The 60948-nt window shown below is 36.7% G+C and overlaps 2 protein-coding genes and 1 long non-coding RNA gene across 4 annotated transcripts in view; all 3 read left to right on the forward strand.

The window, feature by feature from the left end:
* The window catches only part of LOC127864196 (uncharacterized), a 3712-nt gene extending 1369 nt beyond the window's left edge, over window positions 1-2343 (forward strand). Inside the window, exons 2-3 of the mRNA XM_052403904.1 lie at window positions 584-799; window positions 1818-2343. Of these exons, the coding sequence (XP_052259864.1) occupies window positions 584-799; window positions 1818-1941 (340 nt within the window). The 3' untranslated portion in view covers window positions 1942-2343. The remainder of the gene's footprint in view (window positions 1-583; window positions 800-1817) is intronic.
* Window positions 2344-3076: 733 nt separating this feature from the next.
* Window positions 3077-7526, forward strand: LOC127864217 (uncharacterized). Its single transcript, XR_008041584.1, has 3 exons — window positions 3077-3498; window positions 4858-5323; window positions 6938-7526. It is a non-coding gene; the product is annotated as an uncharacterized LOC127864217 (long non-coding RNA).
* Window positions 7527-17821: 10295 nt separating this feature from the next.
* Window positions 17822-60176, forward strand: LOC127864186 (uncharacterized). Of its 2 annotated transcripts, XM_052403890.1 has the most exons (13): window positions 17822-17887; window positions 33567-34315; window positions 35811-35953; window positions 37030-37132; window positions 38480-38692; window positions 42503-42668; window positions 42895-42926; window positions 43588-43687; window positions 44310-44459; window positions 45149-45269; window positions 46055-46220; window positions 51277-51494; window positions 60043-60176. In XM_052403890.1, coding segments are annotated over exons 5-13 (1044 nt in total). In that variant the 5' UTR covers window positions 17822-17887; window positions 33567-34315; window positions 35811-35953; window positions 37030-37132; window positions 38480-38602; the 3' UTR covers window positions 60044-60176. The 2 variants fall into 2 exon arrangements, with proteins under 2 accessions (XP_052259850.1, XP_052259851.1); XM_052403891.1 differs by lacking the exons at window positions 51277-51494; window positions 60043-60176 and adding an exon at window positions 46407-47037.
* Window positions 60177-60948: the final 772 nt, after the last annotated feature.

Raw genomic sequence — 60948 nt, forward strand, 5'->3', positions numbered from 1 at the left:
TACTACTACTACTACTACTACTACTACTTCTACTACTACTACTATACTAGCTACTACTACTTACTACTACTACTTCTACTACTACTACTACTACTACTACTACTACTACTACTACTACTACTACTACTCTACTACTATTACTACTACTACTACTACTACTACTACTACTACTACTACTACTACTACTACTACTACTACTACTACAACTACTACTACGACTACTACTACTACTACTTCTACTACTACTACTACTACTACTTCTACTACTACTACTACTACTACTACTACTACTACTTTTACTACTACTACTACTATAACTTCTGCTACCACAACAATAACAACAGAAACATCAACTACTTCTTTTACTATTACTACTGCTACTGCTGCTTTTGCTGCTGCTGTTTTATTTGCATGCTGCTGTTGCTATGTTTATAAATCGGGTCCCCTATGCGCGTTACGTACTAATAACAACTACTTACAACTTAAATACTATATCCAGTGTTATATTGTATCAGTTTAATGTCAGTATAATAACACTCAATCTGCGCTTGTATTTTAATATGTTAATGTTTTTCGTTCCAAGATCAGGTCCCCAGTACGCGTTCCGTACCCCGGTCCACTGCAGCATCGTGACCGTCTACAACTTTGGGCAGGGGCCGGTGGGCGGGGGAGAGACATGCCGGACCCCGACGCTATGCACGCCCTTGGGCGCGAGTCTGCGCAGCTCTTCAAGCATCAACCGCTACCGAGGGGTTACACCAGCATCCTCGCATTCGACCCAGACTCGAAATCTTATCAGGTAACCGAACAACGAAGTGTGCCCGACTCGCAATTTGATAATGACGTCATCATGTTGACGTCATATAGTTGTTATTTCAACGAAATTCCAAAGTTAACTTTTGTTCAAATGTAAAACAAATCGACGAATATGCATAAAATTAAAAAGAAAAGCAATGATGTTCAGCTATACTGAAAACAGATGTTAACATGGTATTATTTTTATATACACATCTAATTTTGGGAGGAAAGGGGAGGGCACAACAAGATTATGACGAGCCTAATTCTCGGAGTCGGAAAGCTGATATTTATGTTTATGCATTAAAATCGATCCGAGCTAAGCTTGTGCAGTCCGCAGCTAATCAGTGACTAAACTTTCCGCTTTTTTGGATTTTATCGTTAAAACGAATTCTCTTCTGTACGAAAATTAAATTTATGCGGAGAGTGACGTCCCTATTAGCCTTTGCGGACTGCACAGGCTAATCTGAAATGGCACTTTACGCACATGCATTAATCCTAGAATGAGGCCTTAACACGTTTCGGTAAATTGACAAATTTAAAAAAAATGCTTCAGATTCGCAAATGTTCGTTGTTGTTATGATATTTGTGCGGAAACATTAATACTGAACATTTACCATGCTTTAAAATATCCATTATATGCATTGTTTGACGTTTTAAAAACCTGAAAATTATAAAGCGTTGCAACGTGAAACAATTGAATAGTTTGTTGGGGTCGTTATATTTTGTGATACAACGAGGATTGCTGAAGTATAAAATTCACTACCCAATGTATGAGCGCGAATGGCCGAATTGTCTATGCGATAGCATTTTACGCCAGGGATCAGTGTTGCGAGCCCAGTTGGGGGTTACTTTTTTCTTTCTTTTATTTTATTATTTTCTTTTACTGGAGCTTTTTAGATCCAATGTATACATTTAGCAATATAAAGCATTTAATGACAAACGCCATAACATGCCAAAAATCTGTGAAAAGGTCCCTTTAACACTCTTACCTTACTAAAGCACAATTTCTATTCTCAAAGTGGTGTGCGCAGGGCGGGTCTGGTTCCTCCATGGAAGTTGATAAAGTGGACAGCCGGCCCACTTCCGGTCGATGTCGGCCCTTTACCGCCGGGCCTGACAGATCGTCCATCTCTGCAAAGGTAAATGGTCGGTAATTGAATACAGCCCGTCTTATAGAACATCATACGATACATATTTTAGCCCTGGGAAAACCGGCCTTAATGCATGTGCGTAAAGTGTCGTCCCATATTAGCCTGTGCAGTTCGCTGGATGTTCGCTAATTATTTTACTGCCTTTAAACAAAACATGCCATACAATCAGAAAGTGTCGTCCCATATAAGCCTGTGAAGTTTGCTGGATGTTCGCTAATTATTTTACTGCCTTTAAACAAAACATGCCATTCAATCAGAAAGTGTCGTCCCATATTAGCCTGCTCGAACTGTACATGCTTATCATGGACGACACTTGAGTTTACGCGCACAAAAAGCCTCTTTTTCCGAGCGGGTTTTATCTTTAGTTACGGTGCAATTTTTGATGAAGTACAATAATACGTCTTAACCTCTTTGATAACTTTTCTTTCAATAACTCTATTAAATTCCTATCAATAGTTTACATTCCCTTTAGTTAAGAATAATATTTATGATTGATGTCTATTAACGGTGAGTATACAATTAAGCCGTCACTGTAATTGTCCGTACAATATTTGATAAGACATGACCAAGGTACCTGTTGAACACCTAAGGAAATTTCGTAATTTTAATAATAAATATGCTTTTATTTATTTTGCTGGTTCGTTTTGATGGGGCACATTTTACAATTGTGTTATGAAGAATCTTTGGATTGCGCAAAGCTTTTGAATTAAAACATTGAATTAAGTCGTATGCCTGCTTCGCCGTTCCCCTTCAGAAATCGGTGCATACCTTGTAATTTAGACAAACTCGACATGTTCACATTCAGATATGTCACTGGTTCCGAGCATGTTTCAGTTCAAAACAATGCCTTTCTTATAAAAAAAACAACAACATGCGATGACGTCATTTTTATCGATTATTATTTTCTGACAAATATTTTTTGTTTCAATAAGTACAGCATGTACGACTCTAGACAACTTTAATGACATACGTTATAGACTGTTGATTGCAAATAATATACATGCATTCTAACCGCTCACAATTAAAAAAAAACACGACAAGCACGAAGCAGCATTCGATCAGCAAACAGAAAATAACCGCTGCGATTACTTTAATCAGTCAGTCTGTAGGATTTGTCGATTGAGCGATATATAAAACTTAACATAATAACTTACAGATAAATTATACTGTTTAGTGCAGACAATTACAAGTAAATACATAAAATACTGCCATGTTCATACATTTCATTGTTTTGTATATTTTGACATGTTCCCAATTATTATGCAAACTCGACGGTATAACAAACGCCACATATACCTTACTTTGTTATCACGATTTTGTTATTAAAAAAAACTATGTTTGGGGAAGTAAGCTGACATTTCAGCAGCCAATCAGTCCTTTCCAGTACCAAAAGTTACTCGCTCTTGGTTTTCGACCCAGTACCCTTTTGCTGGACCCGGACTGCGTGTATGACGCCACCAGCCACCATGCGCCGCGATCCGGAGAGAGAGCCCACAGAAACCGGACGCACATAGCGGGACCGCGGCACGGTGCGCTGTTAATCAGAGATGTAAGTATCACGTGCCATAAGTCAATGTTTGTTGTTCGCTATAAATCTTTCACACAGTTTTCAATGAGGTGTTTGTGTATCGTTTGTTCGCTATCAGGTGATCGCCAGATCTATGTTGAGATCACTTTTCTATCCACCGAATGCTAGGCAGGAAATATAACTGCAAAAACAAACTTCCCTTTTTCCCATCCCCGATGAAAATGAAGATGCCTCGTTCTTGGAATTCTAGGCCCCATGTAAATCCGCCTAACCTGGATTTACGTTAAGATGACGCTTCATTTTTAACACAAATTTCCTTCTAGCGGATTGGATTTGCTTAACATAAAAAACAACAACAACCGAATAATTCTAAACCGTTATATAGTCCGTTATATAGTCCAATTAAACTACATTCTGAAAAGAATATATTTATTGAAATTTTTAAAAATAAAATTTACAATTTTATTAATAATCGTCAAAAGAAAATAGTTGTAATGCTTAAATAAAATCAGTTCCAAGTGAGTGTCAAATGTATCAAATATTAATTACCTTAAACCATCGTTATTATACGAAAATTACCTCTGTCAACGATGACGCCTTGTAGTTTCAATGATAATTAATGATCAACTCATGCTTGATGTCGTTATTTTTAACAAAATGAGTTCCACGTGCACGAAAATGTTTGGCAGCTGAGCACAAGAGCCAATCGTAACATTATTTTAAATTAACTTTGGTCATTGTCGGCTCGGTTACTACTCAAATGTACCCCGGGTACTCTTAAGTATACTTAAATGTACCCCGGGTACGGAAAACATACTGAAACGTAACGGAGAATTCTAACGCTAAATGTGTTGTTCTCGGCTATTTTAGTCAAATTAACAATATTCATATTTATGTCAATATTCTGTGAAATGGCATAAATATTATCGAAACTCAAACTCAAAAAAGCATGTTGAGGCAGGTTTTATTCAAACAGATTTTTTTTTCGTATTTTGTAGCGCGTTTTATGACATCGAATTTTGGGCGGGAATAAATTTTCTCAATTGGTCTAAATTTTCCGGATACGTGTTAGTATATTTTCCGTAGCCGGGGTACATTTGGTATACTTATGAGTACCCGGGGTACATTTAAGTAGTATCCGAGCCGAATGTGACCAATCGAGCCTTAAAAGAGGAAATGCATTTTTTTCTCTTTTAACGCAAGTATTTGAAATAATCTCAGGTTTTTTCCCACGCGTTACCATTTAATATGTTTGCATCATGTTGATAAATGCCCGCCCCTTTAAATCGTATGACCGTTTTTTCTTTAACAATTTAGTTGCATATGTATTTTATTTCCTGTTTTATGTCCCTTAAGCCGGTCCCGCTCTCTCGGTTTCAGTGACGCGGCAACGCCAGATGATCAAGCTTGCCCGGACGCGAATGTAATGCGCAGTGACATCATCGACCGGATCGCCCCCAGTCTGCACATGCGCAGTGACAACATCGACCGGATCGCTCCAAGTCTGCACATGCGCAGTGACAACATCGACCGGATCGCAACAAGTCTACGCACGCGCAGTGACAACATCGACCGGATTGCCCCAAGTCTGCACATGCGCAGTGACAACATCGACCGGATCGCCCCAAGTCTGCAATGCGCAGTGACAACATCGACCGGATCGCTTCAAGTCTGCACACGCGCAGTGATAACATCGACCGGATCGCCCAAAGTCTGCACATGCGCAGTGACAACATTGACCGGATCGCCCCTAGTCTGCACATGCGCAGTGATACAAACACCACCCAGTCGGCCGAACGCCGCAGTTTTCAGTTTCCGGAACAACGAAAACGTGTCCCACTCGGAGGTAAAATTGTAACACTTCACTTACACGACGCATTGTGTGACATTCTATGTCGACGTTTTTTTTATTATTTTCGCAAACAACGTAACTTATTTAGAAACTGTAGAGCTACCTTATAAGTTGTGTGATGTTCGTGAATACAACGAACTTAAGTTGTATCTACCAGCTACTGATACTATAACTGACGTTCGATTGGTCATTGTCGGCTCGGATACTACTTACATGTACCCCGGGTACTCTTAAGTATACTTACATCTACCCCGGCTACGGTAAATAAACTAAAACGTATCCGGGAAATTTAACGCATAATCGGCTGTTGTCAGCTATTTTTTATTAAGTATATACATATTTATGTCAATTGTCTGTAAAATGACCTCTATATTATCGTAACTCATACTCAAAAAGCATGTTGATGCAGTTTTTTTTTTAAGATAAGTTTGTTTATAGGGTCCGTCAAACATATTTTGGCATGTCAAAAATGTATTGAAGCTTGTCATTGAATGCGTTATATTGATACATTTAAATATTGGAACTAAAAATCTCTAGTAAAAAAACAAGAATACAATTTAAAAAAAAAGGAAAAAAGTAATCCTCAACAGGGCTCGAACCACTGACCCCTGGAGTGCGGGAGTAAAAAGTCTCCCGCCTTGACCACTCGACCATCAACGCTCATGATGAAAGCGGACGTATGTTTTACCTATATAAGCAATCCTCGTAGTTTCCCAAAATATCGTTTCGCGTCGCACGACGTAAAAATCTGTTGGACGGCCATTTTAAAATAATCGGAAGTGCGTTTTACGACATCGGATTTTTGGCGGGAATCATACACGGGTACAGTCTAATATCGACCGGGTACGATTAAGTATTTACAGTCCCCGGGGTACATGTAAGTATACTTAAGATACCCGGGGTACATGTAAATAGTACCAAAGCCGACAATGACCAATCAAGCATACTTGACACTCGATTGGCCAATTTAGACTGTACCAGAGTATTATTTCCGCCCAAAATTCGATGTTGTAAAACGCGCTACGGATTCGAAACAAAATTCTCTAAAAAAACACCTTAATATGCTTTTTAGGAAGAAGTTTCGATACTATAGAGGCTATTTTACAGAATATTGACATAAATATGAATATAATTAATTAAAAATATAGCCGACAACGACCAATTAAGCGTTAGATTTCCCGGGCACGTGTTAGTATATTTACCGTACCCGGGGTACATTTAAGTAGTACCCGAGCCGACTATTACTAATCGAGCATAAGTGACACAAATATTAAAATGTATTATGATTGCAAAGACGGACCTTGATTAAATATTTCCGTCGTACTACGTAAATAAAAAAAGTCTATAAATAAACTACATATGTACTAGGTAACTACAATCACGGACTCTAGATGAGACAATATACGCTCTGTGCTACAATTACTACTGTTGCTTCTGCTAGTACTGCTTGTATTACTCATATTAATAATTATTAGGCAAATTAAATAAAGAATGCTTCTACAACAACAATCAGTACAACTATAATACTACTATTACTGCGTTTAACGCTTTTGCTGCTATTACTACTTTTACTATATCTACAACTACTACTTATCAAAACACAAACAGGTGCAGTACCTAATACAGACTTAACTCGACGTTCCCGTACGAAGTATCCAGTCGATCCCCTCGATATCCGGTCGGCGCGACCCGGGGTCAACTCCCGCTGGGTCGTCGAAAATTTGTACTACAGCGGATATGGCAAAAGCTATACAGTCGGGGCTTCAAGTGGGCACGGACCGGCTGGAGTTCTACCCGCATGATGACGTCACTAGACGCGAAACCGCGGCCTATAGAAACTACATGGAGGTTGTTAACGCTCATGCAGTGATAGCGGCGTCTAATGATAACGCAGTGCGCGGGAAAACGGAGTTTCCAGCGGTCGACGTCACTCACGACCTTGAAGATACTATGAAGATATGAGCTAATTGGACTTTTTGAAACTATGTCATCATGCTAATTTGTGTCGTTTGGTATATGTTCCATAGCATGTACCAATAATGACTCGATTTTTCAGGTTAAGATTCAAGAGGGATAATTTCATTACCGCCATTTTAATTCAACCATCCACATACATTAAGGCACATATACGCTTCCTTTTTTTAGCTGTGATTATTTGATAAAGTAAAACTCTTTGGTTGCTCACTTGTAAAGATTCCCAAATAAAAATCAATAGATACAAAACACTTGTTGGAAATGGTGAGTTATGCAATTCATTATGAATATAAGTTACCCCATATATTTTACCGCAATGAAGAAAGTGGGCATTATAGACATATTGATACAGGAAAGTTTATTTATTTACCTAAGTAAAGAAGAGGTAAATTGCTGAATATCTGATTTTTTAATTTTATTAAAATAGCACACCAAGCAATAATCTAAAGAAAAATATATGGATGAAAATAATACTTATACTTGTATCAAACAGGGCTAGAATAATTTGTATTTTGTAAAAACTACTGAATTGCGGCAAGGTTTAGCATTTGATAATATCTACTATTATCATTCCAAAAAATATTGCCAAAAGGACGAACAATATACGTGGGTTTCAATTCCTCAAAATGCTCTATACAATATTTATTTTGGGCAATATTTTGGGTTAAATGACATAATGAGAAATAACAACCATAGCCAACCAACTATTTTCTTTACATATCTTACTAGCTTCATTAGTAAATAGCAGAACCATTAACATGTCATCAACTGTTTAGGTATAAATATATTAATATTGCTTTGGAATAAAAGGCGTACTAATGTGTGTGTAAAGCGTCGTACCATATGAGCCTACGCAGTCCGCACAGGCTATTTAGGGACGACATTTTCCCAAAGACAGGATTTTGCTAAGAGGCTGTTTTACAAAAGAACTTCACATATGTTACGGAATAGCTGACACAGCCTTCAGTTCATGTAAGATTCATGTTAATATGTACAAGCAAAAGCAATAAATGGAATGTTCATGAACAATATTGGCAAGTTTCTAGCCGCTCGCACAGGTGTTGGGCGCGTGGCCTATTCACTAAAACACTATTAATCACTTTGACAACATCAAAAAACAAATATATGATATAATATATACGATCATATATAATATATCACAAGTTATTTTTGTCATGGTGATAAACAATGTTATTTTATGACTTATTGAGAGTGTTTTAGTGACTCGGTTACGCGCCAAACACTTGTGGTGGCTTGGAGTGTAGGACATTAGCCCTCTGGGACATTAGCCCCTAGGACAAAAGCCCCTAGGACATTAGCCCCTTTGGACATTAGCCCCCTAGGACAGTTGCGCCTTAGGACATAAGCCCCTACCTATTTTTACATTCATTTTTTAGGTATTAAATTTCATCTTTTTTAATTAATGGAAATAATGGGTTATTAAAAAAAACAGCAACAGCAACACAATCTGTTTCTTATGTATCTAATTGTAAGGTAATTTTAGACTTTTGGATGGTGTCAGATAGCAAAATGTTTGCAAAATAAGAAAAAAATAGTAAAGAAATGGTAAAAAAACCCACTAAAATTTACGTGTGTGGTACAAGCTATATATTGTTTGTATTTACATATGAAATTAAAAAAATAGAATAAAAATGCTTACTTTAAAAAAAGTTTTGGACGTTTTAAAACACCTGGGGTCCGTTTCATCAACGATCGTACGACAAAATTGGAATACGACACATATTTCAAAGACGCATTTTAACTAAACATCAAATAATAATACTAATATTTTTCCGTATATCTATTCATTTCATTGTTTTCTCACATATGGTTTATATTTTGAATGCATATTGATGAACAGCTTTTGTATTTTCAGTCTCCAAAATTAGGTCGTAAATTAAGATTGTCGTACGATCTTTGATGAAACGGCCCCCTGGGGGCTAATGTCTTAGCGTGCACTTTTTGAAGGGGCTTTTGTCCTAAGGGCTTTTGTCCTAGGGGCTTAAGTCCTAGGGGCTTATGTCCTAGAGGGCTAATGTCCGTACCCCGGTGGCTTGGCATGATGCAAAACAAAACAATGCCTAGTCAACAAATAATATCCTTACTAAGGACAAGAAATCACCACCCAGCTTTAGACTTAAGCAGGGCTCTGGGATAATTTGGCTAGATGCAAGTGCATTAAGTGTCGTCCCAAATTAGCATGTGCATTTTGCACAGTCTTAACAGGGATGACATTTTCCGCTTTCATGATTTTTTTTTGTTTAAACAAAAAATCTTATCCGTGCAGAAAGCATCTTTCCTGGATAACCTGAGCAGTCCTGTGACGACACTAAACACACAATGCATTAAGCCTGTGCAGTCCTGTGACGACACTAAACACACAATGCATTAAGCCTGAGCAGTCCTGGGACGACACTAAACACACAATGCATTAAGCCTGTGCAGTCCTGGGACAGCACTAAACACACAATGCATTAATCCTGAGCAGTCCTGGGACGACACTAAACACACAATGCATTAATCCTGTGCAGTCCTGGGACAGCACTAAACACACAATGCATTAAGCCTGTGCAGTCCAGGAACGACACTTATCACACAATGCATTAAGCCAGTGCAATACAGGGACGACACTTATCACACAATAAATTAAGCTTGTGCAATCCAGGGACGACCGTTATCACACAATGCATTAAGCCTGTGCAATCCAGGTACGACACTTATCACACAATGCATTAAGCCTGTGCAATCCAGGGACGACACTTATCATACAATGCATAAAGCCTGTGCAATCCAGGGACGACACTTATCACACAATGCATTAAGCCTGAGCAGTCCAGGGACGACACTTATCACACCATGCATTAAGCCTGGTGGTCCCAGAGCCATGCTCAATCTAATCGATTTTTTGACACAGTAGCCTCCCTTGCAACTACCCTCAACTAAGTAGCCTCCCTTTCAACTATCCTCAACTAAGTAGCCTCCCTTGATACTACCCTCAACTAAGTAGCCTCCCTTGCAACTACCCTCATCTAAGTAGCCTCCCTTGCAACTACCATTAACTAAGTAGCCTCCCTTGCAACTACCCTCAACTAAGTAGCCTCCCTTGCAACTACCCTCATCTAAGTAGCCTTCCTTGCAACTACCCTCAACTAAGTAGCCTCCCTTGCAACTACCCTCAACTAAGTAGCCTCCCTTGCAACTACCCTCAACAAAGTAGCCTTCCTTGCAACTACCCTCAACTAAATAGCCTCCCTTGCAACAACCCTCATCTAAGTAGCCTCCCTTGTAACTACCGTCAACTAAATAGCCTTCCTTGCATCTACCCTCATCTAAGTAGCCTTCCTTGCAACTACCCTCAACTAAGTAGCCTTCATTGCAACTAACCTCAACTAAGTAACGGCTCATCTGTATACGTGTATGTTATTCACATAATTATTTTATTCATATACCGGCATCTAATATTATTTTATTTAACATTTATATGTTGTTGATTAAAATTTTGGTCAAGTTTCTTTTTTTTCTGGAACACTCATTTTTTAATGTGTATCTTTTAATATTCAAGATTATGGTATTGCTTGGGACGATCATTGAACTTATTGCTTAAGATGGTCAGCACACTGCTCATGATTCTGAACTAATAGGATTTACACAATAATAATATGTCCTTTAAAAATTGCTCAGAAGACGTATATTGAAGTGACGTCACAATACCCTTATCGTCTGTGTTCTTCGGAAAGAGCGTTAGCCATATTGGGAATTCTTTTCGAAGACGGAAATATTAAAGAGCATTACACACTGCCAAATACGGTTATGCTATATACAAACTGACCACAACAAAAAGTGCTATACTTTCGGAAAAAACCTGTACAAGAAACATTGGTGTAAAAATATTAGAGTGCAAACATTATTTAACTTTTCAGGATCTAAAAAGCGTCTCACGATGTCAAGTTCTTCCGTTTTACGGAGGATCTCTCATCAGGATCGGAATCATTTGTTTTGCTTAATGTGTACATAAATCTGCAGCTGCCGTCATCAAATTCCGAAATCCAGCTGCGTTTAAAATACAACCGAGCATTTTGTTTCTTATTAAATCAACGTTATACGACAAAATACAGTGTTGAAATGTTGATTATTACTATTAGGAACATGTATTTGTTATGGTTAAACTTTATTTTACGAAGTATTCTTTGATTTTAGCATGTTTGTATCTTTCATTACATAATGATTATTTACGAATAATACGTCCTGCACATTCTATACATAGATGGTGACGTCACTACGTTATTGTCAGTTAGACCGGTGTGACACAATGACGTCCTGCATTCGAAGCTGCCCAAAGCCATTCTTGCATCTCGGATATTGTCGCGGGAAATTTAAATTGGTATATCGGCCCACAAAACATAAAAACGAGCATTTTGTTTCTCGATAAATCAATTTTACCAGACCAAATCTAGCATTGAAATTGTGCTAGTGTTACAAGGAACACGGATTGTGTTATGTTTACCTTTAAATTCGTTGATTTCCAGCATTTACGGATCTTTATGGAAAATTAAAGACGATTTACCGTGGATCATTATTAACGCGGGTTATTAATTGAGCATTGCCCATGTGCATGTTATAATCTGCAATTAATACTTAGGTGACATGGTCCGTGTAAAATACAAAATGGAGCCTCGTTCTGGAAAAAAAGGCGTTATGCATGTTCGTTAATTGCCGTTCCAAATTAGACTGTGCAGTTCGCAGTTTATATATATATATATATATAGTAGCTATCGTAATATATATATATATATATTACGATAGCTACTTCTTTTCTCTAATATAAAACAGTTGTGGACTTTTCATGTGTTATAGCTCTACACTATGTTGATTACCTGACATTCACCAAAACATAATTTATCGCCTCAGTCACAAAGTCCATAAATGTATAATATTATTTGTGTCTGATTTATTTACCAACTTGAAAATGTGAAAATGGGCTAAAATTTTGGTTATTCATTCCCATACCCATAATAAACAAAATTTGATTAATATTTGAAAAAATATTCAGGATTACGCTAACACGGTATCAAATACACGTTAAGTAAAACGTGTATTCTTTTTATACTGTTGTTGTTCTTCTTCAGAGTTTATTTTTCAGGTCCCACGCCCCTTCACGGAGTCATTTTAGCTGGACCTGCCCCTGTGACCTTTAAGGGGAGAAAGATTAATTTAGAGCCAAAGTAGGTCAAATTTACCCCGGTTTCCCGGGTATTCGCCAAAGATATAATTTGGATCCAAATAGACCAGTGCGCGGAGGCCAATGATGCATTAATGTGCCCTGGTTGACAATCTCAATATAAATTCTTGTTTGGACGCAGCTCCGCCAAGGGTCTGCAGCTCACCGCTCTGCCTTTATGGCCACTCTCGCTGTCACCGGCCGTCGTCTTCATCCCCGCGACGGTTTCCCCATTGCGTTGAGCGTACTGAGTACCGCCGCCCCGGGGTCCCTCTATAAGGACATCCCCTCGATGTTCTAGTGAATACCGGTACTCCCAATGCAAAATTAGCCACAGGTCCGCCCCGTATTTCCTCCACATTGGTGATCTCGCTGTCCTACTATCCACGTCCCTCTACAAACGGGACCTCTGGTATTCTTTTAATACCATCGAATGGTTGATTTAAATATCCACCGTGTGTTACATGAAATATGGAAATGATATTAAAGGGATTATTTTCGCTAAAGCGTATGCTTTCAAACGAAACCACATCATTTGGATGGAATAAAAGCAATATTATCAAGACTCTCTGACGTATTACCGCTAAACCCTATATAAGTAAACGGATATTTTTAGTTGTTAAGTTAGGCCTTTACTATACCTATTCTAACTGTTGTTACAATTGTGGTTTATAATATTGAATCCTTTGCATAACGATTGGTCATGTTCAAATGTGTTTGTAAAAGTGTTATTCGTTTCATAATGCTGTTATGTTTTTTGTTGTTTAGATTTGTTGTACATTTATTATATAGATCTCTTGCGGTTACATTGAACAAATAAGTTGATAATTATATCTGTAATGAGTCTTCTGTTATAAATTATAAAATATATAATTCATTATAAAAAATAATTATGTTAATTCTATCAGTAATTATAACATTTTGTACATCAATATTATATGACGCCCCGTTAATTAAGCTGACACGTGGTAAGTGTGAACGCAGCAGGCTAGTATCCTCTTGACACTCCGTTGATTAAATCGCAGCATGCATTAATTACATGCTAATCTCTCACAAGAACACTATACCGTCATACAGTTTTGTGTATTGGTTGTGACACGTGCATATATTTCCAATTACCCTTCGTTTTGATTAAAAGATATAAAATAGCACACCCGTCATCTTGCATAATCATGCTTCTATTTCGGATATTCTAAACAAATGATAGGTACTGACATGTGCGTACTTTCAAGGTATATCCGTGACATGTTTATTGAATCACGCAGTATATCTCTGAAAATGACGTTTTGTTATTGCACGGATGTTTACTGTTAATTAGGTAATTAAAACATCCGTGATTGTTGATTCCCGTGTATTCTAAAATGTTATATGTAATGACACTTGTATTGTCGGAACACCATGTGTCATTAAAGACGTCTTATAAATACTTATTTTCCAGTTACATTTCATTCAGGCCCGTACCAAGGCCATGGGCCCAGGGGCCTTGGCCCCCCCAGCTGGCTGTCGAACTATGATTTTTTTTAGTAATCGGCCCACTGCCTTTTTTTCTCTCGTGCAAGGGCCCACAGTACACTTTCCCTCAAAACAAAAGAGCAGCTATGGTCTATGGTCCCTGATAAACAAGGGGATTACCGCTCGTCAATCGAGATAAGCCTCCAGGCAATGTTTTCTTATCGCCTTGTACACACATCCCCGATCAGTCCCCGATTGTGATCATGAATGCTTCATCTATCGATGGTTGATGTAACATGTATTTTGATACGTGCAGCGAATGGAAGCAACTGCTACAGGAGTTCGTAGACTATGGTCTGATAATTGCCGACGCAATTTTTTTCCTTCTTTGAGAAAGCCCTAGACGTATTTTTCCCTTCTAAAAGCTTAATTGTGTTTTTTTTAAACCTTTTGTTGGGAATTTTTAGGTCCCAATATATACTTTTTGCATTGAGAATAAGGACCTGAATTTGAACCGGAACAGAAAAAAAATGACAAAGATATTAAAACTGAGTATTTATAATTTTTGAAAGGAAATCACTGAAAAAGACTACGATGAGATAGTTAACATGTTTGTTTAAAAGAAAAACAGATTCATAAATTTGCCGAGCAACAGATAAGAATTTGGCAGAATACAGTGTTTAAAATAAATGAGTACCGAGAATTGAGTAAAATCAACCTATTAATGGCTCATTGGTAAAAAAATGAAAATTGAAACGACAATCGATCTCATTATATAAGTTAACCTGATCCAGTGTAGAAAAATATTGTATAATTAAATTATCTCTTCCCTTGAATGTGTTTGAAAACAGTAAAATATGTTAAATTGATTATTTAAGACTTTCATTATTTCCCCAAAAAATTAGGCGTTTCGCGCAATTTTTTTCCTCAAAAATGGCAAGGTCTTTCCCAAAAAATCAGATTAAAAAAAACATGTGACGTTATTGATTTGTGAAAAGATATGGTGGAAGGAATACGAGAGTTGATGTGGATAATCGTCAGTTTAAACCTGTAAGTTTCGGAAATCTAAAGCTTTTAATATTGTTGTGAATTCACACCAAAGTTTAAAGCTTAAGACTTCCGAAATCTGCTGATTTACTTGTTATATTCCATTAATTCATATCTCAAAATACGTTTTTTACAAGCATTAAAATTTACCTCACAACGTGCCAAATTAAAAAAAGTACATATATAGGCAGGGGGGACCCCTCCCAAACCCTCCCCGGTTGGGGCCCCCCAGTAAAAAAATCCTGGGTACGGCCCTGTCATTCAATTATTTAACATTGATATATCAGGAATAAACTTTTGCTAACAAAACGATAACATAATGGCATACGATGTGCCGCTTTGTCTAGAATGCAAAGATGACGTGAAAGAAAATGATCGCGCGATTTCTTGTGATTCTTGTGACGGATGGACACATATATTGTGGAACAGGTAAGTTTTAAAAACTTACATAATACTTTTATACATGAACAGTGACTGTAAGCCGATCATTGTTGTATGCTGTATTTCTGTAATGCTGTCGTATATCATTTGATACTTAGATGATTACGCACTTTGTTCTAGATAATATTTTGTATAAATATTATGTTCTGTACTTTGTAAGTCTACGAGACATAATAATTTTAGAGTACGACAAAACGCTGCAACAAAATTAGCAATGCTAGCGTATCATTAAAAATCTTAATAACTACTGTTCCCTCAATCTGAAACTATGGATCATATATATGTATATGATATGCATTATGGAAAAATAAAGTTTAAACTAAGCATCATATTAAAGCGCATATTTGCGAATAATATTGAAATTTGAATGTAAACGTTGGCCGTGCATATAAATAAGGTAAAAACGCGCGTGCAAAAATTCGAAAAGTTAAAATAAATGCAAACTCATATCAATACGAAAACTGTAAAGAACTCTTCATTATATTAAAATATGATTTCTTTTCAGAAATCGCTTAATGCGTTTTACCTAATTTGCATAATTAAATATTTTTAAATGTATATAACTTTTGAACGTGTAATGTTTTTTTTTTCATAAAAGGTACGTTTTGAAACCTCAAGGCATCTACTTTAATATTCATTCTAGATAAATATGAAAAATATTCATCGTAACAGCTTCGATTTTTTGCGCGTGCGTTTTCTCCTAATCAGTAATATACACGGCCAACATTAGCAATCAAATTCGATGGTATTCGCAAATATGCCCTTTAATATATGTTTAAGGTGATGCTAAGTTTTTGATTGTGTGATCAGTAGTTTTAAAGATATGTTAGATTTGGACCAAAAGGTCGCGTTTCACACGACGGCCATCATTAATGTAATGGAAAAATAACTGCGAATATGTATAATTGTATTATATCTGTATTTTAATGACATATACAATTTAATGTTCTTTTTTGTAGGAGTAACACGTGCTCAATATCTCAGAGCTGTAAAGACCGGAGAAAAGTTAAACTTCATATGCCCACGGCACCGTGTCGTTTGAAGATCCCAGTACTTGAGGTAAGTATCGTAGGACATATAACAGGAGTGTTTTTTCTTATTTTGATTTTTTTCAACAAGTTTGTTGCGGTAAGTCATTTAGGCTCTTTGTAATATGGGATTCGGATATAGTATGTTACTAATAAATAAAATACGCTACGGCTATATTGCAATCGAACATAGTATTGGACTCCGTCCGTCTGTACGTCACACTTCGTGTCCGGTCCATAGCTCCTTCATTCAACAAGAGATTATGAAAATGTTATTCTGTGTGAGTTGAAGCTTGATCTTTTCATTTAAGGCAACTCCACTGGCCTGAATGAGCATTCTGGCCTTTAAGAAGAAGACACATCGACGGTACAACGCTTCAGAAACGCCAGTGTTCACGTCGGTACAGACAACGGCGTTTACACAGAGGACGTAACGTCTAGTGGCATTGAACAGGTATATTTTAAACAGAAACGTTAATTTATTTCTTTACATAAGTCTTTTTCATGTATTTGATTGTTAAGTGACTGAACGTACCGACTACTCTTTATATATAATGTGCCAGTAGATGGATGCGCATTTTGTCTTTGTGTCTATATCGATTGCTTTAAAAATGTCAACACATACTGTTGAATAGCATGTGCGTAAATTCGTTATCGATTTTTCAAAATTATTCCTGATAAATGTATGGAAACTATTGATTGAAATCCTTATTGTACATACCATTCCTAAAAAAATCATAGAAATCCGTTGACCCAAACCTGAGAAATATTATTTTATATCGTAACACAGTTTAATTTTTTATATTTCTTTAAATATTTAAGGAGAACGTAAGTGATGCGTTGCGGGTCCTTGAGAATCCGGATTTAGACTTCAACGATGTAACTGAAGAAGACACGACAGGTGTAACATCTAGTAGCCAGGTACGTGTTTCAAATGTTTGAATATCACCGTTTTATTATATTCCCAATCATGAAATACGTAGAGGAATTATTTGATATTTTCCCAATGTAAAATATTTTCCCAATGATATATATCTGCCAACGTTCCATGCTGGCTGACTGGATAGTTCTTTTTGAATGCTTTGATCTTTTACGAGTACATATTTAATTTAAGGTCTGTATGGCGTCAAACGAAACAACATTGGCTATTTATAACTATTGACCGACAAATGCACCATAAATAAGCATGATGATACTGAAAGATAAAAGACTGAAACATCAATTATTATAAAGAAATCTCCGAGACGGTATTTTCCAACTTCGTCTTATTCTGACAATGGCTGACCGTTTTGACGTGTGACTATATTAACTTTGACCAATTCCACTTTCTTTAGTTAACGTGCTTACTCGGTCGACAGATCATCGATAAGCGGTTTGGGATTTTTGAAGCAAAATCAAGTAACAAACCTTTTTCACTCGACTTACTATTAATAAATACGCTCTTCTGCCATAACATACAGACTATGAGCCTATGTAATTAATCATAACATCGGGACTTATATGTCAAGATGCATTCACAATCGTGATACATCGGCTATCTCGGATTCCTCCGTAAGAAAGGCCTCGTGGCTAACGGTCGCCATATTGCCTTGTATTACTACTTTACTACCCAAAAGGTTGTCAGTCTATTGTTATGAGGCTGTATACGATGCGCGTTGAACTAGCGCCAAACTTTTTACCGAGACTTTGATTTTAAGAGCACTATTAACGTTCATTTGTGTTGCATTTTGACCTATTATCCAAATGATTTACTTTTCCATTATTATTTAATCACCCTATCATCCAATTTTTAAGATGAAATTACGGTGTTTACAAAACCAACCAAACCGAAAGTGAAACTGGATGCATTACGTTTCGCGATGTAAACATTAAATATTTGTTCAGTTTGAGGAAGCGAAACGATAATAGACGGTGGAATATGTATGCAATACAGACTTTCATTGCCGATTGTAGTACTGGCTAAAAAATACCTTTTATGACAGGTCATGTATAGAACGTTAATAAAAATAGTGACCATAAATCACTACAAAAGTCTGCGTTGTTCATTAATATAATTAATGCACGTTTCTGATCTAATTGCCTGTATCTAGTTGTAATTACCATGATATTGATAAAAATAAACGTTTTTGTCATAAATTAACATTACATGTTTTATTTTTATCATTTAGGGAATAATAATTGTATCATTGTCATCATTAAATATTCTGAAAATAATCTAAATTATCATGATTACTTTAAAGTAGAATTTTTAAATTTTACTCATTATTTTTAATGAATTTCCACATTTGCTTGATTCAAAATAAAATGTATTAATAAGGGTTTCAGTTGTTAGTTTTAACCCATTTTTAGTTCGATTAAATTTAAATTACTAACTGCGTACATGTATGTGAAATGCTCTTGAGTTCGTTTCCTGGGCCTAGAACCAGTACTTGGGTGTCTCTTGGAGATTTCTTAAGAATGCTCCCACACTGGGGATCAAACCAGTGACCTCCAGATCATTAGGTGGACACCACATCCATTACACATCAGCGACCTTTAATTAGTAATTTACTTTAGTATTGCAGCATTATATAATATAATGTTGCTACATATTTTTGGAAAATGATTAATGTTCAGTACTGAATAAATCTAAATGCATACAATTTAATTGTGTATATTTTGTGATTATTAGTTACAAATTCCCTTTTTACAGGTACACTGGATTATAAAAGACTGATAAACATAAAATTGACAACTCATCTCCCCAACGATACTAAGTGTGGCTCAGTCTCAGTACAAAAAGCACTTTTCCTTGGCATTTGTATTTATAGTAATTGCATATTTTATAATTCTGACAGCATTTATAAACTGTGTTCATGCAAGCATAAACACGGTTTCATTTTGTGAGTATTTAAACAAGAGGGCCATGATGGCCCTGTATCGCTCCACTGCTGAAAAAAAAAGGCTGAAACTAATTTCTCTGCATGTGCAAATACTTAAATATAGGCCCTATTTAAGCACATGTACACTTTTGTGACCTTCTGGGCTGGGTCAAATTTAACCCCAGGGGCATAATTTGAGCAAACTTTGTAGAGGACTACTATATCTCACTACATACAAAATGTGGTAGCCCTAGGTCCTAGAGTTAAGGACAAGAATATTTTTAAAGTTTTCACAAAATAAGCAAGATATAAGCGTATATAATGTTCAATTTTGTGACATGCGGGTCAGGATCAAATTTGACCCAAAGGGCATAATTTGAACAAACTTGGTAGAGGACTATAAGATGTTACTGCATACCAAATTTGGTAGCCATAGTCCAAATGGTTTTCGACAAGAAGATTTTTAAATATTTCACAAAATAGGCGCTTTAAAAGCGTTTATTCAATTTTGTGACCCCCTGGGGCAGGGTCAAAGTTGACCCCAGAGGCATTATTTGAACAAATTTGGTAGAGGTTTATTAGATGTCACTACATACCAAATTTGGTAGCCCTAGGCCCAATGGTTATGGACAACAAGATTTTTAAAGTTTTCACAAAATAGGCCCCATATAAGCTTATGTTCAGTTTTGTGACCCCGGGCAGGGTCAAATTTGACCCAAGGGGCATAATTTTAACAAACTAAGTAGAGGACTATACAATGTCACTACATACCAAATTGTGTAGCCCTAGACCTAATGGTTATGGACAAGATTTTTTTTAAGTTATCACAAAATAGGCATTATATAAGCATATGTTCAATTTTGTGACCCCCGGGGCAGGGTCAAATTTGACCCTAGGGATTAAATTTGAACAAATTTGGTAGAGGACTATTTGATGTCACTATATACCAAATTTGATAGCCCTAGGCCGGATTGTTATGGACAAGAAATTTTTTGAAGTTTTCACAAAATAGGCCTTATATAAGCATATGTTCAATTTTGTGACCCTCGGGGCAGGGTAAAACTTGACCCCAGGGGCATAATTTGAACAAACTTGGTAGAGGACTATAAGATGCCTCTACATACCAAATTTGGTAGCCCTAGGCCCAATGGTTATGGACGAGAAGATTTGTAAAGTTTTCACAAAATATACCCTATATAAGCATATGTTCAATTTTGTGACCCCCGGGGCAGGGTCAATTTGACCCCAGGGGTATAATTTGAACAAATTTGGTAGAGGACTATTAGATGTCTCTACATACCAAATTTGATAGCCCTAGGCCCAATGGTTATGGACGGGAGATTTTGAAAGTTTTCACAAAATAGGCCTTATTTAAGCAAATTTTCAATTTTGTGTCCCCCAGGGCAGAGTCAAATTTGACCCCAGGGGCATAATTTGAACAAATTTGAAAGAGGTTCACCCCAGGAACATTCCTAAGAAATTTCATCAGAATTGAACCAGTAGTTTAGGAGATGTTTAAAGGAAAAGTTTATGCATGGATGCATGATGGACACAGGACCTTTGGCCAGTGGAGCTAAAAATCAAATTAAACATTAAGTTTTGATGTAAAATCAGTTTTAATATGCAAGTGTCTATTTCACTTATAAATTAAAACAGCATATTATTCATTATTGAAAAGATTATTCCAAGCTTGATGTCATATTTCAACTTTGCATAGTGTAGTTAATTGAACATTGTATTGAACTGTATGGGCAGCTATATTTTTTAATTTATGTATGTTGTATTATACAAAATGCATTATTTCTACCACAAGTAGACCATATAAGGCCTACTGCTACTAAATAGGCACTGGTATGAATTTGACACTGTTTTTGATGCTCATACAAAACTTTAATTATTACTACACTTTAGTATATTAAATATTTTCAAGTTTTTGTTCAACATTTTTTGCAAAAGAAAAGAGTGTCTTAATGCATTTGAAAATATACTTAAAACAAACTAAAAATGCATTTTAACATACCTTTTTCCTGGTAAAGTGTATTTGGGATGATAAAAAATACACTTGAAGAGTATTAATGCTGGAAAAATGCGGAAAAAAAATACATATGTTCTGTTAGAAGTGTGTCTTGTCTGCATTTTTAATTGTATTAAATGCACATCAAATGCAGATAAATACAATGCCAATACTGTTACATGTATTGTAATGGACATAAAATGCACTTGTTCTTGTAATTAAATGTTGTAGTGAATTGAAATAACCTTTTATAACGTTTTAACAATTAATAATACCTTTTTATATAAATTTTCTTTTGAAATGTGACACTTAAATGATTTTTGCACCACTAGTAAGAGATATAATTTGTGCTCATAAAACTTTATCATTACACTATATAATATCATTTGTTGTATGAAAATTACCCGTAAAATTCATGTGAAAGCTCAAGAGATCGATAGCAGCGTGCTATACCCTGCTCCTTTTTCATGACTTGATGGTATTTAGTCCCCAATTCTACATGGCTAAGGGAAAATTAATGTGCAGATTTGACAAATAAGTCTTAACTGGGATCCAATAGGCAGACTTTCATATTACTTGTATTTAATTTAAATCATGATCTGAATTGCTCTTTGGCAAATCTTTATTGGTCACAGTATTCAACTGAATTTTGTTCACTTTGTAGTGATTATATTTTTTATATTTATCTGACAACATCTTTCTTCAAAAGTTTAACATGATTGCTTGGTTAGTTTAGAAACAAGATCAATGCATCATATGATAAAATGAAAAAATGTGTAATAGTAAAAATGGCAGCAAAAAAGCACTAGATTATCTGCCTTAAATCTGAGTAGATATGTTGATGTATTGGAATTTCTCATAAATAATGTGTTCCATAGTTGTATAATTGTATAGTCGCATGCATGAGTGGTGTCAATGTCGCATGCATGAGTGGTGTCAATGTCACAATACCAATTAAAGCCTATAATTTACTAAAACAATTTGAAGTTTGATGTGTGTTTTTTTCAAGATCTGTTATATATAATTATATATACATGTATATATATATTGTTGAAAAGTTAACATGCAATAAGTTTACTGTAATTAAGTGACAAATAGTTTTACTGATTTGGTTGGATGCATATATGCAGATATATCATGGTTTGTGCAGAGGACAGTAGCAAAAACAAGAGCTGTCTCTGTAGGATGACATACGCCCCCGATAAACGCTTTGATAGAAGTTATGAGCATTTTTCAAAACCTAAACGCCGACCCTAAGTTCAAGGTCAAAGGGGTCAAAATTGGTGTGTGTATGGGAAGGCCTTGTCCATATACACATGCATACCAAATATGAATGTTACATCTGAAGCAACATAGAAGTTATTAGCATTTTTTCGAAACCTAAATGCAAAGTGTGACTGATAGACAGACGGACAGTGCGATCACTATATGCCCTCCTTTCGGAGCATAAAAATGTGTTTCACATTGTTTTGGTAAATTAGGAATGTAGTTAAAAGAACAGAATCATCAATTATAAAGTTATTGATTATAAAGTGTTGCTGGCATATTTGATGCATTCATCTAGCTATAAGAAGGTCCCTGTCTTATCCCCACTGGCACTGAGCGAGGGTTCTCAAAATCTTTAAACAATATGAATAAGTACATATAGGGTCGAGAAAGCCTTGTTGATATGGGGGCTTAACACCTGAAATCAAAGCGACCCAGGTTAAAGGCCGAGGCCAAATAAATAAACCAGAGGCCGCATGAGCCTGCTATACTCTGAACAAGTATTTTTTCTTCTCAGAAAACTGGCTTAAGTGTCTTACTAAGCTTTAGACTTTGAGTTTCAGTGCAATCTATCTAAAATAAATTGGTTAAATTAAATAATAATTTGTAAAAAATAAACATTCTGCACAAATTCAATTATTTACTTTACCTGTGTGCATGAATCATTTCAGTCTTGATGGTTAGTGAACTATGTCAAAAGCACCATAGCTATGAAACACTTGTATTTTGAATATTGCAATGTTCCACAGAAATGATGCTGATGATAATTCTACACGATCATGACATGAAAAATGATGAATTATTAGATATATTTCTAAATTCCATTTCCACCAACAATTCGGTTATTCCACTACCAGTTCACATGCTTCGTACACAGTTGAAAATAACACTATTCCACTCAACAACCGTGACACATGTACTCAATTTTTCAACTTTTCGCAATTAAAATTGTCTTCTACTGTTATTGTTGTTGTTGTACTTTTGAAAGTAGTTCGAAAGATGGCGACTATTAACCCAGAGATTGATTTATGAAATAAATCGTCTGCTGATCCAGAGTGGATGCATTCAATGTTTCGTACCCTATTTATGTTCGTACCTTTGTAATATGGGATTACATGACTAGTTTGTTGTTTTGTTTAATATATAGCTACAGGATTTCCTTATAATATACTAAGCTCATTAAATGTGTAACGAATGGTTTCGAGACGAATCGGCCTTTATAGAAACGTTTAGTAACTTCCCTTCAATTGTCTTAGGCTTCGGTCCATACAATAACCGAAAAGCACCGAAAAGCACCGAAAAGCACTCAATTTCTCTCTCTATATATGCAATATATCGTTTTTAGTGTATGTTAACGAGTTTAATTAGTAATAAATGGTTATATGATTGTATGTTTATACTACATTGTGCCCAAAATGGTAAATATCGGCAATTACCGACCGAAAAGCACTTCATGTGGAAACCGAAAAGCACTCAATTTCTCGCTATATATATGAATATTTGCGTTTGTATTATGTGTAAACGGTTTAAATTAGTTATAAATGGTATATTGCATGCATATTTATACTACATTGTGTTTATAACGAGGTATTAATGCCCGAAATTGGATAAATATCGGCAATATACCGACCGAAAAGCACTTCATGTGAAGACCGAAAAGCACTCAATTTCTCGCTATATATGTGAATATTTGCGTTTCTATTGGGTGTAAACGGATTGAATTAGTTATAAATGGTTATATTTCATGCATATTTATACTACCTTGTGTTTATAACGAGGTATCAATGCCCGAAATTGGATAAATATCGGCAATATACCGACCGAAAAGCACTTCATGTGAAGACCGAAAAGCACTCAATTTCTCGCTATATATATATAATATTTGCGTTCCTATTATGTGTAAACGGTTTAAATTAGTTATAAATGGTATATTGCATGCATATTTATACTACCTTGTGTTTATTATGAGGTATTAATGCCCAAAATTGGTTAAATATCGGCAATATACCGACCGAAAAGCACTCCCGCGACAGCAGATAATCACCGAAAAGCACTCAAGTTCTCTATATATACATGCAAGTTAACTATAAGGGCCGATTTTAATGGATTGAAAAGATGTACATATTTATTTAGTCAAAGCCTGTTCATATTGAAACTTAATTTTAATGTCTGAAGTCATCATTAACAACTTGTGAACGAACGGCCGGTACGCTTCTTTAATCAGCACAAAGCAGTTTGGAAATAGATTTTCGCACCTTCAATTAATTATATTCCAGATAATCATGAGAAGTTGTGTTATGATCGGCGCCTTTCATTCATGTCCGAACAGTGCGGCTCGTGTGAATTAATGTACAGTTTTGTTGATTTACATGTGCTCAATTATTTATTCGATGTACGATGTGAATCTAATCTTAGTTTTAGTACAGATTCGTTCATACGACACAAAGACACTATTTTATGTTACGGATCTTTTCGGTTTAGAGGACTGAGACATTCATGTTAAAAATCGAATATAATATATATTTTTTATAAAAAACAGGTAGCAAGTTATAAATATATCGGCAATGTACCAACCGAAAAGCATTTCATGGTGTTTATCATCTTATACGTAAATTGATGTATATGTTTTAAGTATTTCTAATTGACGTGAAACTCTTGAATAGAAATTGCAGCATGACTTTTAGTTAATGTGCGTTGTATTAATAATAGCGATTTTAATCGTTCCATTAAAACCATTCATTGCGCGAGTATCGAGTGTACGCTGGTAACTTAACATACATTTTATTATGACTATTAATTTACAGCTCAAACACAAATTTAAAAAGGCGCGTATGTGTTAAATCAATTACAATGGATTATTGAAGATACAAAAAATCAACATGTACACTTGAAATTCAATAGCTCCCCCAATAAGTGCAGAAAAAACAACAACGTGTCAACGTGAAACCCGTATATTTCCCCTCCCTAACCTACCTGAATTAATATTGCAAAAAACAACGTGTCATCATTGCTTCTCGTATGACCATCCTCCCCCAATTAATGCAATAAAAACAACGTGTCAATATGGGACCCAAAAAACTTCTTTGAACTTGTGTTGTCCGCCGACTTTTAGAATAGTTAGTGTCAGTAATAAATGTATTGCTTAAGATTCACATGTTGTTGTTTTTAGATATGAAAAATGCAAATGTGTCTTACTTATATTGTTTTCTGGTCTTTAATCTATCTTATATATATGTGACTACGTGCTAATTTTTTGGAGAAATGAAAGATTCAAATGTGTCTTATTTATATTGTATCCATGTATCATGTGTATTCAGTGACATGCGAAAATAGATCTTATTTCTTAATTTCCACCTTCACACTTTATTAGCGCTGTCTTTAATTAACCCAGTAAATTAATTAATTTAATTAAAAATGTGCAACGGTGAGGTGGATCAATTCGCGTTGTTAATTGTTAAAGTACACACCACTTCAGCAATAAATGAAATCAGTTATTTTGGCTGTAAATCCGATATTTCCAGTACAGTAGCCATGTTCCTGTGTATTGAGCTGATAAGATAAGATCACCACAGCAGGTTGCTAATACACAGTGTAGACTGAAATGAAAACAGTTATTTTGGCTGTAAATCCAATTCCAGTACAGTAGCCATGTTCCTGTGTATTGAACTGATAAGATCACCACAGCACGTTGCTAATACACAGTGTAGACTTCCCCTGTTTTATTATAGTAATTGTTATTTACCTGCTTGGAATAAATGGTGTATTCATTCGGGTCTTATGGCATTACAATTTCATGAAACAATGGATATATTGGCGTGATGGAACATGATTTATAAATCAAGCTGACAGAATAGTATCAGCTTTCAATTATGTGCAATTTAATACGCATCTCTCCCTTAACTCAACGTTCAATGGCACGCGCACTTAGCACAATTATAAAATATCATGTGCATCATTATTTTTCTTTTTTATAAATTATGTACAAATATTATATGTTATACATGTTTTTTGTGCGTTTTTTTACTCACCTAGAAAGAAGTAATATAACATTGTTATATATAAAGCTCGTTAATATTGCAAAATTCTACATTAAATAAAGAAATATCTTTTTTTTTGTTAAGTGTACGTGCTTGATTTATTTATATTAAATAACAGTTTTTTCTAATACAATCGGAATTTGACATTCAATTTGATGCATTCCACATTTTTTTTAAGCGGCCAAGCGCAGTATTCTGCGCTCGGCCGCTGATGGTGTATTGTAATATATATAATTCTGATTAGAAGTAGTAGCACATAACAGGAATTAGGTTGATAAAAAGAACTGATGTATTTATTGAAAGTGAATAACAACACCAACTAAAAAAGTTTTGAAATTATAAATTTGCCCAGAATAGTTGTATAAAATTATTCATCTAGCGGCCAAGTGCATTAATCTCGACCGCTGTTGGGTATTTTACTGTTTAGTAACACCTTAATACCATCATTTTTAAACTGATAACGGAAATAAAGAAATATCTTTTTTTTGTTAAGTATACGTGCTTGAATTAATGTTACATCTTTCATTGGAGATACATTGCGGCAGAGTTCTAGTTCGCAGCGTAATCAAGCTCCGTGTAATCGGTATCCAACAATAAATAAGTGCAACTCCAGGAAGTGTTTATGTTGCAAGTTTTTTTTCTGACATAATTTTTCAATCATTTAAATTAAAAAAATAATAATGAAACAATGAACATATTGTCGCGATGAAACATGATTTATAAATCAACCTGACGGAATAGTATCAGTTTTTAATTATGTGTAATTTAATTTGCAACTCTCTCTTAACCCAACGTTCAATGGCACGCGCACTTAACAAAATTTTAAAACATCACGTGTTTTTGTTAAGTGTACATGCTTGATAAATTCATAAAATAGCAGTTTTGTTTTAAAACAATCGGACTTTAACCTTTAATTTGATGCAAATGAAAAGAAGAACTGATGTATTTATTTAACGTGAATAACATTATGAACTAAAAATGTTTTGAATTAATGTTAATGCAAAAATAAATCTATAACATTATACCGCTGTTGGGTATTTTACTGTTAGTAACGCTCGATTGGTCATTGTCGGCTCGGGTAAAACTTACATGTACCCCGGGTACTCTTAAGTAACTCATACTCAAAAATCATGTTGATGCAGTTTTTCTTAACAGAAGTTTGTTTAAGATAATCGTTAGCGCGTTTTACGACATCGGATTTTGGGCGGGAATACAACTGGGGTACAGTCTTATATCGACCGGGTACATGTAGGTAGTACCCGAGCCGACAATGACCAATCGAGCGTTAGTAACCCATTAATACAAACATTTTTAAAATGTGAACGGAAATAAGGAAATATCGTTTTTTGTGAAGTTTACGCGCTTTAATGATTTAATGTTAGCTGTTGAAATTTAGTCAACTCTTCGGGACACCCTCTTTTTACAGACTTCGGGCCGCATTACAGTCAAAAAAGAAAATGCATTGATAAATGCTGCTAAGTCCGAAAGGAAACTATTAGATGCGTATAATGTGGGATTCAAGCAGACGGATGTTACGTTCCCGTCTTCAGACGCGGACAAGATGGCGATCAATATTCTGCACAAATTTCATCCTGTAATGATAGGGCCTTACACACCTATAAAAACAATCGGTGACGGCAACTGTCTGTTTAGATCTACATGTATTTCAAAATGTTTGAATGGTAGTGAAGAGCAACATATTTTGTTGAGATTGTTATCTGCTCTTGAACTTATTGAAAACGCTTTTATGGTATTTTTAGTTTCAAGGATGTAGCTCCTCACCGAAAATCAAGTTTGGGCGAAAAGTGTCGTCCCTGATTAGCAGCGCGGACTGCACAGGCTAATCTGGGACGACACTTTACGCACATGCATTAAGCCCATTTTTCTCAGAACGCGCCTCATATATATAGTGCTTTATTTTTAAACTTAAATCAATATTTTACGAAGTCATCATTGACTATATTAAATATAGAGAGAAATTGAGTGCTTGTGCTTTATCTTTAAACTTAAATCAATATTTAACGAAGTCATTATTGACTAAATAAATATGTACATCTTTTCAATCCATTATAAACGGCACTTATAGCTTAGTTTCGTGTAAATATAGAGAAATTGAGTGCTTTTCGGTGATTCTGTGCTGTCGTAGGAGTGCTTTTCGGTGGCCACAAAATAGTAATGAGCTTTATATTTAAACTTAAATCATTATTTAATGAAGTCATTATTGACTAAATAAATATGCACATCTTTTCAATCCATTAAAATCGACCCTTATAGTTAACTTTCATGTATATGTACAGAACTAGTGTGCTTTTCGGTGATTCTCTGCTGTTGCGGGAGTGCTTTTCGGTCTTCACATGAAGTGCTTTTCGGTCTGTATATTGCCGATATTTATCCAATTTTGGGCATTAATACCTCATAATAAACACAAGGTAGTAAAAATATGCATGAAATATAACCATTTATAACTAATTTAAACCGTTTACACACAATAGAAACGCAAATATTCATATATATAGCGAGAAATTGAGTGCTTTTCGGTCTTCACATAAAGTGCATTCGGTCGGTTTATTGCCGATATTTATCCAATTTTGGATGATAATACCTCATAATAAACACAAGGTAGTATAAATATGCATGAAATATAACCATTTATAACTAATTTAAACCGTTTACTAACAATAGGAACGCAACTATTCATATATATAGCGAGAAATTGAGTGCTTTTCGGTCTTCAGATAAAGTGCTTTTCGGTCGGTATATTGCCGATATTTATCCAATTTTGGGCATTCATACCTCATTATAAACACAAGGTAGTATAAATATGCATGAAATATAACCATTTATAACTAATTTAAACCGTTTACACACAATAGAAACGCAAATGTTCATATATATAGCGAGAAATTGAGTGCTTTTCGGTCTTCACATGAAGTGCTTTTCGGTCGGTATATTGCCGATATTTACCATTTTGGGCACAATGTATTATAAACATACAATCATATAACCATTTGTTCCTAATTAAACTCGTTCACACACACTAGAAACGATATATTGCATATATATAGAGAGAAATTGAGTGCTTTTCGGTGATATTCGGTGCTTTTCGGTGCTTTTCGGTGATTGCAGCATTGGCTGCATACAATTTCACCATTAAGTACAAACTAAATATTGATGCTGATTCTTTGAGCAGGATACCTGAAGTTTCTTCAGATATGGTCCAAGCCATAACACAGGCATCTGAAGTACAAATGCCCCTAGCAGAATGTATTGCCATTGATATCTGTCCTCTTGCTGCAGAAAAGGCCAGATCTCAATTACAACCTGCACAAAGGACTGACTGGAGTACAGCTCAGGCTCAAGATCATTACCTGGCTAGAGTACTTGACCTATTAAGAAGCGGTTCCCGACCCAGAGAGGAGGCACTCCGTAAGGAACCAAACGAAGTACAGCTGTTACTCAGAGAATGGAAACGACTCACTATTGAGGATAAACAGCTGTACCGAACCACCTCCTTAGATGGTCAAGTCGTTAAGCAATTAGTTTTACCTAGTGCATTCAGGGAACAGGCCCTTAAAGGTGTTCATGATGATGTTGGACACCCAGGCAAGGACAAGTCCTTGTGGTTGGCCAGGCAGAGATTTTATTGGCCCCATCTAGAACGAGATCTAGAACTGAAAATTAAGGGTTGTACCAGATGTATTTTGAGGAAAAGTCCTCAACAGACAGCTGGTCTGGTGAACATCAAGACCACAAAACCCATGGAACTGGTTTGCATGGATTTTCTGTCCCTAGAACCATCAAAGGGAGGCCATGAAAATATCCTGGTAATAACAGACCATTTTACCAGGTAAGCACAAGCTGTCCCTTGCAAAAACCGAACTGCCACTACTACAGCAAAAGCCCTGTATGACAACTTTATTAGATACTACTCATTTCCTGAACGCCTTCACAGCGATCAGGGCAGAAATTTTGAGAGTAAGGTAATACAGGAGCTTTGCAAAATATATGTAATTGAAAAATCCCACACAACCCCATACCATCCAATGGGTAACCCAGCGGATCGATTCAACCAAACACTCATAAAGATGTTGGGAACACTAGATCCAGTCCAAAAACAAGATTGGAAATCCTTTGTAGGTCCCATGGTGCAAGCCTATAACGCCACTAATAGTGACGCTACAGAATATTCGCCCCACTATCTCATGTTTGGGTGGCATCCCAGACTTGCGATAGATACATTCATGGGTACCGAGCCCGGGAATGAAGGATCTCCAGACCCTACTGGTTACATACACAAATTGCAAAATCGCATGCAGCAAGCCCATAAGCTGGCTGCAGAGGCCTCTGCGAAGCAAGGTGTAAAGAATCAGGCATTTTACAACCGCAAGGTGAATGCCACCAGTATTGAGGTCTATGATAGAGTTTCAGTGAGAAAAACTCATTTTGATGGTAAGCACAAGTTGGCTGACCATTGGGAATCTGAACCGTATACTGTCATGGAAATCCCAAATCCTGACATTCCAGTAAACAAGGTTAGACGAGAAGATGGTGCTGGTCCTATCAGAACACTGCATAGGAATTTACTGCTGCCAATAGCAATATTCCCTAGTGCTTCACCCACATCAATTCACAAAAAGGGAACACATGTCATGAAAAAAGGATTATCAGATCCCAGTCAAAACACATGGAGACATCCGATAGTGACTGCTCGTCCGAGTCAGACTCTTATGTCATTCCACAGCGGAGTGTCGGATATGTACCTGGGTATGTCACAAGACAACGGACACACAGTCCGGTTGTCAATGCCAATTCTGAGATTCTCAGTCCTTTATCTCAGACACCGTCAGCGGTAGATGGTAGCATGTCTGAGCAGTCAATCAACTCACTCAATTTGTTGAGTGATCAAAATTCCACAAACTCAGGAGTTAACTCATGTTGGTGAGTTAGTTAGTCAGCCAGTGAGTAACCAATCTCAAGGTGAGACTCAGACTTCATCACATACAACACAGCAACATACACCTCAGGTTACACCACCTACAATAATACAACCAGAACGAGTTGGCAGACCCCAAAGGCTAAGACAACCTCCAGATAGATATGGAGAATGGGTCATGCCAATCTTTGCTCAGAACTATAATGATTGTAAAAAGGAAGTCCATATTTATTATGTATAACTTATTTAGTATACATAACAGTCCCTATGAAAATGCATTGTCTATCTGCTTTTCATGAAAATATTTAAACATATTTTAAAACAATTGTTTTAAATTGATTTTGTTTTTGCATGTTTTAATTTATCATATTTCAATGGTTTAATAATATTTAGACCTGATGAATGGTATTGTTTAATTTTCATCTTGTGTACATTGTCTTCTAAAGTCAATGTGATGTTTGCTAAAGAACAGTTTTCAGTATATTATTATCAGGATATATTTATCTATATTTTGGTCAGTAAATAGAATGTTTTAACAGATTGATTTATTTGCAATCTAATAATTTATATTGCAATTAGTGTGTGTACATGTACTTAGATTCAACCTTCTAAGTTGAATTATTGTGCATATTTTCCCTGTATATATATATATAGCACCAACTCTGTTTACATTTGATTGACAAGTGGGTGAACTGTCAGCTGATTGAACAGCTGTTTTCATACATACTGTATATAGGTCAGGAATTTTCCCACGCTCCTTGTAAACACTGTATACTCTAGTGGAGAGTGTACTTCAGTAATGTGAATTGCTGGTATAGTCAAGGGGGTACTATAGTAGGGATTGGTCATTTAAATTTTTGTGTTATATGTTTAAAATGTCAGGAGCCATTTTTTCCAACATAGGGAGTATGTAACAGGGTATTCACTCTGACACTAATCCTTTAATATTACTAACCCATGCAAGAATGTGAGCGAGTATCAGTGTGGGTGCTAAGTGGTGAGTGAATGAGTTACTAACACTGTATGTTTTTATGTGAGATGTTTTAGCTATAGAGTTTCAATGGTTTTATACCCTAGTTTATGATCATTCCATCATAAAGTCTCGTAAGAGATAGATGTTGGCATTTTCCATTTGTCAGCATATATTTATTTTAAAACTTAAGTCCTCAGGTCGCTGGCCATCATTTTCAATATTATAGACATCTATAAAATAAAGAATATATACGACAACCCACTTGTGTTCTCTATAAACAACCCGGCTACACCATTAAAATTTTTTAGACCTGTAATATGTGGCTATTTCTTATATCTTATATGTATCTGGGGAATTTTGATGACATCAATTGCATTCTAACTTAAAATATTTTTTTTAGTGTGTGTTTTCTGTTGTATGGGGCTTTTGTGGAGCAATGTTTTGTAAAAAATGATGTTTTTATCGTGTCTGCATTCGTAGGACATGCCTTTTTATTGCAATTATTTCAAGACATATAAATCTTTAAAATTATACCATGGTTGGAACAGGAAAATAAAAGGCCAAAAAACATGCTTTAAAAGTTGGCAATATTATAATTTGTTCACTTAAAGTCACTTGCTCACGAAGTGTGTGTTGTCATGTGGTTCATTCCGTCACGCATAGTCACGTGCTAACCTAGTTTTTGCAGTCACGTGGTTCATTCTATCACGTGATTCATTTTGTCACATTTAGTCACATCCTCAAGTAATGTGTGTTGTAACGTAGTTTGTTCTGTCACGTGTTTTGTTAACGTATAGTCACGTGCTTATGTAGTGTGTGTTGTCTCGTGGTTCGTTCTGTCACTTGGTTCATTCTGTCACATACATTCACGTGATCACGAAGTGTGTGTTTTCACGTGGTTCGTTTTGTAACATGGTTCATTCTTTCACATATAGTAATGTTCTCACGAACAGTGTGTGTTGTCACGTGATTAAACGTTCAGATGTATTGCAGAGTGCCGGGGTGCGCATGAGAAGGCGGAGGTTGCGGGAACTCAAGGAGCACCGGATGGAGCCGCGCATGCATTCCGACAAGATCTTCCACTACAACGTGCACTGGGTCGGCCGGGAAAGTATGTCGGGAGCCCAAAGGCTGGTCGGCCATACATTCGCTGAACCCTTTAACACTCCGCTTCTGAGCAGGAAAGGGTTAAACTCAATTACAATTACGCACGATTTTAGACGACAATAGCCCCTTATTCCCCGCGTTTGGCTTTCACAAGCGTACGGGAGCAGCTACTGACGCTCTTTTCCATTTGCAGACAATCAAACGCTTATGCGTACCTTTAATAAAAGTAACAGTAACAGTGTTTTCCACAATTGAATTGTATATGCGGACGAGTAAACAAATATCGCTACTAAACATGTACACCTTAAATTCAATGAAATAAGTGTCAAGACAATTACTTCTTTACCAATTTTAATGCCACGATTGATTGTGTTTTATATTAATATTCAAATGTAATCCAATAAACGTGTTAGGTTTTAAGCACATCCGGTTTGCGCCGCAGGTATCTAGCCGGATACATGCTAAGAGCACCGGAAGTACCTGGCGCGCCTCTGCAAGGACTCCGCGGACAACATGATCTCCCGGGTGACGCAAGCTATTCGGAATCGAAAGCTTCTGCACGTCCGACTCACCGAGGAATTTTGCAGCACATTCGGTTGTGCGCGGAGTTCCATAGACGTACCGAGATTCTGGATGTACGCGCGCTCAACATTCCAACGCTATCAATTTGGAGAATCATGAGCGATTTCACTGTTACTTGTTTGCTACACCTAATTGTGTAATGCTCTATCGTATTCAAATCTGTATAGCGCAATGTCGGATAATTCCGACAGTCGTCTAATTTCGACACTTTTCACAGTATTTATCAGACCAGTCTTAAATCATCATCATCCCGTATGATTTCGTTGTAAAATGTGACGTAGTTGGTGTTGTGACGTCACCAGATAACATCTCTCTATCAAACGTCTCGCTAATTGCATGTAAGTGAGTCATTTAAAATACGTACATTGTATTACTTAGAGAATTCAATGTACCCGGGGTAAATGTTAGCAGTACCCGAGCCGACAATGAACAATCGAGCCTAATTAACACTAGACATTAAAGAAATCGTGAAATTCTATTAATTGAGACATACAATGTAAATAACTGATTAAAACAGTTGTTGAAAATTAATACAAAGACAAGTGTCGAAATTAGCCGCTGACTGTCGAAATTAGCCGCTTACTGTCGAAATTACACTCCGCCGCATTTAGTTAAATCGCTTGAAGTTTTGAATTATGCCGGCAACGATAATAACGTTCGTTAGCAAATATCAACAAGTCAAAACGGTGTTTTTCATTTAGTTTGGGCACTTGGTGGGTAATTTCGACACATCAGGACTAAATCAAATTTTACTCTTAAGGTGTCGAAATTACCCGACTTTGCTCTACTACACTTTGAGTATGTTCGGGTTTTCAATCAAGGATCCTCCAACTGTCCAAGACAGAGCGGTAGTCGGAAATAAATTGGCACAAATGTTTATCTTAGATTTAACCTATTTATTTTAGCTCAATTGCATCGAAAGTCTCAGGCTTACAGAAACGCTCTCGAGTCCGTTTCCTGAGTATATAACTAGTACTTGGTGTCTTTGGGAAAGATCTAGAGAACGCTCCCCGAGTGGGGGTCGATCCAGTGACCTCCCGATCTCTAGGCGAACAGCTTATCCATAACGCCACGGCGAACTGAATGTTTATCTTAATAAGCAGTTGTAGAGTGTAATCAATTGGTGGCTACTTGTGTAAGGTCTTTTCTGTATTAGGACTTAAATATAGTATTTGTGTTAAAAGTATGTGGATGTTCGATTATTACTGTATTGTTAAACATGAAGCTAAGACAAAACGTGTGAAAGTTATCAATGACTTAAGATTTGAGCCTCGCTCTGGGAAAACAGGGCTTAATGCATGTGCGGAAATGTTATTCTCAATTTAGCCTGTGGAGTCCGTACAGGCTAATCACGGACGGCATTTCCCGCTGCTGAATTTTTCATTAGAAATGGGTCTCTTTAAAACGAGAATCAGAGTGTAGGCGGAAAGTGTTGTCCTTAATTAGTTTGTTGGGACTGCACAGGCTAATATGGGATGACACATGCATAAAGCCCTGTTTTCTCAGCACGATCCCTATTTGTTGCCACTATGCATTCTTCTCTTACAGCGGATCAAATCCTTCTTGATGGACGAATCGACAACGGCCCCGCTCGTGGTGCACGGAATTAGAGGTTCGGGCAATTCCATCCTGGCGTTGTCGGAAAAATTGAGCAAGATCTGGCTGGCCAAGACGCCCAAGCTCGTGTAAAGGTAACTGATGCCATGTCGATTTGAGCATATCTTGAGTGCCCTCGGACTGGAGGCCGTAAAGATTCATTGAAAAAAAAAACTTACGCACGCACGCACTCGCGCGCGAATGAGACGATGGATGATGTAAAATGCAGTATTTGTTTTAAACTGTTTAAAATAAGATTTCCTATATGAACTACCGATATAGCAGTATTGGAACTAGTAAATTTACCAATGTCATTAATAAGTTGCGAAAGAGACAAATTTATCGAATAGACTTTTTTTCGTAGTTTTGTAAGACCTTTATAAATAAAAACCGATCAAGTGTTCATTAGTTTACGTGTTTGTGTATTTCGAAGTTTAGGAGGCCCGTTCTTGCCTGAGGCTTGAATAATATTTTTTGCTATGATAAGTCCACGAATAAATTGTGGTCGCTGAAACTAAATAAACGCGAGTTATCAATTTTGTGTAGTCCGTTAGCAGTGTATTTTGATGTCCTCTTTATCATAAGAAATAACGTCATTTTGTTACCATTTACACGCAAACGCATTATTCATATATTTCGGCTTGTTCTGGAAAAACGAGGCTTAAATCATGTGCGTAGAGTGCCGTCCCAGATAAGCCTGTGCAGTCCGCAGCGAAGACACTTTCCGCTTGGAGCGGATTTTTGTTAAGAATTTTCATTGAAAGGAAAAATTTCAGAGACCGCGGAAAGTGTCGTCCCTGAGTAGCCTGAGCAGTCCACACAGGTTAATCTGGTCCTACACTTTACGCACATGCATTAAGCCCAGTTTCTCACACACAGGTTAATCTGGGCCTACACTTTACGCACATGCATTAAGCCTAGTTTTTAACACACAGGTTAATCTGGTCCTACACTTTACGCACATGCATTTAGCCCAGTTTCTCACACACAGGTTAATCTGGTCCTACACTTTACGCACATGCATTTAGCATAGTTTCTAACACACAGGTTAATCTGGTCCTACACTTTACGCACATGCATTAAGCCTAGTTTCACAGAGCAAGGTTTCATTATTATTATGTACCTGAAACGTTAACACACATCACATGACGCATATTTCTCTGGGCTGCAGGTTTCTCGGTACAACAGTGGAGAGTTCTTCCGTACTGTCTCTGCTACAGAGTCTGGTGCAACAACTGAGTATGCTGGGAAATCAAAGCCCACGAACCGGCCTGGTACGTGTGTTATTATCATTATCATCATCATCGTCATCATCATCATCATTATCATCAGCATCATTATTAGCATCATCATTATCATCATCATCATCATCATCATCATCATCATCATCATCATCATCATCATCATCATCATCATCATCATCATCATCATCATCATCATCATCATCCTCACCATCATCATCATCGTCGTCGTCGTCGTCAATATCATCATCATCATCATCATCAACAGCATCATCATCATCATCATCATCATCATCATCATCATCATCATCATCATCATCATCATCATCATCATCATCATCATCATCAATAATTTCATCATAGCATCTCACCCTTTTCTTATTTTTAGCTCGGCTGTTTTCGGAGAAAACTCGAGGTATTTTCATAGACAGCTCGTCGTGTCGTGTCCGTCGTCGAGTCTTGTCGTGTCGTACGGGTCTAGCTAAATCCTTAACATTATGTCAAAGTTTTGAACATTGGCTCTAACATCAAAGTGCTTTCACCTACAACTTTGAAACTTTATATGTAGTTGCACCTTGATGGGTTCTACATGCCACACACATATTTGGGTCACTATGTCAAAGGTCAAGGTCACTGTGACCTTATAAAAAATCTGAAAAGCTTTCATTTATTGAAAATGCACCCGCAGCCGAGCGTTGGCACCCGTTATGCGGTGGTCTTGTTCTTATTATTTTTTGCTCGTAATGTTTTTCTTAAAATTTGTCTTCTTTGTCATAGTCATGCTAACATTATAAATCTGGTCGTACAGTCTTAAATATTGTAGAATGCCAGTCCCAGGTTATTTCCTTTCAAGATGCATATGAGCCTCGTTCTGGGAAAAAGGGATAAATGCTTGTGCGTTCCATATTAACCTATGCAGTACGATATTATGGAATTCAGTACGGTATTATGGAATTCAGTACGGTATTATGAAATTCAGTACGGTGTTATGGCAGTTTTCGTATACAGGAAGTCTATTTCACACGCAAATTCAGTTACGGCGGAAATTGTCTTTCCTCATTAGCCTCTGCGGACTGCACATGCTAGGAAGAGACGACAATTTAGCACATGCATTGAGCCCAGTTTCCCAGTGCGGGTTGTACAGGCTAATCTGGGACGACACTTTACACACATGCATTAAGCCCAGTTTTCCCAGTGCGGGTTGCACAGGCTAATCTGGGACGACACTTTACGCACATGCATTATGCCCAGTTTTCTCAGAACACGACACATATGTATATCGGGAACCATACTATTTTGTTTAAAACACTCCTTTCTTGAACTGCCTCGTGCAAAGATAAATTGTCATATGGATTCTGAACAATAGTTTCTCTTTTTCAGACCGTTGACCTTCTAAAAGTCCAGTTAAATCGGCTCTAAGAGGAAGGGACGGAAGAGTGTTCAATCGTGGTCATCTTGGACTCGCTTGACCAGCTGGACACCTCACACAATGGCCGCTCTTTGATGTGGCTTCCGGCCTCCCTGCCGCCTCACTGTAAGATTATTGTGTCATCACTTCCGGAGGAGAAATACGAGAAGTTTCCGGCTCTCAAGGTAGCGAAACTTAAGAAAAAACTCAACTTGTGAACAAGTAAAATTTTAGCCGAGGCAATATCTTAGGTCATTCTAGGGGGGTCCGGGGGCATTGTCCATCCCCGCACCCGTAATGTTTTTTTTCCTAGTACGTCTCAAGTGCGTTTAAAGTCCATTTAAACCACATTTTTTACCTAAATTATCGGAATCGTGGATGCTACATATGACCGTTTAGTATCAATAAAGTTAACACAAAAATTTGCTACAAGTTTAGTGTCATTTTTAGAATATGTTACAATAATCGATGTTACATTTGAAGTCAGATAGAATAATAAAAAAATGAGACGCAGCTCTCTCATAATATGTATATGGATAATATAATGTGCTAAATAAAATTATTATTGAAATACTAAAATAATATAGATCTACCTTAAAATCTGAAGAAAACAGATCTATCAGTCATTTTAGCGAATTATGTTTCATGAATCGTGCAATACTTTTTCACTGCCTTAACATATTTTATTATTCTTCAACTCTTAAATATCAATCTTATTGAACGCTTATTCAACTCTCCCGCCTCCAGTCGAATCCCACATTTTAAAAATTTGTTTTCGACAAACTGGAATGTGTTTATGAACAAACATTAATGCGATGCCATTAAGCCGGTCTTCTTTCATAGTAGAACGTGTCCACGTTTTAAGCCGGCCATAAAGGGGAGAATACTAATAAAGCCGAAAACGCCAACCACCCGAAGTGTGTTTAGGTCCAAAATAGACCCAGGCCTGGTCGTAAAACACTCGATTCTAGCTCGGTACGTTCCGATGTCTTCCATGAATATAGCATCAAAGTATACAGTGCGACGCTTTGTTTAGTATACGGATTTTCCAAATCATTTTGCTGAGCAATTTTGGCATCAATTGAAGTTATTAAATTGAAATAATTATCTGCCTCAACATGAACCAATTGTACTCAGTGATAATATTTGTTTGTGAATATCATAGTGACTAAAATTCATTAAATTGCCTCAATTTCTTATATAGATTTTATTCGTTGACATGCATTTTCCTTTTTCCATGTAATCTCAACCACAGGTATTGGGCGCGTGGTCAAGTCACTTTAACACTATCAATATGTCATAAAACAACTTTCTTCATTTAAAAATTCTGATATTATATATATAAACATATATTATATCAGATTTTTAATTTATTTATTTTTTAAGAAAAACAAAGTTTGATGACATATTGATAGTGTTAATATGACTTGGGCCACGCGCCCAATACCTGTGATCTCAAGATTGCTCTGCAGATTTTAGCCGAGGCAACTGCCTCGGTGTGCCTCAGCGTTGCTTCGACGCTGCTGATTAATATGAATTAAAAGACGCTACCGAGAAATGTGTCTGTTCCCACGACTTTTAATCGTGCGGCAATGTTCAAGGTCGCCGGATGTAACGTAGGCATCCTCGAGCTTTCAGAGATAGAAAATCTATTCAAATAAAACCAACCGATTACAGCTATGTAAGTTTTGGTTTTTAATTTTAAAAAACATCATCAACAGGAACGACGAAATACAGAGGCATATCGATGAAAATTGCCAGTCTAATAGAGGCACCTTGGCCGCTGCTTCCGGTTTAGTCTCACTTTCATGTGACATCAGTGACGCCGCACTGATGACAATGCTGTCTGGAACATTTGCATTCGTCATGTGTCGAGGTTGAAAGTCGCCGAATGTACCATTGGTCTGCATGAGCGAAAAAACGCGTATTCGCACTAAAAATATATATGACGAAAACACACTTCAACAGCTAGAATGCGCTTTTTCGTTTCAATCATCAAAGAAATATTGAGGCATTTTGGTGAAACGTTTCAGTCTTCTAGGGGCAATTGGGCCGCTGCTGCCGGTGCAGTCTTTCTTTTATGGAGGCGTGTTGAAATCAATTTGCATTCTTAATCCTACCCCTTCGTAACAGTTTTTGTATGAAAACGGAACAAGATATCTAAACATGTTTAGTTTTCAGCTATCATATAGTCTTAACCAAAGTTCAGGGTCAGATAAGACTTCAAGAACTGTACCGGAGATATAAATAACAAAGCTTACATCGCCAATAATAACGAACATAAAGCTGTGCTATTTTAGAGTGATCCGAATTTAAGTATTCGAAATTATGGCCTCTGAATAAGGAATTTGGCGTAAAGTTAATTCCTTATTTGGAAGCCTGTATTTCGGACAATCACTTTCGGATATGTTATATTTAATATGTAGTGAGGGTTATTTAAGCTTGATTATGCTATATGGACGTATTCTGTCACATTTATTTTTATATTCTATTCGACGATACACGCTGAAAACAAGTATTATGAAGACGATAATAAGGAAATGGTATTTCCTCACTCAAACAAAAATAAAAATTAACCGAAGAATACAAAATGTCAATGAAAATCGTGGTATATGAAGGTTCGAAGTAAAAAAAAATATGCATAACAATATATTTCTATCTAGTTTTATAAAATAATAACACAGTTTCTTATTCAGTAAGAATAAAATCACATCGAATAAGGAACTGGCATTTTCATACTAAACAGACTATTAAAAATTTAAAATGAACCAAAGAGACCAATTAATCAATGTAAATCATTGTTATTTTAGGTTGGGTATCAAAAACATTTATTGCAGCAAATCTCTACTAAGTTTCATTGAATCATAACCGAGTTCCTTATTCGAATTGAAAAAGTAATGAGGAAATGATCCCTTATTTGTCATTCAAATCGAATAAGGAATGTCATTTTCATACTTAACAAAATATTGAAATGAACCAAAGAGACAAAAACATCAATGACAATCATTGCAATTGTAGGTTCCGAATAAGGAACTGGATTATAAAAATACAAAAACATGTTTAAATGTACAAGATTGCACTTTTATATCACATACATGTAAAATAATAGTATATGCTTTAGGTTTTTGTTGATGTGAAGTTAGTATTCGAATTAAAAATATCGGTTCGGTTTAAACAAGAAATCCTATGCAAGCGCGAAGAAGAAACATGAATATGTAACGTAATACATAACGTAAATGTATTCGAGTTACTTTGTTTTGATTTACTTCAGAAATGTTTGCATTATTTTGTTTAACCATGCAACAAATTTCTAACGCGTGAATAAGGAATAAAGAACTTGGAAAAAGGAACCAACTTGCTCTCCGTGGAATACCGCGCTATGCGTGAACTAAAAATACCACGAGTTTTATTTCGCTCTTTGATTATTTTATGTGTATTGCTCTCATTTGCTGAAATGAATTTCGACAACATATAATGATGCCGTTTATATGAGCCCCGTTCTGTGAAAAGTGGGGTTCATGCACGTGGGTAAATTCTCGTCCCAGATTAGCCTGTGCAGTCCGCATAAGCTAATCAGGGATGACACTTTCCACGTGTGTTGCATTTTTTCGTTAAAATGAAGTCTCTTTTAAAAGAAATTCCAATGTGGAAACTGTCGTCACTGATTAGCCTCTGCGGACTGCAAACGCTAATCTGGGACGACACTTTGCGCAATGCCTTAAGACCAGTTTTTCCCAGAACGGGGCTCATGTAAATAATTCATGAATTACATTTTTGTTTTCATTTATTTTTATTGAGTTTCTTTTATGTGATTATTCTTTCTACACTCAAAACGTTCGATTTGTTGTAAATGTTGCATTCCCCCTGATCATTATTTGATACTTTAGATACGTACATGATATCTTTGGTTAATAACAAAACAGTCCAATTAAGTAAACTTTAAATAAATAAATAAATATATTGTGCGTCATACTTTCAAACGTTTTACTCAACAGGAGGTGGTCGGCTTTGCATACATTTGGTTTTACGAAGCAGACAACAGATCAGTGGTCATGGAAATTGGCAAAAAGTTGTACTTGTTTGACCTTGAACAGATTAACTTCAGCATCGTGTTTCCGGGCATCGTCTCGGGAGGAGTGTGTATCGTCACCAAACGGAAGCGTACGTTAAAGTCCTTATTTACATTTTACAATTCATGTGTGGGGTGGCAGTATTCACAACATTGTAATTAAATATTACGGTCATGGTTTGTCATTACTATTCCGCGTCACTAAGAAATCAAATTCATGATTTGAAGATTTTGCGAACTGAGCGATTTGGGTCAGAGCGTGTTAGAAACCGTTCCGCCCAATTTATCTCTGTCTATGACGTCATTCTTCATTTGTAGAACTCCTCGTGACGTCACGTTTTGACAAGAAGGTAAAACTGTACACCATCACAAACGGCTGCGTTGACGCCATAATCAAAACTGGATACAAGGAGGAGATCTACCAAGTTGTGATCAGTTTTTATACCTTTCTCCACAGTATGCCATAGGCCACCAGTACAAGTGTAGTAGCAAGCAGTTAACATCTCAAAACTTTATTGCATTTTTGTTTTTGAATAATGTGACGAACATTTACATTCGCAAGTGATGTGTTCATATTATGTACGGCCATTCTCCCCATACCCCTGATTCACGAAGGGCAGTTGCCAGTTCTCATAAAAGCATGTGTACCAAGTAATAGGAAGACAGCTTGCCTAGGAAAAGTGTATGTTAACTGGCCGTCATGATATGACTTTCATACTGTTGAAAAGAGTGATCAATGAAAATGATCCCCGTTCTGTGAAAACTGGGCTAAATGCATGTGCGTAAATTGTCGCCCCAGACTAGCCTGTGCAGTCCGCACAGGCTTATTCGTGACGACTCTTTCCGCTTTTACGGAATTTCTCGTTAAAAGAAGATCTATTCCTGAGCGAAAATCAAGTCAAGGCGGAAAATGTCGTCTCTGCGAACTGCACAGGTAATCTGGGACGACACTTTACGTACATGCATTAAGCCCTGTTTTCACAGAACAAAGCTCATATCGTTGTTTTACAGGTAAACGATCCGGGAACGCTCGCCGCAGTAACGGTTGAAATGGGACCCGTAATGGTGATGGACCTTGTCACCCACTCTCGCATGTATGAGATCTCAAACAGTACGTACAGGAGATGCGACAGTATCTTTACCTTTCAGAATTAAACATACGTTGGAATTTCGCGGCATATATCGTTCAATATATTTCAATGTTAACGGCGTTTCTTTTTCTGTGTACGCATTACATACTAGCATAACATATACTACCAATAAAGCTTTTAAATGTTGTTGTCAAGATCAGTTTATGGTTTTCGCTCCATATGTTATAAGACTACGAAAGCGTTATCGACCAATCAACTATTAAGTATGAACGTATGTTTTATACCAATGAGTCTCTTTCTTCCTGGTAATCTGCTGAAGAAATGCAGTTTGATTCAAACAATTTTTTTTCTGTAAACACACGTTTGCACCCTTGTCGCTGATTTGATTGCCTATATAACTTATATTATCCGCGTTCTGTGAATACTGGGCTAAATGCATGTACGTAAAATGTCGTTCCAGATTAGCCTGTGCAGTCCACACAGGCTTATCAGGGACGACACTTTCCTCATAGAATGGAGACTTCCGTTAAACGAAACATTTGATAAAAGCGGTAACTGCAGAGGCTAATCTGGGAGGATTCTTTACGAACATGCATTAAGCCCAGTTTTCCAAGAACGAGGCTTAGATAAGTTCCGCGCTAGTTTTAGGCCGGCGGTACGGAGGGAGATACATGCTGTTCGACTCCTACATGTTGTTGACCCGAGTCAGCAGCCGCTTGTTCTTCATCGGATGTTACGTGGGCGAGCGCACAGACAATGAAGTTCAACTTTTCTGCTTTGACACTGAACAAAGTAGGCTGTTTGTCCCGTTCTTGCAAATAGATCAGTTTTTTTATCGACGAGTTTCCTATCTAATTATTACATGAATTTACCAATAAAACGACATACCTTATACTATTTGTATAACTGACCACTGATATGTACACCCACAATTGTTCATATTGAGACTGGAATGACATCGATCTTTTCTGGTCAATTCAGAGGCAACTATATATTTCTATATCCAAACATCATTTCCTGTGTATTTAAATTATTATATACAAAGGCTCGCTTTCCACCAACATTATTTATCTCGTTTGATAAAATATGGTTTTAAATGACAACGCATGTCAGATCTTTTATATTTTGAATCACATAAGAACACATACAGATGCCGCAATCGAAGTTTGTTCTTACTTTTCATGTAAGTATTATGAAGGTCCTTATCTAATGAGACGAGTTCTTTTAAAACTGTTTTCTATGCACGTGCTTAAAGTGTCATTCCAGATTAGCCTGTGGAGTCCGCACAGGCTAATCAGGTACGACACTTTCCGCATATACTGGATTTTCTTTTTGTAGAGACTTCCTATAAACGAAAAAAAAAACGGAAAGTGTCCTTCTAGATTAGTCTGTGCAGTTACCATAGGCTAATCTGGGACGACACTTTACGCACATGCACCGAGCCCAGTCATCCCACAACGAGGTTCGAATGTATGTTTCAGAGATAGAACCTTTTGAGCTATGTGACAGAGAGGCCGTCAAAATGGTCAGGGCAAACGTTTATCGTCTCGATGACGACCGTATTATGACCACGGGAAAAGGCGACAACTATGACTTCCGAGTGTATGGCGTCAATGTATAGCCGACAGTGTAGCTCCGGACTAGACTGCGCGATTGTGCAAGCTGGTCTGGAGCTACGCTGGCCGCATAAAACGCGACTTATGTTTTAACTGTTCACATATGTATAACTTAGCATGTGTGTAAAACAAAAACAAACAGTGCATATAAATACATGAAATAACACGTGGACCATATAGATGCAGAAAATCAATCATTTTGTAAATAAGTAATCAATGGTTTGAGATAATAAATCGTTTATGACGGGAAAATAATTTGGAATATTTCTTGTAATTTCGTGATAATTGCAGAGACCACACGATATGAAATTACACGTAAGTATTGTACTTGCCGGATAAGAAGAAATGTTAAGACGTAAATTATTTTACACATGGAACCCCGGGAATCTCATTGGAGCTACAATTTGTTTTAGATTTTTTACGTCCAGTTATTAAACTTTAGGCTATTAATTTCATGTTGTTTTCAATATTACTCTTTCTTAGCCTGTTTAAAACCATACATTCTACAAGTTGCCTGTGAGCAAATCGCTTGATCGCACCCTGCGTATTGATTCAACTCGGGTTTGTTCGTCCTTGCGTAGATTTATCTGTCACTGAATGAGTCATTCCACATAGCGTTGCCGTTGTAAACATTACATAATTTGGTGATGGTTTATATAAATTTTAATAGTTATTCGACATGACTAGATAATAATCCACCCAATTCTGCTACCCATGCTTTTCTGTCAATGTCACAGGAATACAGTCCTTATTATATTATTTTATATTCAGTTCGACACCCTGCACTGGAGCGCCGATGGAACGTTTTTCTACACAACCAGCGATAACTTCTGGAAACACAAGGCTCCTGACGTCATCACGTGGACTATTCACCATGGAAACCAACCCACATCGACGCCTGGGGCTAAACGCAGTCTTCCCTTATATTCAACCAAAGGTGACATACATGTTATTGTTATTTCTTTTCTGTTGTACTTTTGTACAACTGCCACAACAACTACTTCTACTTCTACTTCTACTGTTACTAGCGGACGTGATACTTCTGCATAGGTATGATCCAGGTAAACATACACATTTCAAACAAGAGTTCTAACTTTTATTCAAATTGTCTCCCCTTTGTTAGCCAACCTGCCTCGTCTTACGATCAACGCTCCTGAATACGTCTAAACGGGCTACCAACCGGAAGTGGGAGATCCCGACACGGGCGATGAGATATTTGATTATAGAGTCCCAAAGTTATGACGAAGGCGATGCGAGGCGGTGCGAAAACAACCATTACATTGAACACACTCAGTGTTAGACATACTTATTATTAGCAACTACATAATGTTTTCCACGTTCGGAATTTATTTAATGATGTCGGAATACCATCGATTCTAAACAATTACGTGATCGACCATATCAATTATTATTCAATCAATTAGTATACGATATATTTGAATTGGTCCTAATTAACTGTCCGTAAGGAAAATTTACGAAAACCGAAGACAAGATGAATACATTTGCTTCAAAATATACAAGCGATAAACATTAACAGCGGCACATCAGAAACCTCGCCATGTGATGGTACAGTGGATCAGTATCGGGTTCGAACACCAAACATCATGGTTTCCATGGTTTCCACTCAGCATTTTTCTCAAAATACGTGTTTACATATTGTTGACCTTTTTATGAAATTATTTTAAGTTGTAAATATGTTATTATATATTAATTTTATTTATAATATAGTGTACTGTTTATGTCAGAGCAATACAAGTAACAACATAACTCAGTCGCATTTTCTTTGAGGTGCAATTCTGCCAAGTAGTTCGTGTATCTGACTATAAACTGTTATCGGATGCAGTTTGTGTCAAGGCGGATTTTTACACATAATTTTGCCCACAAACTCGTTCATATACAAAGTCCATAAACAGATAATTATCGAATAGACATACAACTATATAGAAAAATACGTAATTGGCTTTGTGTTGCTGTAATTAGGAAACCGAGCGGATGAGATGTGGCCGCATTATACATGCATGTATGCAGGTCTCATCAAATATCCATATCAATTATAAACGGTACTTATTATCTTAATTCAGATTCGGCTACGATTATTTACGGTTTTAACGAAATATTCATAAGGGCCAGATTACATTTATCGTGAAATAAGATGCCAGAGTCTTTGCAAACATAATATAACTGACCGAAATCAGTTTCTTTTTACGATATAGTTTACTATTAACACTGTATTAAAATCTTCATATTTTGTTGCAGCTAAATTAACTTGTTTTACAAATGTTTATTTGGTACTGTAAAATCAGTACATGATTTTGTTACCTCTTCTCTTTATTTATACATAGTGGATCAATTTACAATTTATTAAACAGTCTTTACTAAGTCTATCAAGACTAAGTAAAAATCATAATAATTAAAAAAAAACTTAACTGGCTCGTTTTCTCTTTCAAGTCGTGGTTTACATGACCACTTCTCTTTTAAAACTTTAAACGCTCATTTACCTTTGCTTTGTTAGTTTCCCGATTAAAAGAACTTAAATTACCGGTAGATGTTTTAATTTCGATTTCTTTGATATTGACAGATCAATGTTTTACAAGGTCTTATTAACACAAATGTGAGTACATGTATAAATTTATGAATATATTGTTTGTGCCCATATCCTTTTCTAACTCCCGATGCATTGACTTTTAAGATAAATAAAATAAAGTTGAACATAGTTAAATGTCGTTCAGAATATTTCAACATGAACATGTCCTTTAAATTCATAACTGGTTATTCAAATTTATATTAATTTCTAAAAAAGATGTTCTCGACATGCCTGTATTTAAAACGCTATAAATGTAAATATTTCAAAGCGGTTGTCAGCAACATCAACATTTTGAGCACAAATGGTACGAATTTCATAAAGATCAAAAAGCGAATGTCAAGAAGTAATCAAGCAGTCGCTACTCTCAAGATTGTTATCTGCTACAACGAAATTAACACGCAATATTTTTTTCAAATTTTTATTGAGGAAAAGCAAATAACAAGAAGCAGTTGAGCATTCTTTTGCCACCTTGCGATGGTCTCATCTGAATAAATACTAAATACAGGTGTAAAACAGTTACAATTAAATATAACATAAAGGTTTCAAAAAAACAACAACATTGTTTTCATTCAACATTGAATTCGAAATAGGATTCGGTTGAAATCAATGCAAAATCTTAACCATATGACTTAACTATGTCTGAAAGCGGACAGTGTCGCCCCTGATTAGTCGGTGTGGACTGCACAGGCTAATCTGAGACGACACTTAACGCATATGCATTAAGCCCGATTTTTCCAGAGCGAGGCTAAAATGATTTTACAGATTTAGGATACCAAAGAATTGTGAATGGAACATCACGAAATATACCGGTAAGCAACAAAAAAATATTGATGCCAGTCACATGTACATCCAGGCTCCTTCGAGTAGCGCTATTGGTTTGAATGATGCAATATTGTCATAATAGCGATGGTCTATGAGCCGCGTCATGCGACAATGGGTCGTATGTCATAACCACTCACCTAATTCAACCACGTGACAAGAGTTTGTTCGGTTCATTTAAAACTAGTAGATTATTGAAACAGATACGTTCATAAAAGTTTCGTTTATCTCGTAGAAAAATACATGCTGAGTCCGGTGTATCTGAAAAACACATGATAAGACCAAAAGTAAGTGCATGATATTCCGCATCGGTCTTCATTTGGGTTTAAACAGACTGATTTGGGTTTATTAAACCAACTTCTAAAACCACACATGACCTATAAAGTTAGATAAGTCCTATTCACATTACATTGAATGTCCTTACCAACTTTATCATGTCAAGGTCTTTAAAAGTTCGAAATTTAGACAACATGCTATAGTAGAAGCAAAGCATATATATAACATAAAACAATATTTGACAGAAACGACTGCAAAAGTCAATGTCTTTTTGTGTTTCGACACAATCATCATTAGTTTACGAGGAAATACTTTATCATAAGTTTAACAACAATCAAAGTACAAGGCATCCCTAAGCTGTCGCATGACTTTAACCCATTTATGCCTAGCGTCTAGAAAAAAGGCCTTTGCAAACAGCGTAAACCCATATGAGACGCCGCATGATGCGGCGTCTCATTTGGGTCTGCGCTGTTTGCTTAATGGAATTTCTGTAAGAAGTATTCTAAATATAGAAATAAATATACTAGACATCCCTAATTTTGGAAATAAATTGATTCAATTTAGAAGGATGGGAGAGTCCACTAGGCATAAATGGGTATGATACATGTATATTGTTTCTCAAAAGCGATGCGTCCGTATGTTGTTTTGATTTGAAAAACAATGTCCAGTAGGAGCGATTTCTACAATATTTTATTTAATACTAACGTAATTAAGGAATGCATTTTAAAGGGACTTTTTCACGTTTTGGTTAATTGACAAAATTAAAAAGAAATGTTTCAGATTCGTAAATTTTCGTTTAAGTTATGATTTTTGTGAGGAAACAGTAATACTGCACATTTACCATGCTCTGAAATATACATTTTATGCATCTTTTGACGATTTAAAAACCTGAAAATTTTAAATTGTTGCAACGCGAAACGACTGAATAATCTGGGGAGTTCTGTTGTTGTCGTTATATTTATTTTGTGACACTACGAGGATTGCTTATATAAAGTATAAAATACATCATTCATTGTATGAGAACGGATGGCCGAGTGGTCTAAGCATTAGACTTTAATATCAGGGGTCAGTGATTTGAGCCCAGTGGAGGGTTACTTTTTTGTTTCTTTCTTGATTTTAAACAGAAGCTTTTTAGATCAAATGTTTACATTAATTAATATAAAGCATTTAATGATACACTACAATACATGCCAAAATCTGTGAAACGGTCATTTTGAGTCCATACATAAGTCATTTAACTTTAGGCTTGCTATGCTGTTTAAGCATGTACTTAGACAAGACTTCAATGTGGTGTCACATACATAGGTAATACGTATGCTTTTCATACCAAACCTGATACCGTGGAGATGGTAATTAAGGAAATATTTACAAAACAAATATGCTCGATTTGAATCATTATTCCAAACAATCGCGGTTCAATATGGGAACATGAATGCTTTCGTCATAAAATGAGTCGCGTTCTGAAAAAAATGGGCTTAATGCATGTGTTGTCCTAGATTAGCCTGTGCAGTCCGCACAGGCTAATCATGGACGATACTTTCCGCCTAAATAGGATTTTTGCTAAGAAGAAACTTCATTTAAACGAAGAATGTCGTAAAAGAGGAAAGTGTCGTCCCTGATTAGCCTGTGCGGACTGCACAGGCTAATCTGGGACGACACTTTACGCACATGCATTATGCCCAGTTTTCTCAAAACGCGACTCAAATAAATGACAAAATGCTTCCATGAACGAACTGTAACATTGAAAGAGCTACGACGCTTGACAGAGCCACGACGCTTGACAGAGCTACGACGCTTGAAATAGCCACGACGCTTGACAGAGCCACGACGCTTGACAAGCCAGGACGCTTGACAGAGCCAAGGCTTGACATAAAAACGATGTTTGACATAGCCATGACGCTTGACAGAGCCACGACGCTTGGCAGAGCAACGACGCTTGACAGAACTATGACGCTTGACAGAGCCACGACGCTTGACAGAGCCACGGCGCTTGACAGAGCCAAGACGTTTGACATAGCCAAGACGCTTGACAGAGCCACGACGCTTGACAGAGCCACGACGCTTGACAGAGCCACGACGCTTGACAGAGCCACGACGTTTGACAGAGCCACGACGCTTGACAGAGCAACGACGCTTGACAGAGCCACGACGATTGACAGAGACATAACGCTTAACAGAGCCACGACGCGTCTTAGGATTGGAAACACACTGTAACTCGGTGGCGCAGGAGAGTATGTCATCGTTCTGGAACCGTTGTCTGGAGCCCTTCACGGCTGCCAACATTCTGCTACACTGCAACCTCTTTTCATTGCAGAGGCGCCGGCTTCGAGCCGCATTGCACTCCCATGGACTAGTGTTAAACCTTTTCATCGAGGAGCGATGCAAAGGCCCGGTCTTCTCTGTGCTGTCCAAATATCTACTGGACATTCTGATAACTGACAAGATCTTGGTCTTTGGGAAAGAGGCAGTAAATCCCACCAACGTATCATACATCTTGCGCGGAAACATACCAGGGTTGATTCTAGTAATATGGTACCGCATTCTTATAATTATTGGAGTGATAGGTGCAATGCTAATTATAATTAAATATTAATACAAACTTTGTATAATAGTATAGTCAAATGTCATATTATAAATACGTATTTAATGATAGTAACAGTCAATACAATACTATATTAACACTTACGTACGCTCTGCGTGTCATACCCTGGGAATGTATAGTCCAGTATATTCCTTATGCCCTTAGGAATACACTGTTTTAGACCACAATTGTGGACTCAAGAATGGTTACACGATTTTGCTATGATTTGACATAGTGACCTAGTTTTAAACACGTGACTAAAATTCTATTTTTATATAATGTTCAAACAGTCCAATATTTTCTGACTAAGTTCCAAAGATGAGATGGAAAACGTGGCCTCTAGATTTGTAACGATCTGAAATATTTCGATACACACATACCGCACACCAAATGATGCTGGACGCTTGACATAGGATGATTACAGAAGCTCACTTTGAGCACGGAGAGACGTTCTTTAAACGAAAAATATCATAAAAGCGGAAAGTGTCGTCCCTGATTAGCCTATGCGGACGGCACAGGCTAATCTGGGACGACACTTTACGCACATGCATTAAACCCCTTTATCACAGAGCACGGTCCAAATATATTAAAAGATCACTAGTAAGAACAATAAAATAAGAAAACATAGATAAACACATAAGTTTAACAATTTATACCAAACAACTCAACAAGAAAGTGTTAATTGTCATTCTATACAGTCATGCGCCTTTTATGCTCTCTAGAAACTATTTTTATAAATATGTAATGTTCATCTTATTAATATCAATCTTATGTTATATTATGTGAAGTTTTATTTACCTTAAACTTAAATGTCTATTTTATTATTGTGCTCTGTGAAAAGGGAGCTTAAAGGTTGTGCGTAAAGTGTCGTCCGAGATTAGCCTGTGCAGTCTGGACAGGCTAATCAGGGACGACATTTTACGATTTTTTTGGTATTTTTAGTTTCAAGAAAGTCCCTTCGTATCGAAAATCAAGTTTTGGCGGAAAGTGTCGTCCCTGATTAGCCTGTGCGGACTGCACAGGCTAATCTGGGATAACACTTTACGCTTATGCATTAAGCCCAGTAATCCCAAAACAAGGCTCAAATAGTTTCATCATGTGATCTTTATGAAAGTGGTATACTCTTCTTTTCTCTCTCTTCTCGCTCTAGTTCCAAGCTGCAGAGAAAGAAAAAATACTGAAATAATATCACGTTATCATATTTATTGTAATAAAACGACGCCAAAGTGTGTCTGGTGCCATGTGGAGTACGTATTTGTCACGTGCTCTCTTACAATTTTTGTTACACGTATACACTATATGTTCATAAAGTGGTTCTATGATCAAACAATTTAACGATTTCATAAATAATAAAGCACGGTTTGGCGGAAAGATCTCGATGGCATATCTCACTGAACCTGATTTCCTCGTTGTGATCATCCCCAACTTGAGAATGTAAAACTCGCCCATTGCTTGTTTTATGTTGCAATGCCCACTTCATACAGAGAATATGTTACTATTCTATCATTGCATAATTTATCGAATCGGCGAGGCTTAAAATACCATGACCTGAAATGCGTATATGAGTGTTTTGACCCTTTACCAATTAGATACGTATTTTCAAGCATGTGTAGTCCCTTAGAAAGTACTTTTAAATTAAAGGTTTTCTTCAATTGTTAAAGGCTTCCTTTCCAAAGCTTAGATACTGGTGAGTAGCGAACAGCATAAAACCTGAACAAATTGCGAGTTACTCCAAGGCTGTTCTGGTTTTATGCTGTTTGCACATAGTCATTTTCACTTTGCTTCTGAATGGGAGAGGGTTTAATATTATACTGCGTGGTTGATATATACGGGAATAATTCAGCAAATACAAACGCTTTTTACAAGTAAAAAGAACTAACGTAATAAAAAGTATTTAAAAACATCTTATCCTAATGCTCACGCACGCGCATTGGCAATAATCAAATTGTAGTTCGGCCGAGTTAGATACATTGCTTCTTTCAAATCAGATAGTGTTGCAATCTACTTTTGTTCTTATCACTTTCTCGCTTATATGGCTGGAATGTGAGCGGCATTAAAAAAGGTATTCAAGGTCATACAATGGCGAAAAATACGAATCTCGGAATGGACGTCGCCAAATTGTCTGTCACGTGATTGCATCCCACTTTTATTTATAATCTGAATCAGCCTGTTAACAGATTTATTTCTGAGAAAACTGGGCATAATGCTTGTGCGTAAAGTGTCGTCCCAGATCAGCCTGTGCAGTACATTCTCGTCAAAATGAAGTCTCTTCTTAGCTAAAATCCAATTAATGCGGAAAGTGTCGTCCCTGATTAGCCTGTGCGGACTGCACAGGCTAATCTGGGACGACACTTTGCGCACATGCATTATGTCCAGTTTTCTCAGACTCATTTAGTACAGTTACTCAGGACTATGAAATATCGGTTGAATGGTTTCACTGTAAAATTGTATTGTTGGTATATATCAAATCGCTCCATTGGTGCAAAATGGTACCACATACTGTTAAATTTAAAGTACACAAGTTACCTTTTTGCACCACGGGTCGAAATAAAACTATGAAGCGCACGCGAATGAAATTGATAAAAGACTGATCCATTAATGCTACTTTGACTTTTGAGCTGAAAATACTGCCTATGATTGGTCGGCTAAGTAAGGGCATAAGATTGCTGATGATGGGCGTTAGGTTACTAAAGTTAACATATTATCAGAACTGTTACAATAACTATATTGACTGTGATCTGTGAAAAGGGGTTTAATTCATTTGCATTTACGCACATGCATTAAACCCCTTTTTTACAGAGCATGACCCCTTTATAATCTGCTCTTGGTCTGCCATCCACGAGTGTTATTTGAAACCTTGGCGTTGACCCATGCCAAGTTTTGTTTTTAACTATGACTTGCAAGATTCAAAGGCTGACACTGGGACGGATGATTTAAGTCTATAAGTAAGGGAATATTTAATATATATACTCATCACGTAGTTGTTAGATCATCAGGGGATTATTAGAGGAGACTAAAAGTTGATACGCTCCGCTTATGGAAATTACAGATCATTTTCATAGTTCACAAGAGGTCTCTAAAAAGAGAGTTTTATCGTCCATGTTATCGCGATCAAATCTTCTGTCTACATTACCTGCACATGAATAAGTAATGAATTTCAAAACGGAAGATTACAGATTAGTTCTGAAGTTTTGGAATCCTACCTTTGCGCAGAGACCCGGTGTGGTTTTATGTGATATGGATGAGAAGAAGAAAGAAGATTGTTATTTTTTTAAAGTGTTTTCAGACATAATTTAGAATTTCAAAGTACCAACTTCTGTTATAGACTACTTGTTTTCTCCTGTTTTGTTTCCATAAATTTTCAGCGGAATTCCAAATGATAGAACGAGTACGCAGCGAAATTGTAGGTCAATTAGAACTTGAAGTAATTAGTACATTTAACAAACTACCTAAGCTGTCGCTAAGCAAATAGACGACAATGCACTCTGATTATAAGAGCAAATACAACATTGAAAAAAGAAAAAATATTTAGTTTCAAACAAAGTCCGTGTAATGTGCATAATATTCATGAAAGAACACTGAGTAAAATTAAATGCAGTCGTTGCAAACTCATGGGCAATGGTCAGTGGATACAGAGTCCGTCCATATACCGTATTTTCGTTTTTCGTCTTAAATTTGACAACCTTAATACGAAAATAAACACATATTTAATTCGTTTACCGATTTTGAAAGAACCTCAACTTACAACTACTGAAAACCAAATAATTTTCTTTTTTGTTGTTCTCATAAAACAAACGTAAATAAAACATAGCCGTTAATTATACAGGTATGTTGTTAAACGTCAGAATGAGAAATATGAAATAAGACTCTTAATATAATTGCTTATTTATTTTTAAGTTTCATTACTTATTTCCAAAAAAGATAGTTATCATCTATACAAAAAGTAAATGCAGCTTTATAACAAAAATAAACAACAACATTATTTTAACGTTGGCGCGTATATTAATTCGGTATATTGAAATTCCTATAAGCTTCTTAAAAACAAACAACAGTTTGTTTATGACTTGAAACTTAAGTGTTTTCGTTCAAAAAATTATTTTATGTGTATTTAAAATATGTCATGCATTAACCCATTTATGCCTAGCGTCTAGAAAAAAAGGCATTGGCAAACAGCGCAGACCCAGATGAGACGCCGCTTGAGGCGTCTCATCTGTGTCCGCGCTGTTTGCTTACAGGAATTTCTGTAAGAAATATTCTAAATATATAAATAAAAATACTAGACATCCCTAATTTTGGAATGAAATTGATCCAATTTAAAATGATGTGAGAATCCACTGGGCATACATGGGTTAAAAGTCCCATTGGTCTTAGTTGCGCTATGGCTTTAAACTCCCTATTGTAAACACTATTTTCATATGACAAAATGTTCTTCCTTTGATATTGTATCCGCATTTCTCCTTCCCACATGCTTCAATAGCATAGCTTTGATTTCCGATTCTTCTTAAATTTTTAAAATCGACAGCTTTCCCTCATGACATAATCAAACGTTACTAAAACAAAACTTTTGTTGTTATTGAAGTATCTTGTTGACACATTCATTTCCTCGCATTTTCATTTTCGACCGCCGAATTTAAAAAAAGTACCAGTTTGCACTCCGCCTGCTCAATATTATGGGCATAAAATACGTTTCACGAAATACGTTTTCTTTCAGGTTATGCTCAATTATTCGTTTACTAATGAAACGCTATTTTCTACCGCTACATTATTGCAGTTTATTGTAAGTGATGTTCCGAATAAGAATTGTATGTCGATAACAGAAGCTCTGAATTATAAGTTCTGTTAATTTATAACTTAATTGTACATAAAATGTACAAGATTATTTTAATTTTGCACACACCAATACTAATAAGTGCTGCGATTCATTCGAAAGATCCCATGAGACCACATTTTAAAAGGCATTCTGACAAAGATTAAATACGGGCCGTACTCTGTGAAAAGAGGGTTTGATGCATGTGCGTAAAGTGTCGTCCCAGTTTAGCCTGTGAAGTCCGTACAGGCTAATCAAGGACGACACTTTCCGCTTTTACGGTATTTTTGGATTGCAGATAGTCTCTTCTTATAAAAAAAAACAACAGTTGATGTGCCTCTTAACAAATAGTGTAAATAATCAAGCTCGCGTAACGAGAGCCTACACGATTGATATGTAAATATATTAAGTCGTGTTCGAAGAAAACTGGGCATAATGCATGTGCGTTAACGGTCGTCCCAGATTAGCTTTGTAGCCGCACAGGCTGATCAGGGACGACATTTTCAGCTTTAATAGAATTTTTTGCTTAAAGGAAGTCCCTTTTTACCAAAAATCTAGCTTAAGCGGAAATTGTCGTCCCTGATAAGCCTGTGCGGACTGTAGGCACATGCATTAAGCCCAGTTTTCTCAGTACACGACTCATATTATTATTGCAATATCAAATTAATTTATGAACATGACTGATAAATGTTATAAAACATCAAATACTTCATATGTTCTTACTTCATGGAAAATTCACGAGCAAATTAACGCCAATACCGACAAATTGACTCGTGTTTGATATATAATTGATCACAATTTGTCCATGTTTTCTATGAACGAATTTGCACAAATTGGGATTACACAACTGAGTACCTGTTTTGAGTACAAGAAAGCAAAACATTATTTGCCATTGAAAAAAAACGTTACGTTATTATTCTCGACTTCGTTTGAAATGTATTAAAGTCGTTAATACAATATCGTTTTATCGTTTTAAAAATAGTAATACGATCGTATATACGCGTAAGTCCTCAGCAAGTTTTGACTGTACAAACAATATATGCAAGGGTATAAAGCTTTCAGTGTCGCGATGTTCAGGGACTGTTTCTTCTGAACTTGTATTCAAGCTTATTATTAATTAACGTTTAAATTGCCAGTTACATAGTACGCTATTTGCTGTTTTCAGTAAATAAAGCCTTAGTTGTTTATTTTATAAGCATTCGCTATTTAAATGGTATGTGGGTCATGAAAACTGAAAAAAAAGATTTATCAAAATTACAAAATACGCGATGCAAAACGCGAACTTCACGAGGCAGTCAGCAAAACAGAACAAACTGGTTAAACAGTAACAAATTACATGCAAACACTTTAAACTTACATAAGATTTTTAAAGCACATAATCGGAACGACTGACACAAAATATTTGTTGCAAAATGAGAACTTTTGTGGTTTTTTAAAAACCTTATTGCCGGGATTTAACCATTAATCCTGTGAAAGCATTTCTTAAGTATGTTTTCGTTTCGTATGTATCATATCGGCTGTGCTCTGGAAAAAGGGGGTTGATGCATGTGCGTAAAGTGTCATCCCAGATTAGCCTGTGCAGTCCTAACAGGCTAATAGGGACGACACTTTCCGCATAAATTGGACTTTTCTAAGAATATACTTTCTTCAAACTAATATTGTAATAAAGGCTGAAAGTGTCTTCCCTTATAAGCCTGTGCGGACTGCACAGGTCAATCTGGGACGACACTTTACGCACATGCATGAAAACCTCTTTTCACAGAGCACGGCTCATATTTATGGGTCTGTGGCTTTAGTATAAATCCCTCTATCTCACGGAAACATAGTAAATAAGAGCCAGTGTATTGAGCGAGGGTGCATCCATGACGTTCAGTTACGAGTTGGTTGGCGGACGATCGTGTTTGTGATCAGCGGTTCTTGTTTCGCGCATGTTTGGGGCAAAAGAAGACCATTCATGTTGCTTTGGCCCACTTCATTGTGCCCAAGGACTCTGTAATGACGGTATGAAGGTCTGCGTAGAACTTTGTTTTCACTTATTCTGGGTAAAGGCTTAGGAGCTGAGCATAGTACGATGCTTCCTTCCTTTCATAAATGGGAGCTAACTGGGAAGTCTACGATGTCATTTCCGTATCTGACGAGTTCGTTCTATATCAGAGCTATTCTAGTGTGGTATGTCTGTATGGTACCTGCGCACAGGTTTGCGCACGTAAAATACGTCTAACGTGAGAAGAACTGTTCTCGTTCTATTTGTTTTCTTTTTGTTCCGACTGCTGGTGTAGGGCCCCCTTCCAGCCGCGATAAGCAGTCTTGGGAAGGTTTGAGCGAGCAATTTTTATGAAACCTTTTCTAGCCCTTTCCTCATACCTGTAAGTGAGCAGTGCATTCTTAAAGAGGGCTGCTCAGTCGTTTATGGATCTGCCGGACTCCACTGCTGCTCCTTGTAACTTAAGGGGGAACCAATAACCTAGACCGCCTGCGTGCAGGATTACGCCTACGGCTTCCAGTGTGCCCGCATCTGCCGGTTCGTCGTTCGCCCGTCGCCACAGCACTTGTTGTTCTGATCGATGGGGCGAGGTTGATGATGGCAGAATGACTTGTGTGATGACTTAGATTTGAGTGAGGAAGATTTTCGCAGTTCGTCGACGAACAGGGTCGAGACGGCTTGAGACAGAGACGGATGTAGTGGACGTCCACGATTTCCTTTGTGTCTTGTCGTGCCCGTAGCGTGCCACAACGCCTTGCTGAGAATCACCTTCTTGCCCGTTGATCGTCTGGTGGTTCCTCCGCGCAGTCCGCCGATTCCAGTATTCACGGTAGAGATTCTTAATTCATCGAGGGTTTAAGAGTACCACCACGCTGGCATGAGTAGGTGCCGTCTTAATACGTTTCGAGTACTTGACACGTGATACCATTGGGAATTTTTCTTTAAATAAATCCCGTTTTTTTTTAAATTTTATCCAGAATCCCAAAGTACAGTTTTTTCCATAGACTTATTAAATGTTATAGATCGCACGGGCATACATCACTCTGCAATAGAAACCTGCCATCTTAACTCGTTATATCAACATGCTCAATGATCACATTTCGTGTTTAAAAAGTCCTAAGGCCATTGATAAGCGTCAAATTATCCCAACAAGAGTTGTTCATGATTATGGATAATACGGTTTGTTTGCAATTTCAGATTCAACATAACAATTCTCTAATGTGTGAACCCGCCCGTGAACTTGACCTACACGGTTGCCTGAGAAAATCAAAATTTGAGGATTCACGACTTATTCAATGCAGAAATAACTACCCTTTCTGGAAATGTACATGTATTGTAATATTTTGACAGATGCTGGGTCAAATTTTAAGAAATAACACGATACACAATTCGCGTGACCTACGTTCATTTACATGGACATTAGATATGTACATTTTCAGAAAGGAAATTCATTTCTGTGTTGAATAAGACCGAGTTCATGGAAATCGATGCACTATAGATGAAGTTATGGATGTTCAAAGTGATGTGTGTTTTCGGGTTGACTGTATAAATAAATATATATATATATATATATATATATATACATATATATTTCATTGGCGTGTTTTTTCACCGTTTACCTTTTCACGGAGGATTTACCGATTAAAGCGATATTTCAAAGCCAATGTAGTAATGTCTACATTTACATTCACCCAACCTTGTTTCTTAGACAGACGCCGTTAACGTTGCCTTTGGTAAACCTGCCTACCAAACAGACACCAACCGTCCATATACGGCGGACCGTAACGTTGACGAAAATACGAAATCGCGTTTGATTGAAGACCAGTCATGCACCCACACAGCGTCTCACAACGTCTCATGATGGGTGAATCTCGAGCAGATATTCCTCATCCGAAGCGTCAAGATTTACAAGAGGAATGTATGACGTAAGTGTGAACCTTTAATTTGATGAAACTCATAATGAATGGGTTTGTCGTGCGTTGTCATTTCTCGTGTGGAAAATCGTTATGAAAATATATTGTAAAATGTAAAACCGTTCAATCGTTTTTATAAAAAGATTGTAAAAATATAATGTTTCGTATCAGAATCTTTTTATGTGTTGTAAGTCAATATGTTTGGTCAAACAATGCCGTGTTTGGTAATGCATATTTACACAACTCTCTTCGGCGTATGGAATTCAGACATGTCTAGTAATAGACAACTAACAAGAACCCTAACCATATGAGTCGCGTTCTGAGAAAACCGGGCATAATACATGTGCGTCCGCACAGCTAATCAGTGACGACACTTTCCGCTTTTATGTCATTTTTCGATTAAATGAAGTCTTTTCTTAGCAAAAATACAATTAAGGCGTAAAGTGTCGTCCCTTATTAGCCTGTGCGGGCTGCACAGGCTAATCTGGAACGACACTTAACGCACATCTAAGAAAAAAACATAAATTCATCTTCAATTACAGGCTACATGGACAAATCCTTGAAGTCGTAGACAGTGCTAAATAGTTAGGTGTTTCCATTTCAAATGATCTTTCTTGGAACAAACATATTACCAACATTACAACGAATGCTAATAAATCTCTTGGTTTCATCCGCAGGAATATACAGACTAAAAATGAAAA

This window comes from Dreissena polymorpha, chromosome 1, assembly GCF_020536995.1.
Source record: "Dreissena polymorpha isolate Duluth1 chromosome 1, UMN_Dpol_1.0, whole genome shotgun sequence".
NCBI classification, from domain to species: Eukaryota; Metazoa; Mollusca; class Bivalvia; order Myida; family Dreissenidae; genus Dreissena; species Dreissena polymorpha.

Coding starts and splice junctions, on each gene's coding strand:
- LOC127864186 (XM_052403890.1), top strand. CDS start 38,603: ATGTGGCTTCCGGCCTCCCTGCCGCCTCACTGTAAGATTATTGTGTCA. Junction 44,460..45,148: donor CTGCTTTGACACTGAACAAA/GTAGGCTGTTTG, acceptor TGTATGTTTCAG/AGATAGAACCTTTTGAGCTA. Junction 46,221..51,276: donor TCCCTTATATTCAACCAAAG/GTGACATACATG, acceptor TTTTCATTGCAG/AGGCGCCGGCTTCGAGCCGC.